This window comes from Homo sapiens, chromosome 8, assembly GCF_000001405.40.
Source record: "Homo sapiens chromosome 8, GRCh38.p14 Primary Assembly".
In the NCBI taxonomy this organism is placed as follows: Eukaryota; Metazoa; Chordata; class Mammalia; order Primates; family Hominidae; genus Homo; species Homo sapiens.
In genome coordinates, this window is record NC_000008.11 from 7,036,218 (window position 1) to 7,106,614 (window position 70,397).

The 70,397-nt window shown below is 45.9% G+C and overlaps 1 protein-coding gene, 1 long non-coding RNA gene and 3 pseudogenes across 2 annotated transcripts, besides 2 other annotated features; 3 read left to right on the forward strand and 2 right to left on the reverse strand.

Moving 5' to 3' along the window:
- DEFA7P (defensin alpha 7, pseudogene) lies at positions 2,264–3,222 on the reverse strand (annotated as a pseudogene).
- On the reverse strand, positions 19,087–20,522 carry DEFA5 (defensin alpha 5). Its single transcript, NM_021010.3, has 2 exons — positions 20,309–20,522; positions 19,087–19,326 (listed from the first exon to the last, which is right to left on the reverse strand). Exons 1-2 carry the CDS (start codon positions 20,478–20,480, stop codon positions 19,214–19,216), a joined length of 285 nt encoding a protein of 94 aa, NP_066290.1. The 5' UTR covers positions 20,481–20,522; the 3' UTR covers positions 19,087–19,213.
- A 15,933-nt stretch (positions 20,523–36,455) lies between these two features.
- On the forward strand, positions 36,456–37,077 carry LOC105377799 (uncharacterized). Its single transcript, XR_002956660.1, has 2 exons — positions 36,456–36,721; positions 36,827–37,077. It is a non-coding gene; the product is annotated as an uncharacterized LOC105377799 (long non-coding RNA).
- On the forward strand, positions 46,754–47,111 carry VPS51P14 (VPS51 pseudogene 14; annotated as a pseudogene).
- On the forward strand, positions 46,754–58,682 carry LOC107986875 (translation initiation factor IF-2-like; annotated as a pseudogene).
- Positions 52,842–53,601: an enhancer, noted in NCBI's record as "OCT4-NANOG-H3K4me1 hESC enhancer chr8:6946581-6947340 (GRCh37/hg19 assembly coordinates)". NCBI's record gives its function as "activates a minimal SCP1, AML or CMV promoter by ChIP-STARR-seq in primed H9 embryonic stem cells {active_cell/tissue: H9 hESC(primed)}" and the evidence as "EXISTENCE:reporter gene assay evidence [ECO:0000049][PMID:30033119]".
- Positions 55,875–56,568: an enhancer, noted in NCBI's record as "H3K4me1 hESC enhancer chr8:6949614-6950307 (GRCh37/hg19 assembly coordinates)". NCBI's record gives its function as "activates a minimal SCP1, AML or CMV promoter by ChIP-STARR-seq in naive H9 embryonic stem cells {active_cell/tissue: H9 hESC(naive)}" and the evidence as "EXISTENCE:reporter gene assay evidence [ECO:0000049][PMID:30033119]".
- Positions 58,683–70,397: the final 11,715 nt, after the last annotated feature.

Below are 70,397 nucleotides of genomic sequence, written 5' to 3' on the forward strand. Positions count from 1 at the left end.
TTTAGTAAAGACCGGGTTTCACTATGCTGACCAGGCTGGTCTCGAACCTCAGGTGATCCGCCCACCTCTGCCTCCCAAAGTGCTGGGATTATAGGCATGAACCACCAGGCCCGGCCTGGAACCATTTCTTGGTTGGACACAGACCCACTCTGTCCTCCCTGGGATCTGTATTGGGTTCCCTAGCTGTGTAGTGTCTCAGTGGGGTGCCTGGACCCGCTGCCTAGCTGAAGCTGCCTCTTCAGACAGACAGAGCCTCGGTCTGGGGCTGAGACCTGCTTAGAATCTGCATGGGGTGAATGTGGAGAACACCGGCTCCCTTCTCCTGAGGTCTGGGCATTTGTTGGCGGTGTTGGTGGTCACAGCAGTATGTGGGCCCGTTGAATTATTTTAGTCAAGAATGGTAAATAACTCACTTGATATTCTGTCTCTTTGCAAACAGTGGTCTCTCTATCAGTCTTGGATTTCTTAAGGCGTTTTACCAGAGCCCACCTGATAAGAGTAGCCTTGGCTCAAACAGACATATTCTTATTCCAAATACGTGTTGTGGAATCACAAACTGAAACTGCTATATTCCAGGTGAAATAAGGAGCTGGCACTCACGCTGGACGCCTCTGTGGGGTCTTGTGGTCAGGGACTGACAGGCCATTTGCAGGACACGTTGGATAATTGTTCAAGGGACAGTTGGAATCTGGGGAAGGAAACAGAGGGGAGACAGGAGGAAGAGTCACATTACACCTCAACAAGATGTCAGCCTGGCCCTACAGAGACACCAGGTTTAGGCAGTGACCATGTCCTCTTGGAAAGGAAGAAAAAGACAAGCTCAAAAGGACACAGGCCCCAAGAGTGAGATATGAAGATGAGCAACAGTTGGAGACAGCCTGGGAGGGAAGCCGTGACCATCCCGGTACATACTCTGAGGACCTAAGAGGGTATTGCTGTTGCTGTTCCTCCTGGAAGGTCCTGATAATGAATCTATCACAGTGTGGTGTTCCTGGGCTCTTTGTTTGATTCATTACAGCTTTCTTAACAACTCATTCCAATCTTCAAAAAAAACAATTTTTTTTTTTTTGAGATAGGGTCTCACTCTTTTGCCCAGGCTGGAGTGTCTCACTCTGTTGCCCAGGCTGGAGTGTCTCACTCTGTTGCCCAGGCTGGAGTGTCTCACTCTGTTGCCCAGGCTGGTGTGTCTCACTGTTGCCCAGGCTGGAGGGTCTCATTCTGTTGTCTAGGCTGGTGTGTCTCACTGTTGCCGAGGCTGGAGTGTCTCATTCTGTTGCCTAGGCTGGTGTGTCTCACTGTTGCCCAGGCTGGAGTGTCTCATTCTGTTGCCTAGGCTGGTGTGTCTCACTCTGTTGCCCAGGCTGGAGTGTCTCACTCTGTTGCCCAGGCTGGATTGCAGTGGTGCAATCTCAGCTCGCTGCAGCCTCAACATTCCAGGCTCTAGCAATCCTCCCACCTCAGCCTCCCTGATAGCTGGGACCATGGGTGTGTGCCACCATGCCCAGCTAATTTTTTATATGTTTTTGTATAGATGGGGTTTCACCATGTTGCCCAGTGTGGTCTCAAACTCCTGCAACCCACCATTCCAACCTTAGCTAAAGTTGTTTCAATAGAACTGATATAACCCCCAAACTTAAAATGTAGATGTGTGATCCAGTTTGGTTGAATAAAACTCCAACAATTTTGGAAACAGCATGATGGTTTTTCCTGAGAAGGAATGATTTTGTGATTGCATAAACTTTTAGCTGACACTGATTGTCTGCCCAGCACACAGGACTTCTTTGAGAGTGGATCCAGTGAAAATGAGGCAGAATGAAAAGACAGAGCAGTGGATGGAGAGATCAGGGGCATCATTTGACCTTTCATATACATGTGTCTGAAGCCAGAATTCTTCCTTGAAGTTCCTAGAATTTGGATCTTTATTTTATTAGATCGGCCTGGCCCGGTGGCTCACGCCTGCAATCCCAGCACTTTGGGAGGCTAAGGCGGGTCAGTCACGAGTTCGGGAGATCAAGACCATCCTGGCCAACATGGTGAAACACCGTCTCTACTAAAAATACAAAAATTAGCCAGGCGTGGTGGTGGGCGCCTGTAGTCCCAGCTACTCAGGAGGCTGAGACAGGAGAATTGCTTGAATCTGGGAGGCAGAGCTTGCAATGAGCTGAGATCCCACCACTGCACTCCAGCCTGGGTGACAGAGGGAGACTCCGCCTCAAAAAAAAAAAAACCCGGAAATCATGTTACCAAGTATTTATTTGGGATGAGGACAGGAAATCGAGGACAAGGTATAAGAATAACAATTCCCTTTAATGCTCAAAGAAAATTATGAACTCTTTTTCTCTAGTCTGCAAGCTTAGTAGCAGCAGATTGGGTAGCGTTCACCAAGGATGAAGCAGGTCCCACCAAGATGTTCTCCAAAAATGCAGTATAGTACTCTGCAATGGCAGATCAAGCCCTTTGTTGAGCCTGGGGACCCAGAGAGAGCATCAGAAACTGAGTACGGGGTCAGCAGTGGGTGGTAAAGGGAATCTTGGAGAAGTCACATGTTGGCTGATGAGTGATGTTGGCTGTATTACAGCCGGTAGCACAAACAATCTCAGTCAATAGGAATAAATACACAGAGCAGTGCTGGTCACACAGGATTCGAGACTCATTCTCCTTTGCTTCACTTTTGTGCATTCGTGCCCATCACACACACACCTGAACACATTCTTAGGCTCCTCTCCAGGTTCTAAAACCTCCTATATAGACAGGGTGAAATATTTTCTATATACTTAAGCTTGTTTGTCTGGCTCCAGAAGGAACTAGGTAGCATCTCCTTATATCTTAAATCTAGTGAATTTCACAGTCATATCTTGGAATCAAGTTTTTGGAGAAAGAAAAATCTCTTAGATTTCTTTGGTTCTCTATTCCATTTAGATATGAGAAAATCCAGGACCAGAGATGTTAAGTATAGCCACCTAAGTGACATCTGCCACTGAGATCCAATTCCAGAGCCTGTCTCCTGTCCTTCTGTCTAGTCTGTAGCTCTGCATGCTGGCATCTCTCACCTGGAACCTGAAGAGAGCAGCTGTCATCTCCTGAAAAGTAAAGGACCACATCCTGGTCATCTGCTGGAGGCTGCTTCTGGGCTGGCATCTCATGAGCTCTTGCCGGGAGCGGCTCTGCCCAGGCCTGAAGGGCCACCAGGAGAAAGGCAGAGAGGAGGGTGAGGGTCCTCCTAACTGTAGTCACCTGGAGGAGAGGAGGGAGAGCAGGAGTGGATGTGTGGGAACGGAGGAGCCAGGCTGAATTTATAGCTCTGCTGCGAGAAGGCTCAGAGATGGATGCTGCAGTGAGAGGAGGTAGGCATTTCGTTGGAGAGGTTGCAGGTGTCCATTGGCCTCCACATCCTTCTGAGACTCCTCTGCTCTCCCAGCTTTCATTCTAGTGTGAATCTCTAGGTTTAGTGTCTATGCTAGCTTGGAATTCACGGTGATGATAAGGACCCTACCATTATTTCTGTTTTTACCTGTTTAAATATTTACTTTTAATATTGCAAAAAGTAATCGAAACAGTGATTTAATTCAGTAATTTCAGGGAATAAATCCTGCTTATTTTCTGAAAATGAGAGCTCTTCTCTTCAGAGATCCAGACCCTCATAACAGACCTGAATTCCACTGTAGTAGAGAACTAATTCATTGCAGGATTCAAGGGCATTATCACCCTCATGAAGGGGTTTTTGAGGTTAGGGGATGAGCAGTCTCCTATAGGAGCTGGGGTAGAGAGGACAGCAACCTCATCAGGCTATAGGTGAAACAAGTTCAGTGAGATAGAGATAGAGTTGATTGAAAGATAAAAATATGTTTATTATTTTCAGCTCAATGTGTGTAAATAGACACATTGTATGTGTCTAATATATACTACCTTAGAATTTGAGATATGTATACATGTGGTCTTTTTTCTTATACCACATACAAAAATCAACTCAATGGATTGAAGACCTAAACATAAGATCTGAAACCATAAACTACTAGAAGAATATATAGGGATAAAGCTTTTTGACATTAATCTGGGCAATTATTTCTTGGCTATGACATCAAAGGGACAGGCAATAAAATGGAAAATAGACAAGCGGGGCTGCGTTGAACACTAAAGCACCTGCACAGCAAAGGAAACCACCAACTGAGTGAAAAGGCAACACAGAACATGAGAGAAAATATTTGCAAACCCTACGTGTTAGAATGGGTAAATATCCGAATATACAAGGAAGTCAAACAATTCAATAGCAAAAAACAATTAATCTGATTAATCAGTGGGCCAGTGAGCCCCCATGATGGCTCACACAGGCAATCTCAGCGCTTTCAAAGGCCAAAGTAGGAAGATCGCTTGAGCCCAGGAGTTGGAGACCAGCTTGAGCAACACAGTGAGACTCCATCTCTGCAAAATAAATAAATAATAAATGAAAACTCCATGGGCCAAGAACATGAATAGACTTTTCTCAAAATAAAATAATGTTTTAGCAGCTATGAGTATGATCATCTCTGTTGGACACGTTAAGTAGGACATGTGTGTTTGGAAGGAAACTGCTTGAGTTTATTAACTGAGCTCATAGCCACTGCCCCCAGCAACCAACAGTCCCAGATGGCAAAATATTCCCTCACTGGTTCCCTCTGAGGTGGCCCCATAATCACGGGTCAGATTGGGAACACAGCTTCCTGGGTGGAACCGCAGTATGAAAGTTTAAGTTTTGTATTGTATTACTGACAGATTGTTAAGCTACGTGAGGCTACCAGAGTGGGCAGAGGACAGTCCCCTGTCCCAGGCCTCATGTTGCCACATCAGCAGCTGTGCACAAGCAGGAAAGGACTTCCCCTATTTAAGGGTCTTTTGGGAACAGGTGTCCTAATTTTCAGGGTTACTTTCTATTGAGTAGTTTAAATACCTGCTGGTAAGAGCAGTTGAGAAATTTGTTGGGAAGCTGGCATTAAAATAGGAGTTCACAGAGGGATACCTTGTCTATGGTCAGCCCTGGCCAGGCCCAGGTAGCTACCAACTATGAATTCTCCATGACTCCTAAGACAATTGACCCTGTGATGCCTACACTGGTGCTGAGGCTGAACTATCTGGACCAAAAGAATATTGAAAGCCACTGGGACAGCCTGGCTGTGTATCATAGTATCCACCCTGTAAGGAGGCTAGGCTAAGAATGCCACTCACACACAGATGAGGATTTGGAATATGGCCTGAACCAGCCTCCTGGGAACCTGGGGTCCAACTATAAAAACAAATCAAAGCTGTTTGGACAAACAGGTGTGTTGGAGAATGCCCGGGTGAGAGGAGTACCACCTCGGCTTGTGTTGCTAAGCAGGGCAGGTTTGTTGGACTTTCCGGAATTAAGGATGTACATGCAACATGTGGTTTCTTAGAGGGAGCAACCACCTCTTCTCTTGACCTTAGAGAGTTCAGACTGAACAATTTTTTAGGACCGTTTGGGCCTAGAAATCCTGAGATTTTTAGGTGAGACCTAATGTGTCTCAGAGGTCTCACAAGGGAGGGGGCCAAGGTGGCAGCAAGACGGTGCTGTGTGCTCAAACACCTTGTTCTAAAGCCAGTTCAGGGCAGGCTTAATGGCCACCATACACTCAGCATGAGTGGGATGATTACTCTATGCTTGGGATACACAGGAATGAGCTGGTATGGTCCCTCCTGGGTTATTTGAGGGGGAGTCCTAGGGAGAATAGTGCACATTTTAAAATGTACCACTCTCCACCCTCCTCCTCCTCCTCCTCATAGTGAGGTAAATGGCATCAGTTTTCTGGAAATGGGAAAAGAATGCAGTCACTCCTGAGGGAATAAATACCTACAGCGAGGTTGCCAAGCCCAGTGTGCAGGCCGGGCAGCCACTGTTGCCATGGGAGGGTTGTGCACAGCGCTGGTCCAGCAGGCCGGATACACAGGACCTCCCCTGCAGCTCTGTGTGAAGGCAGCAGGCACCGCGCTGTGGAGGACTTGGGGCAGTGGAGTGAGAGCTGAAGCGTCTCCCTCAGTCTTAAGGAGGCAAGAGGCATCTCAAGCCTCGCTAGGGGTGGTCGCTGTTGCAGAGCAGTGAAGTCGGCTGCCCCTATGAGGAAGCAGTGAGTTCCTGATCTGTAGCAGCCCAGCAATTTCACCGTTGGAGGAAGTGGGCACTGGACTCATTCCAGCAGAGGAAGAGATTAGGGCCATTCAGGGAACTGGGCCCCAGATGATGGTTTTAGGTTCTAGGGCATTAGTAGGTGCCTGAAGGGCCCAGTGGATATGGATGTAGAGGCAAAATGAGAAGGGGTGTGTGTGCACGTGGGGAAAGTCTGCTGGTTTTGGGAAACGTCCAGTGTCCTGCAGAAGTGAAACCTGGACCAGCCTCCTGCACACAGAACACACTCCAATCCACAGGCATTTCCTCAGTAACACATGAGCGTGCTGTTATGGGGAGAGCTGGTTAAATTTGGGTGTGATGTTGTTACGCACAGGTCTCCCAAGTCCATAGTTTTTGCATAACTTGTAAGGCAGCCTCATGGTGTGACCTAGGCCCTATGGTTTCCTTGCACTAGAGGGTATAGCTAATGGGGTTACATGAAGACAAATGGTGTTCCCAGCAAAATACCGCTCTATGAAGTCACCTGCAGGGTACGCAACAAAGCATGAGCTAAGAGAGCAGCTAAGCAGGGGTCCAGGTACTGGATGTGAGCCAGCACCATGTCCTGGCGGTGGTGAGGTCCCTACCCTGTAGCAGTAAGGAGAGGCTGGTTTAGTGGTGACCTCACCATCAAGGTGAGATTCCTTGGAGTCCCCTGGTTCTGGTGAGGCTCTTGTTTTCCTTGACAACCCTTGGGTTGGGGCGCTGTGGTCTGAGGCTGTTGCCATCCATGACCCCTACCCCAGTCGATTTTTCCATGAATTTCTACAAGTGTAGACTTCCAGTGTAGACGTGGTTGAAACTGTTCTCTCATACACATGCATTTGAATTTCCAGAGAATATTGAAGTGAGCCTGCGCTAGGTTGGAGCTGACCATAAGAGCCTTGACACCATCAGGCTGGAGTATATATTCTGCGGAAGCTGTGGGTGGGGCTGCAGGTGTGGGTGTGACAGGAGAGAGGGCTCCCGGAGCAGCAAGGATATTCCCACACAGCTGAGGCTGTCTGGTGGCCCCAGCAGACACAGGGTGTGTGGACCTTGGGCATGGCCCTGGAACATCGTTTTGACCTGGTAGGGAAGGGCAGTCTTGGAACCTAGCGTGCGTGTTAGCGTGGGGCAGGGCGGAGGCTGCGTGGGGGTGAGCTCTGAGGACTGTCCACCTCCCAGCTCCTCAGAGAGCACCACCCTGTCCCTCCCCTCAGCCCTTTGTCCACCCGCCTGTGGGGAGGGTCCTGGTGCTGCCTGTGCCACACAGCGACTCCCACGCCTGCAGATCCAGCTGGGACAGGCAGGAGTTCCAAGTCCCTGGCTTTTGTCTGCCTTTCCCAGCCACCTCTCACAAGCTGTCTATCTGTCTAGTATTGGCGTCTGCAGAAATTTTACAAAAAACTATGAGGGAATAACTCCGTTGAGCTGTTTAAAATGCGTCCCTAAATCATTGACTCTCCTCACACAGAAAAGGAGGTTTACTTATCCCCTATTGAATCGAGACCTGGTAACATCTTGACAAATTGAGTGCACCTGACTTAGTGCCATGCTGTTTTTCTGGGATCGGGCCTGATGAACTGGTATCTTTCACTTCCTCTCTATTGGATGGTGCTGCAACCTGAATATTTTTGTCCCTCTGAAATTCATACGTTAAAATCTTAAACCATTAGTTGATAGTATAAGAGGTGGGAGCTTTTGGGAGTTAAGAAGGTCAGAAGGGCACAGGCTTTATGACTAGCATTAGTGCCCTTATAGAAGATGCCCCAGAGAGCTCCCTCTCTGGTGAGAGGGCTCACTAGATGAGAATACAGTGAGAAGATGCCATCTATGAGTCAGAAAAGCAGCTCTCATGACACCAAATCTCCTGGCACCTTGATTTAGACTTATCAGTCCATGAGAAACACATTTCTGTTTTTATAAGCAGCTTGGTTTATGGCATTATTTTGCTAGCAGCCCAGACAGACTAAGAGCGCTGGTGACTTTGGAGCCCAGGCACCATGCTTAGAGGAAGCCTAAGTGTTGGACAGGGAGAGGAACCGAGCCCATCTACAAGGACTGGCTAGAGAATGCAAAGCAACCCGCTTTCTGGGGAAAAAAAAAAAAAAAAAAAAACAAAAAACAAGAAACAAAAAACAACTCTGATTTGCAGTGTTTTTAAGTTTCTATTCTTAAAATTCTCCTAGCTATAGATCATTTAACAATTATTTCACAAAAACTCCTCTCTCATGAGCCAGCATGATCCGACCCCAGCATATCACACAGTCCCGTCCCTCAGTCTTGCCGGAGCTCCCACCTGAGCCAGCACTGCCTGCCCCTGTGCAGGAGTGTCTCAGCCCTGAGATCTTCAGATCCCAGCAGAACCTCTCCTCTGATGCCCCTGGAGGGAGCCAGGCCCCAGTTGCAAATGTGTGAGTGAAGACCTGATGGTGCTGTTTCAATCCTCTGAATTTTGTGGTGGCTTTTTACAAAGCAGCAGGTGAACAGGGAGAGAAGTTCTCATTGTCATGGAGAGAAGTTGGACTTGTGCACTTTTTGTATGTAAACTTTTGCTTCTCTAAAATATCGATGGATCTTCTCACTTTATTTTCAAAGTGTAACACAGAGCCCATTGTGGTGGGGGAATGGGATTGTGGACTTTTTCCAGTGACTGACTAATCCCCTGTCAACTGTTCTTAGTTTCAATTCTTCCTTGGGGAGTGGGGCGATATGGGACCCAGGTGTGGTGCCAACCTCCGCCCTCAGTGACAGATTCAGAGGTGGCCTTGGGACTTGGGTGTAGGCTGGAACAATGGGAAGGAAGTAGGGATTTTCTCCAGGAGATCAGCTATGAAGGTCACAGAGAGACGACCATGATTCACATGGCTGTCACCTGGGGAGAGAGCCCAAAGTAAGATCAAGAGAAATAAATGGGAAAAAGGTGAAGACAACAATGTAACTTATGCTTTGAGTCCTTAAATCAAGTATTTCCTGAAGCCAGAATTCCCCCTCAATTCCAAGATATAGGAGTCAAAATGTTAACTCAGCTTGTCATGGTTTGACTTTTGAATTCAAGACCCTACTAAGTTGTCTGAAAAACATCAAAAATACCAAACTCAGAGAACCTGAGGCAAAGATGGTGCAGTGCACAAGGACAGGAGATGAGAGCAGATGACAGGTGTACTGGGGGCAGTCTGGGCATCAGGCTCCCTGGTGATTCCCATGCACAGCCCGGGGGAGAACAGCCTTGTTGATGCTGATCAGCAGGGAAGGAGGGACAGGTACATGAGAGGCTGGAAGGACAGCGGGTGAGTCAGGGATGGGGAGCTTCATAGTTGATGTTCAGAGCTGGAGGAATTCCAGGTGGTGGCAGGAGTTACTGGGTGGCCATGTGGTGGAGAGCTGGGACAAAGAGGACGGGGAGTCACTGTCATCCAGGAGGACAGAGCACTGAAAGGTTGGGAGGGTGATCTGCCAGGAAATATTAGTGTGAACTCTTTCCCTTAGTTTTTTTTTTAATGAGTTATTTAGCTTTTAGTGGCAAAGGAAGAAATACAGAACTTCAAAAAAGGAAACGAGCACTTTTCTCATCTCTTACATTCTGGTTTTGTTTGTAAGCAGAGCTCAGAACAAACAGTGATACAGAACAAAACAACTCTGTACTTTTCTTGTAAAAGAAAAATTTCACCAAGACTTTCAAGAAATGTCAAGGAAACGTTTATTGAAGACTGTTGCAATAGGAGTCACAACGTTGTAATAGGAAGAGCCGTTGGACTCAACTTACCTCAAGCCAAAGGCAGGAGAATTTAAGCCTTGAGGGGAGCTAGCAGGCTAGCTCTGGAGGTCGTTAGGAGGGAAGTTGGCTAGTGTGATTGGGCCATCTGTGTTTGCTAATTTGTGCTTGTTGGAATAAGTCTCCTATCCTCTCACAGAGACAGGGCTGCTGCCCTCTTGTGTAATTACATTTATATGGATGAGGCATCTGACTTATTCAATATTTATTGTTCCACCACACGAGTGGTTCCTGGTAGAAAATCTCTTGTATGTCATCAGTGAATGTAGAGTGTTTGTGCATCCAGTGAACAGTTCTGGGTCTTACTTGAGGCCGAGCAAGTTGTCCTGGTTGTTTGGAGACCCTCAAACCTCTCCCTGAATTCTCTGTCTCTAGAGTTTGCAGTAGTCATAGCCCACCGTAGACTGCAGTAGCAGAAGCCACATGTGGTGCTCCCAGTGTGTCTTTATCCACACAGAGGAGCAGGGAGGCTCCGTCCTCATCTGCCCCTTTCCCTTGAGTTGATGGATGCTTCTCAGCACATCAGCCTGAATTCTACTGCATCCTTCTATCTGGCAACATCCATTCCTCAATTCAGTGGAGGTCGACCTGACCCTGCATATTTCTTGCCCTGATATTTTTCTCTCCACCGAACATTCTACTGTACCCCTTCTTTTAATCTACCCATGTTTTAAATACCTCTGTGTTTCACCATGAAATCTTTTCTTGCACTCAAAACCAAAATAGTCTGCTTCTTTCTTCTAAACTCCTATTGCTTCATGAAGCCACATTTTCCCAAGGATATTTTTCTATATATCAGCCTTCAATGTTTTTAATTGGCTTTTTTTTCCATGCTGCCACAGAAACTTGATATATAGACTGCTTTGTGGCTGTAGTTTTCATTTTTTCCTATGCAGTTTAGTAATAATAATAATCTAATTTTATATCACTATGTGATATTAGATATGATTAATTAATTTTATCACAATTAATTTGATGATCTCTTACTATGTACTAGGCAGTCATCTGGACCCTGTGGTACAATAATGAGCAAAACATGCAACTTCCCTTCTAGAGTACGGAGGGAAATGTTACAGAGAGTGAGTGAAGTGTACAGAATGTGAGACCGCTACAATTCTACAGTTAGAAATAAAGAGAACAGGTGGGATGGAGATTGCCCAGGAAAGTTGCTGCAGTTTAAAATTGAGAAATCAGGAAAGACCTCAGTGACAAAGTGAAATTTTTTAGCGGAGACCCCAGGTCTGGGAAATGAGCCAGGTGTACTTCTGGGTGAAATGCAGATGCCCCTGGGTGGAGTCAGCCTGGCCCAGCCGACAGTTTGGAAAAATACGGAATGTTAGTTCAGGGACCTCAGGACTTTGAAGCAGTGGCAGTTACTAGAAGCCAAGGAAGCCTCCTGGCCTTCACAATCCAAAGTTCTGTGTGTGTCCTTCACCGTCTAAACAAGGGGAAGGTTGGGATCATTTGTCTGTCAGAATGCCTTTGTCCTCCCTGGGATCTGTGTTGGGTTTCCTGGCCGTGCAGTGTTTCAGTGTGGTGCCCGGACTCCTGAACTGCCTCTTCAGACAGGCAGAGCCTCAGTCTGGGGCTGAGACCTCCTCAGAATCTCATGGGGTGGACATGGGAAACACCAGCTCCCTTCTCCTGAGCTCTGGGTGTTTGTGATTGGTGTTGGTGGTCACAGCAGTGTCTGGCCCTTGAGATGTTTTGGTCAAGAATGGGGAAAACCCACTTGAAATGCTGTATCTTTCTTTGAAGTCTGTAATCTCTCTGTCCCACTCAAACTCCTTGTGTCATTTTATCAGTGACCACCTAAGAGTAACTGTGGCTTCAATATAGGTTTTGGTATATTGTGTTTCTAATTTCATTTGTTTCAAGCAATCTTTAAATTTCCTTATTTTTTTATTGACCCATTGGTCATTCAGGAACATGTTGTTTAATTCCATGTGTCTGTACAGTTTCCAAAGTTCCTCTTATCATTGATTTCAAATTGTATTCCACTGTGGTCAGAATAATACTTGATATAATTTTGACATACATGATATAGGTTTGACTTAAAAATTTGTTGAGAGTTGTTTTGTGGACTAACATATGATCTGTCCTGGAGAATGTTCTATGTGCTGATGAGAAGAATATATTCTGCATCAGTTAGATGAAATATTCTGTAAATGTCAGTTAGGTCCATTTGGGCTAGAGTGTAGTTTAACTCTGATGTTTGGTTTTGTTAATTTTCTGTTTAAATGGTCAGTTCTTTATTGAAAGTGAGTTGTTGAAGTTTTCTACTATTATTGTATTTCAGCTTATCTCTTTAGATCCAGTAATATTTGCATTTGAATGCTCTTTGAATTTTTATATCCTTTTGCTAAATTGACCACTGTATCATTACATAATGACCCTGTTTGCCTCTTTTTGTAATTTTTGACTCAAATTCTGTTTTGTCTGATAGAAATATGGCTACTGTTGCTCTCTTTTGGTTTCCATTTGCATGGAATATCTTTTTTCATCCCATCACTTTCAATCTATATGGGTCTTTATAGACAAAGTAATTTTCTTGTAGGGAGCATATAGTTGGATCTTGATTTTCAATCCATTCAGCCAATGTATGTCTATAAACTGAAGAATTTAGTTTATACTTAATGTTATTATTGATAGGTAAGAACTTACTATTACCATTTTGTTACTTGTTTTCTGTTTCTTTTGTAACTCATCTCTTCCTTTTCTTTCTTCTTTTATTACTTTCCTCCTTAGTGGTTAAATGATTTTCTCTGATAGCGCTTTAATTCTTTGCTTTTAAAAAAGTGTATGCATGGCTGGGCACGGTGGCTCACGTCTGTAATCCCAGCACTTTAGGAGGCCGAGGCAGGCGGATCACGAGGTCAGGAGATCGAGACCATCCTGGCTAACACGGCGATACCCCATCTCTACTAAAAATACAAAAAATTAGCCAGGGGTGGTGGCGGGCACCTGTAGTCCCAACTACTTGGGAGGCTGAAGCAGGAGAATGGCCTGAACCTGGGAGGCGGAGCTTGCAGTGAGCTGAGATCGTGCTACTGCACTCCAGCCTGGGTGACAGAGTGAGACTCTGTCTCAAAAAAAAAAAAAAAAAAATGTGTATGCATTACAGGTTTTTGCTTTAGGGTTATTAGGAAGATTATGAAATGTTCATAAGAAGTTATTTTCAACAAATGACAACTTAACTTTGATCACAAAGAAAGTAGAAGAAGCTAACAATGACAGAAAAACCTAAAAAACTCTATACTTTAACTCCCTCCCCCCCAACATTTAGACTTTTTTGATCTCAGTGTACATCTTTTTATATTGCCTATCTCTTAACAAATTGTTTTATTTATTATTTTTCATAGATTTGCCTTTAAGTATTCATACTAGAGATATGAGAGATCTACAAACCACAATTATAATATTAGAGTATTCTAAAATTGTCTGTGTACTTACTTTTACCAATTGGTTTTATACCTTCAGATGTTTTCTTTTTGCATGTTGGCATCCTTTTCTTAAAGACTAAAGACTTTCCTTTTATAATTTTGTATTAAGACAGACAGGTCTGGTAATGAATTTCCTCAGTTTTTGTTTGTCAGTCACAACCTTTATTTCTACTCAATATGTGAAAGATAGCTTTGCTGGGTGCAGTATTCTTGGTGGGAAGATTATCTCTCAGCCTGTGCCCCAGCACTTTGAGCATATCATCCCTCTCCTTGTTGGTCTGTAGGATTTCCACTGAGAAGTTTGTAGCCAGATGATTTGGAGCCTCTTTATGTTTAATTTGCTTCTTTCTTTTTGCTGCTTTTAGAATCCTCTCTTTTTCCTTTGAGAGTTTAATGACCGTATGCCTTATGATAGTCTTTTTTGTGTTGAATCTGTTTGATAATGTTTAACCTTCCTATACCTAGATATTTATATCTTTCTCTATATTTGGAAAGTTTTCTATTATTATTTATTTAAGCTTTGTAGCCCTTGCCCTCTCTCAGCTCCCTTTTGAAGGTCAATGACTTTTAGATTTGTTCTTTTGAGGTATTTTCTATATTTAATAGGTATTCTTCATTCTTTCTGTTATTGAGAGTCTGACAGCTTTCTGCTAGGCAGTTTATTTCTCAGTTCCAGGGTTTCTATTTGCTTTTTAGAAAACGATTTTGATATACTTGCTAAATTTTTCTGATACATTTCTGAATTACTTTTCTGTGTCATTGCAAAGCTTGCTGAATCTCCTAAAAACTGCTGTTTTGAATTATTGAACATTGCCATCTTCTTAGGGTTGGTCACTGGCTCCTTTGTCCATTGGGGCTGGTCATCTTTTTCTGTTTGCTGTTGTTTCTTATGCAACATCAGGTATACCGAAGACTAAAGGATGGGCTGCCATGTACCAGGCCTCCATTTCTTAATCTCTCAAATCTAGATAATTGTCTCCTACCTCATGTGTGGTAGGGAAAGCAATTGGTGTGATGCCTAACACAATGGGGACAATGAATGGATATTAACCAATATTGCCATATTTCCTTGATCCTAAGATGGTAGCTGTCTTATATTATTTTTTTCTTTCCATAACTGAATACCTAAGACTGGGTAACTTACAAAGAAAATACATTTTTTTCTTACAACTCTGAAGGCTGGGAAATCTGAGATTTAGAGGCTGCATCTGGTGAGGGCCTTCTTGCTGATAAGGAATCTCTGCAGTCCTCAGTTGTGCAGGGTATCACATGGTGAGGCGGGACACACTGAGAGGAACTGGCTTTTACAACAGACTCACAGCAGACTCACTCTTGTGACAATCTACTAACACGTTAATTCATGAATGGGTTAATCCATTCGGGGGCATAGAGCCCTCAGAACCCCATCATCTCTTAAAGACCCCACCTTTTAATAGTGTTATATTGAGGAGTAAGTCTCAACATGAACTTTTGGAGGACATACTCAAATTATAGTAATACCAATTACATAATTATAGAAGTTTATCAAAGTAAATCAAAGCAAAACCACTATCAGATTACATTTACACATAGGTGTAAGATGCATCAAAAGTTTCAAAAGCAAGGCTGGGTGTAGTGGCTCAAACCTGTAATCCCAGCCCTTTGGGAGGCCAAGGCGGGTGGATCACCTGAGATTGGGAGTTCGATACCAGCCTGGGCAACATGGTGAAACCCTGTTACTACTAAAAGTAGAAAAAATTATCTGGATGTGGTTGCATATGCCTGTATTCCCAGCTACTTGGGAGGCCAAGGCATGAGAATCGCTTGAACCTGAGAGGCTGAGGTGGCAGCTGCCTGAGATCACACCACTGTACTCCACCCTGGGTAGCAGAGTGAGACTCTGTCAAAAAAAAAAAAAAAAGAAAAGAAAAGAAAAGAAAAAAAAACCCAACAACAGTTTCAAGAATTTAATCTGTGAAAAACGTGATATAGAATATGATAGAACTAGGATATTATTAAAGTCCTTCTAAAGAACTGGAACAAGATTGAAATACAGAGAAGACTTAGAAGATTGCTCAGTAAAACTGAAGGTCTAATGTGATGGTTAATTTTATGTGTCAACTTGGCTGTTTTGCAGTGGACCAGATATTTGGTCAAACATTATTCTGGGTATTTATGTAAGGGTGTCTTATTGGATGTGATTAACATTTAAGTTGGTGGACTTTCAGTGAATTAAATTGTCTTGCATAATGTAGGTGGTCCTCATCCAACCAGCTGAAGGCTTGAATAGGGAAAAGGTTGACCTTCCCTGGGCAAGAAAGAATTCTGCCAGCAGACAGGCTCCAGAGTTGAACTGCAACTTTGACTCTTCCCTGGGTCTCCAGGTTGATGGCCCATCCTGAAGATTGTTGACTTGCTAGCTCCTTAGTCACATGAGGCATTTACTTAAAACAAATCTCTCTATACATACACATTCTTTTGGTTCTGTTTCTCTGGAGATCCTTGATCAAGACATACAGTTTATGTAGACACTTCATTTGTGTGGTCACCTGAATTTTGTGCAGCAGAGAACAGGAAGATCTGCAGTTAGACTGATTGGGGTTGGGACATGAGAATGAGGATGTGTGGGATGGAAAGATGAGGAGATATATGAAGGACATGGTTAAAATGAGAGTGAAGTGCCTTTTATCACACCTTTTTGTTTAGGTCCATGCTGAGCCAAGAATTTCCATGAACAGAAAAAGCTTCCCGTTGCCTGAAGGAAGGGTGAAGAACATCTTCTGTCTATCTTGGTTTTTGCATAACTTGCTGTCCTCCTGACCAGAGACTTGATGCTCACTTTAATAGCTTTGGGCCCGAGGAAACATTTATTTTGTTTCTTACTGTAAGTTTTACTCAGGATAGTAGAGAGTAGGGTATTCTCCCCCATGACCTTGGAGTCCTACTCCATGGAAGTTATTCATATTGCTTGATCACTGTGCTAATATAAGACAAGAGTCTTAGCTTCAAGGGAAAACTGGACATTGAAGAGATCTGCCTGGAAAACCTAGGGTTGTTTATACTGTAGCTTCTCAGAATGGAGCAGCAGAGCCTCTAACAAACTCCCACGCTGTAACTGATGTTTACATAAAGACTGATGAAGAACAGGAGATGCTATTCAAGATTCTTATAAAAACAGAACCCATTGGCCCAGCACGGTGGCTCATGCCTGTAATCCCAGCACTTTGGGAGGCCAAGGTGGGGAGATCATTCAAGGTTAGGAGTTCGAGACCAGCCTGGCCAACATGGTGCAACTACATCTCTAATAAAAATACAAAAATTAGCTGGGTGCAGTGGCACTTGCCAGTAATCCTAGCTACTTGGGAGGGTGAGGCAGAAGAATCACTTGAACCTGGGAGGCGGAGGTTGCGGTGAGCCAAGATCGTGCTACTGCACTCCAGACTGGGTGACAGAGGAAGACTCCATCTCAAACAAAACAAAACAAAACACCCAAAAAACAAAAAGCAGAACACATCAAAAAGAAAGGGCAGAGACCAACCGACTAATCAATTTTGGCTGTGAGTAAAGCAGTTAAATAGAGGAGCATCACAGTGACTTTTAGGCAACCAGGTGGGACCTGGAAAATCCTTCCCTTTCACCCTACACACCAACCTGACCTAAGTTCACAGACTTTGTAGAGTGACCTTAACTTCCCAAAAGATGTACTTGTATAGAGCATCTGAGGTCTCCCCACTCCCCATTCTGGTTCCTGCTGTCGGAGACCCTCACCTCTTGGGTGGTGCATGAGAATGCTCGCCTTCCTCTATCATGCTCTCTTGCTGGCCCTCCACTTCCAGGACCAGGTGTGACAGCAAAAGTGGAAGAGAGTCCTGCTAAGAAAGGTTGCTGAGGCAGAGAACCAGCCCCTACCACCTATCTCCCAGTAAAGTGGAGAGCTCTCACCAAGGACCATCAGATGAGGAAAGGCAGCACCAGCCTGCACTAGCCTGGTAGGTTCTTTAATATTGGAAGGACTTTGGGGCACAGAGAAAAATCTCACCACTATTTACACTAAGTTTAAACCAGTTCTTGAGTATTAAATATTGATACAAAGGTGATTATTTAAATTCCCTTCATCTATATTGATGTAATACATTTAGTATGCCTAATTGTTTTTAAACACATCTAATACCTTAAAGAATAGATAAACATATTCCTGAAAGACAATCACAAACTTATTCATTCATTATACCAAAAATGATACAGAAGGGCCCATATCATGGATTTGACATCTTTTCTCATTTGTTTTGAGTTTACTCCTTCCTATGATTTTTGTGATCTTCCGAGACCCCAAATGACTAAACGAGGTTGCAAGTCTAGGGCCAAATAGCTGACCCTTGATCAGGAAACAGTGCTTTGCATGTGTCTAAGATGAATCAAACCCAGACTACTTGTTATTTATTATCAGGCTGAGACTTTTTGTTGTTGTTGTAATAAAAATGTTTGGTTTTTTTTGTCATGTCATGACACTGTTCAATCCCTGTCTTTTATATAAATTTTAATTCTAGAAACTTGTTTTTCTCACAAATACGTCGTTCTTAAGTTTTTGCATAGCCCTAAGTGTATGGCCAATTTTCTTATCATTATGATGTATTGACTTGGTTCATTGGCATAATTAAAAACATATTAACATATATTTTCTCACTAGCATTTTATTAAAATGAGTATAGCTTTATTATAATAAATAGAGTTCATATGCTTGAAGGGATGGAGAGTTGAGACCAACTCCTTCATTAAACATTGGTCTAATTAACCTTTTGGGGACCAGTGAGGGACCATTTGTCTCATTGGTTATTGGGCCTCGTCCTCTATGGTCACCAGCTTCTGAGCTCCTCTTCTATCTGGTTATTAATTGAGATCACTGATGCTTGTCAGTCTTTCTTGTTTTGGGCACAGTTTTAACTTTTTCCTTAGTAAACTTTATTTTATTCTATCTTGTTGATACAGTTATATATCACCAAAACAGAGTGAAATAAAGCTTAATGTAAAGTGTATATATTTAACACATCTGCTTAAAATTTCAAAAATTATGTATAGCAATGCTTTCCCACTTTTTAAAATTAAAGGACAAGTAAACATAGCCCATTAGATCTATCTTTCCTTTGAGCCAACAACCACTTTTTGCCTCTCATTGTAAACTTCTACTTTTTGAGTATCATTAGGAATGCATTGAATTTTTAAGTTTCAAACTATTCCAATTAACACTTATATCCTGTCAGGAATGGTGGCTCAAGCATGTAATCCTAGCACTTTGGGGGGCTGAGGAGAGCAGATCACTTAAGCTCAGGGGTTCGAGACCAACCTGGGCAATATGGTGAAACCCTGTCTCTACAAAAAAATACAAACCATTAGTAGGGTGTGGTGGCACATGCCTGTAGTCCCAGCTACTCAAGAGGCTGAGGTGGGAGGATCATTTGAGCACAGGAGGTCAAGGCTGCAGTGAGCCGAGATTGCACCGCTGTACTCCAGCTTGGGTGGCTAAGTTAGACACTGTCTCAAACAACAACAATAAAAAACCCAATTATATTCATTTTTGTTATTTTGTTATTGCTCTATGATGCTCAAATTGTGCATCATTGGAATGCAAAGACCAGTTAACTTAATGTAGATCAGAATTCTCAATACAAAGGAACCATACAAACCACCATATAACAAAGCAAAAGAAAAAAAAGGAAAAAGAAAAGAAAATTAAAAAGGTCAAACACACTAAGTTTAATGCTTGAACTTTATTTTGGAGAGAGAAATTTAGAAAGACACAAGGTACACAGAGTAAAATGTTTTTCTTTTTTCAGGACCTTGAACTGAATCTTGCACTGCTTTGGTTTCTATCTAGGAAGCTCAGCGACAGCAGAGTCTGTAGAGGCGGCCACTGATTTCACACACCCCGGAGAGGGACTCACGGGTAGCACAACGGCCGGTTCGGCAATAGCAGGTGGCTCTTGCCTGAGAACCTGTGGAAAGAAGAGAGGGTCAGGCACAGCGAGGGAGGTGGGAAAAAGGACAAGCACAGCCAGACTAACTGAGATAGTCTAAATAAGAGACACTGTATCAGTCATGTTAGGATGGAGAAAATTCATGTCTTTGTCGTAAGTGACAAGAAATCTTACTAGCTATGTGTTAGTCATGCAAGATCATAGTTTTTTTCCCCATGTGAGTCTATCCAGGATGTATTTATTACCTGCTCCCTGGTCCAACAATATACCTCTCAACCTCAGGGTTACCTACTCTTCATTCTGCTTCATCCACACGCCTAATCTTGACCTCCATGTGTGATTTCCAGGTCCTAACAAGGCTCCCTAAAGCACCTGAATCAGTTTCTGAAATGCCGCATTGTGCATGCTAATGTCATGGACCAAATACTTTGGTGCTCAAGGAGTCTTTGAAGACTTTCCAAATTCAAATTCTTCATTCTCTGTCTCTCCTTTTTTTTTTTTTTTTTTTTTTTTTAACATTTTACATATTTACTTGTTTTAATTGACAAACAATAATTGTGTATATGTATGAGACACAATATGATGTTTTGATCTAAGGATGTATTGTAGAAAGATTTAATCAAGCCTATTAGCCTACATCAAAACACACCTATAGGTTCCTCTCTAGGTTCTAAAAGCTTTTCCAATGGACAAAGTAAAACACTCTCTATATAACTAAGTCTGCCCATTTAGATCTACAAAGAACTAGTCAGTGTAGCTCTTTCTATCTTAAAAGTAGCAAATTTCACAGAAATATCTTGGAACTGAAAGTCTTAGAAAAAAGAAAATCTTTTAGATTTATTTGGTTCTCACTGATTAATTTATAGATGAGAAAATCAAGGTCCAGGAAGATTAAGTAAAGTCACTCAAGTGAGGTAGACCTTTCCACACTTGACTCCAGATCCTTTCTCCAATCCTTTTTTTCTAGATTTTGCAGATGTGCAAGATTGATGTCTCCTACCTGAGGTTCTAAGAGCAGAGAGTCCATTTCCTGCAAAGGAGATAGCAAGGTCCTGGTTGTCTTCCCCAGACTGCTTCTGGGTTGTAGCCTCATCAGCTCTTTCCTGGAGTGACTCAGCCTGGGCCTGCAGGGCCACCAGGAGAATGGCAGCAAGGATGGCGATGGTCCTCATGGCTGGGGTCACCTGCAGGAGGGAGAGCAGGAGTGGATATGTGGGGAGTGAGGAGTCAGCCTGGATTTATAGCTCTGCTGGGAGAAGACCTGAGACAGAAGCTGCAGTGAGAGGAGGTGGGCATGTGATTGGGAGGGGAAGGACTGCCTTTGTTCTCAAGATCCCTTTGATGCTCCTCTTTCTCCCAGCTTTCATCAAAGCGTGAGTCTGTATGCTTAATGCCTCTTCTTGATCCAAGGTGTTAATGATGATAAGGGTATTACTATCCTGTTCTGTTTCCCATCTGCTTGAGTATTTACTTTTATATATTCAAAAAAGAAAAACAACAGCGCTTTCATTCAAGAAGTTTGGGGATCAAATGCCTCTTGTTTTCTGAAGATGGTCCCTGGTACTCTCTGGATGACTCTCTGGGGGCAGACCTGGGACTCAGTGGAGTAGAGAGTTAATTCATTGCAGGATTCAGGGATATTACTAACCTCATGTAGGAGGCTTTTGAGATCTCGAGGTGAGTAGTCTCCCGCTGGTGCCAGTATGGAGAGGTCAATGACCTTATCAGGCTATAGGGGAAATGAGTTCAGTAAAATAGTAGGCCAAGTTTATCAGATTAAAATAAAAATTCGGATTTAGTTCAAGGAGTTGGTGTGATCTGAATGCATCACATAAAATGTGTAGCGGGTACTTCTCTCCACTTTGGGGAATATCAAAGTAATTTAGGTGCGTACAGCCCCTTTCTGAGATTTTTTTTTTAGTTTTAGAAAATTGTAAATCATGCACAAGGAACAACATTCAAAAGGTAGAAGTCATGAGCTCTCATTTCTACCCCCAGGCCTTCAGTTCTGACCCAGCAAACCATCACTATTAACAGTTACACATAGTATTCTGCACTTCGCTTTTTTCACCTGTAACATTGGCACTTTGTATATCAAAATACATGGAATGCTATTATAATTTTAATAGCCTTATACTATCCCAGGGTTTGTATATGCCATCACTTATTTTTTGTACTGATAAAATATTATAAAATTATTACAATTTGGTTATTTTTAAACTTTTGCAGTAATAAGTAAAGTTACAGTGATTATCTTGTATATATGTTCTCTTACCTATATGGATAAACTTATAGAAATAGAATTGCTGTGTCAAAGAATGCATCTTAAGCCAGCATGGTGGTACATGCCTATATTTCTAGCTATTTGAGAGGCTGAGGTGGGAGGATCACTGGAGACCAGGAGTTCGATACCAGCCTAAAAACATAGTGAGACCCCTTTCTCTTAAAAAAAAAAAAAGAGACTATATCTTACACATTTTTAAGATATTACTACATATTTCCATAATATCACCATATTTGATCCAAATCCTTTGGGGCTCAGTGGGCCCTTGGAGAGTCTCTATATTTGAATTCCTCATTTAATTTTTTTCAAATTTATTTATTTATTCATTGAAAAATAATTTTCTGTATATTTGTAGGGTATGATGTGACGTTTGGATTGATATCCACATGGGAGAAACACATAAGCTAATTAAGATAGCCATCACCTCACCAACTTAATTTTTTAAGGAGAATTACAAATTGATTCCTTTAGCAGTTTGAAAGATACAATACATCACTATTAACTGTGGTCACCGTGCAGTGCCATAGATCACTAAGACTCTCCAGCATAACTGAAACTTTGTACTCTTGGCTCAACATCTTCTCTTTTCCTATCTCACCCACCTGCAGCTTCTGATGACCACCTTTGTACTCTAGTTCCATAAAACTGACATTTTAACATTCCATGTGTAAGTGATATCATATAGTATTTGTCTTCCTGTGTCTGGTTTATTTCGTTTAGCACATTGTCCTTTGGTTCCATCCATGTTGTCATGAATGAAGAATTTCCTTCTTTTTTTTTTTTTTTTTTTTTTTTGAGACGGAGTCTTGCTGTCGCCCAGGCTGGAGTGCAGTGGTGCGATCCCGGCTCACTGCAACCTCCGCCTCCCAGGTTCACGCCTTTCTCCTGCCTCAGCCTCCTGAGTAGCTGGGAGTACAGTCGCCCGCCACCATGCTCGGCTAATTTTTTTGTATTTTTAGTAGAGACGGTGTTTTACTGTGTTAGCGAGGATGATCTCGATTTCCTGACCTCGTGATCCGCCCGCCTGGGCCACCCAAAGTGCTGGGATTACAGGAGTGAGCCACCGCGCCCTGCCAATTTCCTTCTTTTTTAAGGCTATATGGTATACCATCTTGCATGTATACCATATTTTCTTTATTCATTCATCCACTGATGAACATTTAGGCTAATTCCATATCTTGCTTATTTTGAATAATGCTGAAATGGACATGGGAGTGCAGATTCTTCTTTGATACAGTGATTTCAATTTCTTGGGAGATATACCCAGAAGTGGGATTGCTGGGTCATATGGTAATTCTATGTTCAGTGCTTTGAGGAACCGCCATACTATTTTCCAAAATGGCTGCACTAATTTACATTTCCACCAATGGCCTACAAGGGTCCCCTTTTTTTTATATCCTCACCAACACGTATTATTTGTCTACTTGTTAAAAGCCATTCTAACAGATGATTACCTCTTTATGATTTTAATTTGCATTTCCCTGATAATTAGTGATGTCGAGTGTGTTTTTCATATATCTGTGGGCCAGGTTTATTGCCCTTTTTTAAATTGAGATGTTTGTTTTCGTCTTATTGAGTGTTTGAATTCCTTATATCTTTGGGATATTAGCCCCTTATCAGATATATGGTTTGCAAACACTTTCTCCTAGTCCCTGGATCATCTTTTTGTTTCCTTTCTGTGCAGAAGTTTTTTAGTTGATGTAACCTCCTTGGTCTATTTTTGATTTTGTTGTCTTTGCTTTTGGAGTCCTGTTGTAGAAATAATTGCCCAGAAAAATGTCATAAAGATTTCCCTCCATGTTTTCTTCTAGTAGATTTACAATTTCGGGTCTTTTATGTAAGTCTTTAATCCATTTTGAGTTGAGTTTTGTGTATAGTGTGGGATAAGTGTCCAATTTCATTCTTCTGCTTGTGGATATCTAGTTTTCCTTACACCTTTTAGTGAAAAGACTGTCCTTTCCCCATTGTGTGTTCTTGGCATCTTTGTTGAAGATCAAGTAATCATAAAGCCCTGGGTATAGTTTTGGGCTTTCTACTCCTTTCCTTTGGTTATTGTGTCTGCTTTTACACCAGACCATGCTGTTTTGCTTCCAATAACTTTATGATACATTTTAAAATGAGAGAGCATGATGCCGCTATCTTTGTTATTTTTGCTCAAGATTGCTTTGGCTATTCGGGGTCATTTCTGATTTCATGCCAATTTTAGTATTTTTTTAATTCCTGTGAAAAATTGCATTGGAATTTTGATGGGGATCTACAGATCACTTTGGGTAGTGTAGACATTTTAATAATATTAATTCTTCCAATCCATGAACTCAAGATATCTTTCCATTCATTTGTGTCTTCTTCAGTTTTATTCATCAATATTTATAGTTTTCAGTGTACAGATCTTTCACTTTTTTGGTTAAAATTACTTCTAAGAATTTTATTTTTGAGTGCTATTATAAATGAGATTGTGTGGGCTTCTAAACCTTTGTGCCAGTCCAAACTCCTGTCTTTATTCTTAGTGACTCCTACAAAATTAGAAAGTGTCAAGTCATGCTATTGCCTTGAGAGAGTGGGAGAGAAGCCAGACCTTTAGAATACAGTGGAGAGGTTGGGGTGTTTGATATGTGTTTCAGTTTTTTCTTTCTTTGCAGAGAAACTGATAGAGTTTATCTCCCACTTATTCTGCCTTATGAAAATGAGAGGATCTGAATTAAATCTGTAATATCTATAATATTTATTTGAATTCGTGAATTAACAGGGAGCCTGGGAGGGACTAATTTCCTGCATCAGTGATTCCAGGTTTCATGGCCCTTGTTTTGCCCTGGTGGCCATTTAGCACCAGGTTTTAAACCATCTGTATTTGTACTGCTTCTCTATTTCTCACTGGACATTGCTAAGTTTGTAGATAGCGTTCCACAATTGTTTCCTAGCCTCCGTCTCTCTGGCATTGTCTCTCTGAATCTCTAGCAATGACTGAAGAAACAATTTGGGACATTTTTGTTCCAGTTCTAACCTTTCTCCATGAATTCTCTCATGTGTTTGATCACCCAGAGTCCTTATTATTTGGAGAAATTGATATCTTCAGTCTCTCTTCATCCTTCTCTGACCCCAAAATTAATTGGGTGAGCAGAAAATCTGGAAAGATAAATGGGTGGTTTAAAAACCACTGTCCAGGCCCTGTGGTGTGAGAGGCAGAGCTGAGCACTGGCCAAGCCAGAAGATGCCCGGTGGCCCATCTTCCCAGGACCAGGCCCTCACCGGCAGCCCATTGCTCAGCCTTAGACACAACTCTGTTGCCAGTCAAGTTTCTCATTATCTCTGGCAGAAGTATTTCTAGAGAACTCCACTGGGCTGGGCGCAATGGCTCATGCATGTAATCCCAGCACTTTGGGAGGCCAAGGCGGGCAGATCATTTGAAGTTAGGAGGTCGAGACCAGCCTTGCCAACATGGTGAAACTCCATCTCTACTAAAAATACAAAAATTATCTGGATGTGGCAGCGGGTGCCTATAGTCCCAGCTACTCTGGAGGCTGAGACACGAGAATCTCTTGAACGTGGACAGCAGAGGTTGCAGGGAGCTGAGATTGTGCCAGTGCACTCCAGCCTGGGCAACAAAGCGAGACTCCATACCCCCACCCCCCCCAAAAAAAAAGAAAGAAAGAAAAAGAAAACGGCACTGACATTATGGAAAATAATTTTAGTTTCTTAATGCGTTTGTAAATAATCATTTAGAATAAAATGCCTTTCCTGTTCCCTTTTTTCTTTAACTGTAGCAAAGTGCCCATTATCTATTGTCCCCTTGACTTCAAACGTGCTGTCATTTAAAATAAAGTCTGAAAAACTATTTTTCTTGTCCTTTATTCTGAGTCCAATCTTGCCTCTCCTATACTCAGCGCTGGGACAAAAACAGGATTTCCATCCATAATATGGACATTCACTCTTAATTTCCATACATAATATGGACATTCACTCTTAGAAGGCATGTACTCCCTGGGCGATGATTTAATTATTTAACATAAAAATTAATTTAACTGTGCTAAAAACTAAAGGGCAAGGGAATTGGCCTGAAAGAAAATACTTCAGATAGCAACAGAATCTGGTTTTATAATAGAGGTTTTGTATTCCAGGATATTCCAGGGGACAAACAATGCTTAGATGTGTGTTTATTACTGGTAACAGTCAAGCAGATGGGAGACAGGGAGAGTGATAGGGGCCTTCATGAACGTGAAGAGCAGGTGTTTCAGTGCAGCTGCTGGATTGGAGAATCATCAAAGGTCTGAACCATCAACCCAAAGGATACCTCTATCCCACAGCCACGCAGGTTTGGGGTAGCTCATTGCCCTGGGATGCTGCTTCCTCCAGATATCACAGAGCTGGGGTCTTTTTACTCCCCTTGGTCCTCAGGCTCCTTCGGTCCCTTGAGAGACAGTGACCTCTAGGAGGCTCACAGCCCTGAGAGCCTTTCCCCTTGTCCTTCTCTGGAGCCTCTTGGAGAAAGCTCACCAGGTCCTAGCCTTGCAGCAGCCTGGGACAGAGGACCCAGATGTAGCTGTCCCCTTTGCAGGAGTGAAAACTGCATTATGGGCTTCGGGTAAGACAATGTGCTGTCTGTTGGGAGCTGCAGTCTCAGTGGTGCCATCAACTAGCTGTGGGATCATTAGTGCATGACTTCACCTATCATGGCCTCTGTCTTTCAACTCTAAATTGGGGGCAATAGAGTCTCTCCAAGGGGTCTTGGGTGCAAGACCTTGAAACCCTTGAAAGATTAATGTATGCAGTTCATCCCGCAGGCACGAGCAGACAACTAGGCAACAAATAACAGCCACTTAAAGCTTTCTTAGCCTAAGCTGCTTTCAGAAACAGCCTGTCAAAGTTTCTCCAGGCTCTACGGTGCCTTTGAATATCACATTTTTAACCCCAAAGTCCATGTAATTCATTCTGGCAATCACCCAATATTATTCAAATTTCATGTAGTTCATTCAGGCAATCACCCAATATTACTGAAATTTTAATCTTCTCTTAGAATACTCATTCTCCATGAAATCTTTTCCAAATGTATAGTGCTAAATGCTGTCAATTTCAGAATGATTCCTGCATTTATATCTTCAGCTCCAACCACCCAGCTGAATTCCAGACTCTGGAACACATTTCCTGTCGTGTGCGCTAGAATCTCCAACAGATTCCTCACCCCTAATGTCCAAAACTAAACTCTTCACTGTACATCTCCCCAGCTTGCAGGCACCACACACACATACAGGTGTTGTCATTTCAGAAAATGGCACCAGTGTCTCTGCAGTTGTTCAGGGCAAAAAATAAAAATATTCTTCAGATATCCTAATATTCCATATTCTTACATCAGCAACTTCTGTTGCTTCTGTACCTTCAATATAAATTTTGAATGGGGCCATTTCTTATCCCCTGCACTGCCAGCACCCTGGTGCAATATACACTGGCTTCTCATCTGGGCTTCCTCAGCCCCCTTGTAACTGGGCTCCCGCTGATACTGGGCTCTGTGCTGCCTCTGAGCACCCGTTTTCCAGAGCTGGTCAATACCCCTGTCTAGCGAGGTTCTTTCCCAGCCATTTTCAAGATGCAACACCCAGGTACTAAGTCCTGACAGGCACTAATCTCCACGGTTCTCCAGGAATGAACAAATAAGGGAATAACCACACATATCCCATGTATCCACAAACGTAGTGCCTTTTTTTTTTTTTAAAGAGGATGGGTAGCTCATTGTCCTTTCTTAAAGAAGCACTACGTTTGTGGATACATGTGGATACATAGCATGTCCCCAAAGCTATGCTCTTGCAATTGGTGTCCAGCAGCCTCTGAACAAGTGAGGAAGGTTCATCCAATAGTGCAAAACTGGGCTGTAGGTGCCCACCAGGAGGAGCCAGAGGTCCTCATGTTCATGAAGGCCCTTATCTCTCTCCCTGTCTCCCATCTGCTTGACTGTTACCAGCAATAAATATGGTCATGTCTAACCATCATTTGTCCCCTGGAATATCCTGGAATACAAAACCTCTATTATAAAACCGGATTCTGTTGCTATCTTATTTTCTTCCAGGCCAATTGTCTTGCACATTACTTTGTAACACAGTCAAGTTAATTCCTATGTTAAATAATTAACTCATCCGTCAGGGGAGTACATACATTCTAAGAGTGAATGTTCATATTATGGATGGAAATCCTGTTTTTGTCCTGGCCCTGAGTGACCTGGACAAGTAGATCTTTCTACCCTGAGATCCAGCTCCTCAGGGTAGAAAGTGCAGAGCTGACATCTCTATGAAAATGACCAGGGCAATAGAAACAAAAAGGTAAGAAAAAAGGTAAAGAAAAAAATAAGGTAAAGAAAAGGGGGGACTACATGGCCCAAATACATTGAGCTTACTGTGAAAACTCATTTTTGGAGATAGAGAGAAGATAAAGAACAAGGAAGAGAGACTAAATTGTTCGTTTCCAGGTTTTCAAATGGAATCTTGTCCTGATTTGGGTCTCAATTAACAAAGCACAAGGACAGCTGAGCCTGTAACAGGTGTTGCTGAGGATACAGGACCGAGAGTGATACTCAGTGGCAACATGCAGGTCTGCAACTGCAGGTGCCTCTCACCTGGTGACCTGCAGGAAGATGGAGGAGCATATTGGGCACAGTGCTCGGTTTGGGGGTACGGGAAATCAGATCAGAGCAGCCCAGAGGAGGACTGTGTTCTAATAGAGCAGGTTCTAATAGAGCAGAATAAAGAGATCATAACTGGCCATCTGTCGGCCATTCAAGATCTGGTGCTTCCTTTCATGTTTTCTGTCATTTATATCACACAGTCCCCACTCCCTGCACACAGGCACTGAGACTCAGAGACATGCACATGCACGTCTATAACACATACATCCCCAGTTTCCACCTCACAACACACTCCACTCACCACACAGGCGTGCACATACCTGCACAATATAAACATACAAACATATGCACAGGTGCACGCATGCACACACACCCTGAAGTGCAGACTCCAAACTCTAATATATCTGGTTTAGTCTCTGAGGCTGAAGCTGCTCAGAGGGCGCCTCCCGCGATGCGGGGAGTAATATCTCCCCCTCTCCCCCCCGGGCTATTACCAGCCACATCACAGGGGGGTGAGGGCGCCCCCCGCGATGCGGGGAGTAATATCGCCCCCCTCTCCCCCCTTGCATATTACGAGCCACGGTGGTCACACAGCGTGTTGACATTATTGTCAATAATATCTTCTCTCCCTCTGGAAATGACCAACTAGATCACAGACCGGTGTACATCCTCTTCACTATTTGTAGTAATAGCATCCTCTTCCCCCTGGATATTAAGAACAGTATCACAGGAGTCTTTCTACCCCCAGCGGCATTGGGTGTAGTATCGTCCTCTCCCACGTTGAAATTATGAACTATATCACTGGGGGTGTGTCCACCCCATGCGATATTGATAGTAGCATCATCCTCTTCTCTCCTGGATCAGGGGAGCAATGTCACTGGGGTGGTGTACACTTTCTGCGGTATCGGCAGTAAGATCATCCTCTCCGCCTTGGAATATGAAGGACCATATCACAGGGGGGCTGTACACACCCTGCGCTATGAAGACGAATATTATCCTCTCCCACCCTGCACATGAGAAAAAATATCACAGGGTGGGTGTACACCTTCTGCGATATGGGGGGGAAATATCTTCTCTTCTTCTGGATAGTAGGAACAATATCACACGGGTTTGTACACTTTCTGTGATATTGGGAGTAATATCAACTTCTCCGCCTTTGAATATTAAGAACAGTGTCACAGACTGGATGTACACCCCCTGCGATATTGGGAGTAAAATCAGCCTCTCCTCTCCATGGATATTAGGAATAATATCCCAGAATGGGTGTACACCTCCTGCTGTATGGGAAGTCATATCTTCCTCTCCCTTCCTGGCTACTAGGAACCATATCAGAGGGTGGGTGTACACAGCCTGCGATATTGCGAGTAATATCACCCTCTACCCCTCCGGATATTAGGAACAATATCACAGAAGGGGTGTACACTTTCTGCGATACTGGGAGTCATAGCATTGTCTTCTTCCGTGAATATTAGGAGCAATTTCACCGGGTGGATGTACACCCACTGCTCTATTGGGAGTGACGTCATACTCCACCCCCTGGAGATTATATTCGGATCAATATCACTGGGTGGGTGTACACCTACTGCAATATTGAACATAATATCATGCTCTCTCCCTCCCTGGACATTAGGAGCAATATCACAGGTAGGTGTACACCCACTGAGGTATTAGGCGTAATATTCATATTCATTATTCCTCATTTATTAGTCACATGAATATGAATTACCAATATTAATATTAATAACAAATTGCTGATAAAAAGTGTTCAAAATATTAATATTAATTATTAGGAGCTAATATTACTGTTTTCTAATGTATAAGATCAATATCAGTTATTAATATCAGGCATTATTAATCATTAATATTAATCATTTATTGTTATCATTCGTATAACTATTTAATATTAATTATCATTATTATTGGTATTGATGTTAAAAATTATATTTTCAGTTATTAATGTCGATAATTATTAGTATCAATTAATAATGGATGTTATTAATTGCGATAAGTAATATTGATATTAAAATCGATATTATTGATTATCAATTATTAATTGCGATAAGTAATATTGATGTTGAAATGGATATTATTTATTATTAATTATTAATTGCGATAATAATATTAATTGCGATAAGTAATATTGATATTGAAATTGATATTATTAATTGTGACAAGTAATATCGATATTAAAATGGATATTAGTGATTATTAATTATTAATTGCGATAATGATATTAATTGCGATAATGATATTAATTGCGATAAGTAATATTCATATTAAAATTGATAGTATTAATTGCTATAAGTAATATTGATATTAAAATTGATATTATTAATTGCGATAAGTAATTTTGCCCCATTCCACATAATATCTGTGATCTTGTTGCTAATACCCAGGCGGGGAGAGGACGTTATTAATCCCAATAATCCGGAAGGTGTAGACCTCCCCTGTGATATTGTCCCTAATATCCAAAGGTGGAGAGGAAGATATACCTCCCAATTTCGCAGGGGTTGTACACCACCCCTGTGACATTGTTCCTAATGTCCAGGGGTAGAGAAAATGACATGACTCACAATAAGGCAGGGGGTGAACACCCCGTCCATGATATTGTTCCTAATATTCAGGGGGGAAGAGTATGATGTTACTCCCAATATCACAGGCGGTGTACTCCCCATATCCCAGGTTGTGGATAGTATCCCGATCTGTGATAGACTCCGCCACGATGTGGGGAGTAATGTCATCCCCCTCTCCTTCCCTCGGTATTACGATACACATCGCAGGGGGGCGGGCGACCCCTACGATGCGGGGAGAAAAATCACCCCCCACCCCTGATATTACGAGCCACATCGCAGGGGGGTGGACACCCCCAGTGATGCGGGGAGTAATATCTATCCCCCTTCCCCATGGATATTAGGAGCCACATCACAGGGGCGTGGACACCCTCCGCTGATGCGCAGAGTAATATCAACCCCCATCCCTCCCTGCATGTTAGCAGTCACTGAGGACACACAGTGTATTTACCATATTTCCAGTAAGATCATCTTTTCAATTGAACCTTATGAACAAGATCACAGAGGGGTGTACACTTCCTGCGATACTGGGGGTAATAGCGTTCTCTCCTCCACTGCATACTGGGAACAATATCACAGGGGTGTGTATTCCTCCTTCCATATTGAGAGTCATATCATACTTGCCTTCCATATATTAAGAACAATAGCAAAGAGGGGAGTGGACACTGTGACGATATTAGGAGTAACATCATTCTCTCTACCCCTGGATATTAGTAGCAATATCACAGGGGGATGTACATTTCTTGTGATATTGAGAGTAGTAGTATTGTCTTCCCCGGTGGATATGAAAAACAATACCACAAGGGGCGTCAAACCACCTGCCAAATTTGAGGGCATGTTATCCTCTCCGCCCCCGGATATTAGAGACAATAACACAGGGGTAATGTACACCCACTGCTTGATCGGGAGAAGGATCATCCTCTCCCTTCTTGGATATTAGGAACAATATCACGGGGGTGGGGGGGGGGTGTACTGCCTCTGCGATATTGGGAGTAAAACTCTCCTGTCTTCCCCTGGATATTAGGAAGTGTATCAGAGGGGGAGGGTGCACATTCCCTGCGATATTCAATGTAATCTTATGCTCTCCCTCCCAGGGTATGAAGAACAATATTACAGGAGGGGTGTACACCCTCTGCGATATTGGGAGTCATATCATCCTCTTTCGCTCTGGATATTAGGAAGAATATCACAGGGCTGTGTACACCCCCTGTGATATTGGGAGTCATATCATCCTGTGGCCCTGAGGAGAGAAACAATTTCTCTACTGTCTCCTGTCTCTGAAGAGGAGGAGGAAGTAAAAGTGGGAAAACAACAGGAATGAAGTCAGTGGCAAGACCAGCCGGTGGCACTGATGAGCCGGTCTGCGGTGAAAAGATTAACCCCCCCTTAGATTAACCCTAAGCACATGTGCTCTGAATCCATCACGGCCCTTTCACGTGGAACCCCTTGGAGTTGTAAGCCCTTAAACGGGCCAGGAACTCTGTCTTCCTTGGAGGAGCTGGGTTCTTAAGACAAGAGTCTGTCGATACTCTCGGCCGAGTAAAAAAACCTCTTGCTTCTTGAATCTGCTGTCTGAGGGACTTCGTCCACGGCTCATCCTACTTCATTTCTTAGTGCCCTGATTGGGAATCAAACGGGGGCAGCAGCGGTAAAAGCACCGAATCCCAACCACTAGACCACCAGGGGAACTTTGAACCTTGGGGAAAATAGATTGCCCACCATTAGAAGTGGGTCGGCCATCAGAAGGAAGCCTGGACAGGTCCCTTGCTTCTAAGGTGTGGCACAAGGTAACTGGTAAAGGACACCTAGACCAGTTCGTATAGACACTTGGTGACAGCTGGTGCTAGACTCCCCACAGTGGCTAAGAGGGCAGGCAGCGGAAATACTAGTAGCAAAGGGACAGATAGCTAAGGAAGGATCCCGCTCCACCCGCCCAGGGAAATCAACTCCTGAAGCTCTATTCCACCCAGCGTCAGAAGATGCATTGCAGGAGATGGCACCAGAGATCCCAGTGGTGCCCTCCCCTTAGCAGGGAAAGAGGCTCCCCACTCTTGAGCCCACAGTGCTTGCGCCTCCGCAAGACAAGCGTATCCCTAGGCCACCTAGAGTAGACAAGGACTTGGGAGAAACCCCTCCCTTGGCAGCTCATTTACAACCCAAAACCGGGATCCAAATGCCCCTGAGAGAGCAGCGGTAGACTGCTATAGTTGAGGATGGTCACGTGGTGGAGAGACGTGTTTTTGGGTACCAGCCCTTCACCTCTGCTGACCTTCTCAACTGGAAAAATAATACCCCGTCCTATACCGAAAAGCCACAAGCTCTGATTGATTTGCTCCAAACTGTTATCCAGACCCACAACCCCACCTGGGCTGATTACCACCCGTTGCTCATGTTCCTCTTTAACACAGATGAAAGGCGGAGAGTCCTCCAAGCAGCAACTAAGTGGCTAGAGGAATATGCACCAGCTGATTATCAAAAACCCAGAGAGCACATAAGGACCCAGTTACCAGGAACCGACCCCCAGTGGAACCCACATGAAAGAGGGGATATGCAAAGTCTAAACTGAGACAGGGAAGCTCTCTTGGAAGGATTACAGAGGGGAGCTCAGAAGGCCACAAACGTTCACAAGGTCTCTGAGGTCATTCAGGGAAAACAAGAAAGTCCAGCACAATTCTGTGCGAGACTGTGTCAGGCCTATCGTGTGTATACTCCCTTTGATCCCCAGATCCCTGAAAATCAGTGCATGATTAACATGGCTTTAGTCCGTCAAAGCGCAGAAGACATGAGAAGAAAACTGCAGAAACAGGCTGGGCTTGCAGGGATGAATACATCACAATGATTAGAATAGCTAACCAGATGTTTGTAAACAGGGATGCAGTAAGCCGTAAGGAAAACCGCAAAGAGAATGAACGTCCGGCCTGGAGAAACACTGACCTGTTTGTTAGCTGCAGCAATCAGAGGGGCCCCCCGAGAGAGGCAAGGGAAGGGGGGCCCTGGGACAGAAACTCTGCTTGGCTGTCAGAGTTTGCAGTGTAACCAGTGTGCTTATTGTAAAGAAATAGGACATTGGAAGAACAAATGTCCTCAGCTCAACAGAAAACAAGGTGACTCAGAGCAGGAGGCCTGGGACAAGGAGGAAGGGGCCCTGCTCAACCTGGCAGAAGGGTTATTGGACTGAGGGAGACCAGGCTCGAGTGTCCCCAAAGAGCCTCTGGTCAGAAGGACAGTCTGGGATAGAGACATTGATTTTCTTGTAGATACCGGTGCTGAACAATCGCTAGTAACCGCCCCGGTCACCCCCTTATCCAAAAAGACTATTGACATCATCAGAGCCACGGGGGTTTCAGCAAAGCAAGCTTTCTGCTTGCCCCGGGCTTGTGCTGTAGGAGGACATAAAGTGATTCATCAGTTTCTGTACATGCCTGACTGTCCCTTGCTCTTGTTGGGAAGGGACTTCCTTAGCAAGCTGAGAGCCACTATCTCTTTTATAGAGCATGGCTCTTTGCTGCTAAAGTTGCTCAGAATGGGAGTCATTATGACTCTTATGGTCCCCCAAGAGGAGGAACGGAGACTTTTCTGAACTAAGCCGGGCCAAGAGATAAGACCAGCTCTGGCTAAGCGGTGGCCAAGAGTATGGGCGGAAGACAACCCTTCAGGATTGGCAGTCAACCAACCCCCTGTACTCATAGAAATGAAGCCTGGGGCCCAGCCTGTGACGGAAAAACAGGACCTGGTCCCGCAGAGAAACTCTTCAAGGGATCCAGGTCCATCTCAAGCACCTAAGAACTTTTGGAATCAGAGTTCCTTGTCAGTCTCCACGGAACACTCCCCTTCTGCATGTTCCCAAGCCACAGACCAAGGACTACAGGCCGGTACAGGATTTGCGCTTGCTTCATCAAGCTACACTGACTTTACATCCAGCAGTACTTAACCCGTACACATTGCTGGGGTTGCTGCCAGCTGAGAACAGCTGCTTCACCTGCTTGGACCTGAAAGACGCTTTCTTTAGCATCAGATTAGCCCCTGAGAGCCAGAAGCTGTTTGCCTTTCAGTGGGAAGATCCGGAGTCAGGAGTCATTACTCAGTACACTTGGACCAGGCTTCCCCAAGGGTTCAAGAACTCCCCCACCATCTTCGGGGAGGCGTTGGCTTAAGACATCCAGAAGTTTCCCACCAGAGACCTAGGCTACATTTTGCTCCAGTACGTTGATGACTTTTTGCTGGGACACCCCATGGCAGTCGGATGCTCCAAGGGAACGGATGCCCTACTCCGGCGCCTGGAGGACTGTGGCTATAAGGTGTCCAAGAGAAAAGCTCAGATCTGCTGACAGCAGGTAAGTTCCTTAGGATTTACTATCTGACACGGGGAACACAGCCTGGGATCAGAAAGAAAGCAGGTCATTTGCAATCTAGCAGAGCCTAAGAGCAGAAGGCAGGTGAGAGAATTCTTAGCAGCTGTGGGGTTTGTAGACTATGGGTCTCAAACTTTGCAGTATTAGCCAAGACTTTGTATGAGGTCACAAGGGGGCGGGGACTGGGAACCGTTTGAATGGGGATCCCAACAACAGCAAGCCTTTCATGAGTTAAAGGAAAAAATGTATGTCAGCCCCAGCCCTGGGGCTACCCGTTCTGACAAAGCCTTTTCCATTTTATGTGTCGGAGAGAGAAAAGATGGCAGTTGGAGTTTTAACCCAAACTATGGGGCTGGGGCTGAGGCCAGTGGCCTACCTCTCTAAACAACTAGACGGGGCTCCTAAAGGATGGCCCCCATGTTTGAGGGCCTTGGCAGCAACTGCCCTGCTAGTACAAGAAGCAAATAAGCTGACTCCTGGGCAAAACCTGAACATACAGGCCCCCCATGCTGTGGTGACTTTCATGAATACTAAAGGACATCATTGGCTAACCAATGCTGGACTCACCAAGTACCAAAGTTTGTTCTGTGAAAATCCCCGTATAACCATTGAAGTTTGGAACACCTTAAACCCTGCCACCTTGCTCCCGGTATCAGAGAGCCCTGTCGAGCCTGATTGTGTAGAAGTGTTGGACTCAGTTGATTCTAGCAGACCTGACCTCCGGGACCAGCCTTCGGCCATCCGTAGACTGGGAACTATACATGGATGGGAGTAGCTTCATCAACCCACAAGGAGAGAGAGGTGCAGGGTATGCAGTGGTAACCCTGGACACTGTTGTTGAAACCAGATCATTGCCCCAGGGCACTTCAGCCCAGAAAGCTGAACTCATTGCTTTCATTCGGGACTTAGAACTCCATGAAGGTAAGACTGTCAACATTTACACTGATTCTCGGTATGCCTTTTTAACCTTTCAAGTGCATGGAGCATTCTAGAAAGAGAAGGGCCTATTGAACTCTGGGGGAAAAGACATAAAATATCAACCAGAAATCTTGCAATGATTTGAAGCAGTATGGAAACCCCACAAGGTGGCAGTTATGCATCGCAGAGGACACCAGCGAGCCTCCAACTTGGTGGGCTTGGGGAATTCCCGCGCTGACTCAGAGGCTCAAAAATCAGCATCTGCCCCCTTCCGGGCATCAGTCACAGCCCCTCTGCTCCCTCAAGCACCTGATCTTGTACCTACTTCTTCTAAAGAAGAAAAGGACTTTCTCCAGGTAGAGGGAAGGACAAGTGATGGAGGAAGGATGGATTCAGTTACCAGATGGGAGAGTAGCTGTGCCACAGCTACTGGGAGCTGCAGTTGTACTGGCTGTGCAGGAAAAAACCCATCTAGGTCAGGACTCACTGGAAGAGTTGTTAGGCCGGTATTTCTACATCTTGCATTTGTCAGCTCTTGCCAAAACGGTGACCCAGCCGTGTGTTACCTGCCGACAGCATGATGGGAGTCAAGGTCCAGCCGTTCCGCCTGGCATATGAGCTTATGGAGCAGCCCCCTTTGAAGATATCCAGGTAGACTTCACAGAGATGCCAAAGTGTGGAGGTAACAAGTATTTACCAGTTCTTAGGTCTACCTACTCTGGGTGGGTGGAGGCTTATCCGACACGAACTGAGAAAGCTCATGAAGTAACCTGTGTGCTTCTTCGAGATCTTATTCCCAGATTTGGACTGCCCTTATGGATCGGCTGAGATAACGGGCCTGCATTTGTGGCTGACTTGGTACAGAAGACGGCAAAGGTATTGCGGATCACACGGAAACTGCATGCTGCCTACTGGCCTCAGAGTTCTGGAAAGTTGGAGCGGATTAATCGGACTATCAAAAATAGCATTATTGTCTTCTCCGCTGGTTATTAAAAACAATAACACAAGGGGCGTCAAACCACCTGCCCAATTAGAGGGTATGTTAACCTCTCCCCTCCTCCTCCACCGCCCCCATATATTAGAGACAGCAACACAGGGGTGATGTACACCCACTGCTTTATTGGGAGTAATATCATCCTCTCCCTTCTTGGATATTAGGAACAATACCACAGTGCGTGTATACGTCTGTCGTGAAATTCGATATAATGTCATCCTGTGCCTCCCTAGATATGAAGAACAATATCACAGGGGATGTACAATTTCTGAGATATTGGGAGTGATATCATCCTCTCCCCTCTGGAAGTTAGGGACAACATCACAGGGGTAGTGTACACCCTCTGTGATGTTGTGACTAATGTCATCCTCCCGCCCCCTGGATATTACAAACCATATCACAAGGGGCGTGTACACACACTTCGATATTGGTATTAATACCGTCCTCTCCCTCTTTGGGTATTCGGTGCCATATTTCAGGTGGGGTATACGCCACCTGCAATATTGGAAGTTCTATTATTTTCTCCCCCCGTGGATATTAGCAACTATATCACAGGGGGTGTGAAAAACCCCCTCGATATTTGGAGTAATATCGGTCGTCTCCCCTCATGAATGTTAAGAACAATATCGTGAGGGGGCTTGTACACCCCCTTTGATATTTGATATCATCCTGTTTCCCCCTGGATATTAGGAACAATGTCAGGAAGGGATGTACAGACCCTGCGACACTTGCTGTCATCTAATTGTCTCTCCCCTAGATATTAGGAAAAATGTAACTGGGGATGTGAACAGCCCTGCGATATTGGGAGGAGTATCATCCTTTCCCCCCTTGCGTATTAGGAACAATATCACAGGTGGGGTGTACTGCCTCTGCGATATTGGGTGTCAAATTATCCTCTCTTCCCCTGGATATGAGGAAGGGTATCAGAGGGGGAGGGTGTACATTCCCTGAGATATTCAATGTAATCTTATCCTCTCCCTCCCAGGGTATGAAGAACAATATTACAGGAGGGGTGTACACCCTCTGCGATATTGAGAGTCATATCATCCTCTTTCACTCTGGATTTTAGGAACAATATCACAGGGTTTTGTACACCCCCTGCGGTATTGGGAGTAATATCATCCTCTCTCCCTCTGGAGATTAGGAAGAGTATCACAGGGCTGTGTATACCCCCTGCAGTAGTGGGAGTGATATCATCCTCTCTCCCTCTGGATGTGAGGAAGAGTTTCACAGGGATGTGTGCACCCCCTGCGATACTGGGAGTAATATCATCCTGTCGCCCTCTGGATAGTAGGAAGAGTATCACATGGGTGTGTACACTCCCTGCAACGTGGGGAGTAATATCATCCTCTGCCCCCTGGATGTTAAAAAGCAAATCACGGGGGTTGTGCACCTGCTGCGATATTGGGAGTAATATCTTCCTCTCTCCGCCTGGATAATAGGAGTAATATCACAGGGGTGGTTTACATCCCCTGCGATATTGGGAGTGATATCATCCTCTCTCCCCCAGGATATTAGGAAAAACATCACAGGGGGGTGTCCACCCCCTGGGATATTGGTGTCAAACCCCCTGTGATATCAGGAGTAATATATCATCCTCTGGCCCTCTGGATATTAGGAACAATATCACGGGGTAGGGGGTGTACACCGTGCTATATTGAAAGTAATATCATCCTCTCCTTTAGAAACGAAATCACAGTGGGTTGTACAGCTCGTGCGACATTGGTAGTAATATCGTTCCCTCCTTGCCTGGATATTAGGAAAAATATTACAAGGGGGTTGTACACCACCTGCGATATTTGGAGTCATATGATTCTTTGCCCACCTGGATATTAGGAAAAACATCACGGCGCGGGGGTCGTGGAAAACCCCGGCTATTTTGAAAGTATCATCCCCTTTTTCCCCGGATACTATGAACAGTATCACAGGAGGGATGTACACCTTCTGCGATAATGGGAGTCATATTATCCGCTCCCTCCCTGAATATTTAGAAAACGTCACAGTGGGGTGTACACCCCTGCGATATTGGGAGTAATATCATCCTCTCCATCCAGGAAATGACTAACAAGGTCACGGGGGGGTGTACTCCCCCTGTGATACTGGGAGTAATGTCGTCCTCCCCAAACCTGGATGTTAGCCACAGGATCACAAAGGGGGTGTACACACCCTGCGATATTGGAAGTAATACGATCCTCTCCCCCCGGATATTGGGAAAAATATCACAGTGCGGGTATACATTTCCTACGCTGTTGGGAGTAATATCATTCTTTTCGTCTCTGGATGTCAGGACCAATATCACAGAGGTGGTGTACATTTCCTTCGATATGGGGAGTAATATCATCCTCTCCCTGCTGGGATATTAGGAACAATATCCCAGGGTTGTCCACCCTCTGCAATATTGGGAGTAATATCATCCTCTGTTTCCCTGGATATTAGACACAATATCACAAAAAGGTGTACACCCCCTGCGATATTGGGAGTAATATCATACTCTCCTTCCCTGGATATTAGAAAACAGTATCATCAGAGGTGAACACCCCCTGCGATAATGGGAGTAACATTTTCTCTTTTTTTCTTTTCTTTTTCTTTTTTATTTATTTGTTTATTTATTTTTGAGACAGAGTTTCACTCTTGTTGCCCAGGCTGGAGGGCAATGGCACGATCTCGGCCCATTGCAACCTCTGCCTCCTGTATTCAAGCGATTCTCCTGGCTCAGCCTTCCGAGTAGCTGGTATTACAGGCATGAGCTACCACGCCTGGCTAACTTTTTTTTTTTTGTATTTTTTTGTATTTTTACTAGAGACCTTTTTTCTCCATGCTGGTCAGGCTGGTCTTGAACTCCCGACGTCAGGTGATCCGCCTGCTTCGGCCTCCCCAAGTTCTGGGATTACATGCATGAGTGACCGCGCCCAGCCAGCACTTAACATTTTTATTTGACATCTGTTGAAGTTATAGATTTATACACACATTGATTGCTGTTTTATTATACACTCGCATATACATAAGATGGGAAATAGAAAAGAATAAAATGGGCACAGTATCCCTAAAGTTTCACGTTCTGAGACATTTTAAAACTATATGCTTTTTAGAAACTTGTTTCAATTAAGAAACTCTGGTATACACACACAATGAAGTATTATTCAGCCTAAAAAGGAAGAAAATCCTCTTCACTGCAGAAAAAATGGGTGAGATTGTAGGTCTCTATGTTAAGTGAAATAAGCCAGGCACAGAATGACAAATATTACATGTCCTCACTTCTTTGTAGGAACAAAAAAGAAAATCTTGCCCAGGTGTGGTGGTTCAGGCCTGTAATCCCAGCGTTTTGGGAGGCCGAGTCGCACGGATCACTTGAGGCCAGGAGTTTGAGACCCACCCTGCCAACATGGTGAGACCCCATCTCTACTAATAACACAAACAATGAGCCGGGTGTGGTGACGTGTGCCTGTAGTCTCAGCTACTCGGAAGGCTGAGGCCCAAGAAGCGCTTGAACCCGGGAGGCGGAGGTTGCAGTGAGCCCGGATTGTGCCTGTATACTCCAACCTGGGCAACAGAAAGAGACTCCATCCCACACACACCTACACACAGAAGGAATCTCAGGAAGGTGGAGAGTATAAAGGGGGTTAGCAGACGCTAGGAAGAAAAGGGGTGGGATGGGGAATGAAGACAAGTGGATAATTGGGCCCCAAAATACAGAAAGATGGAATAAATGAGTTCTAGTGTTTGATAGTACAGTATGAATATTTTAGTTCACAAGAATTTCTTGCATATTTCCAGATGCTTTGGTAAGAAGCTTCCTAACTTTCTCATTATGCTGGTTTTTAAGCTCTTCTCTTTCTGCTCTTGATATCGTGCTGGTTTTTTTGTTTTTTTGTTTTTTGTTTTGAGATGGAGTTTCACTCTTGTTGCCCAGGCTGGAGAGTAATGGTGCAATCTTGGCTCACCGCAACCTCTGCCTCCTGGGTTCAAGCGATTCTCCTGCCTCCACCTCCCGAGTAGCTGGGATTAGAGGCATGTGCCAGCATGCCCAGCTAATGTTGTATTTCTAGTAGAGATGAGGGTTTCTCTCTGTCGGTCAGGCTGGTCTTGAACTCCTGACCTCAGGTGATCCACCCGCCTCGACCTCCCAAAGTGCTGGGATTACAGGCGTCAGCGACTGTGCCCGGCACATGCTGTATCCTTATCTGTTGTCTGTTGTTGTTTGTTTGTTTTTGAGCCCAGAAATAACTTCTCACCTATATGTTCAAATGATTTTTAACATGAGTGCTAAGAAAGCTCATTGGTGGAAAAGCAGCCTTTTCAAGAAATGGTGTCGGAGAAACTTGATTTCCACATGCAGAAGAATGAAGGTGGACTCTAAGTCACACCAGGTGCAAAAATTAACACAAACCAGATCAAAGACCTAACCCCAAGCACTAAAAGTATCATATGCCTAAAAGAAAACATTGGCCACACTTTCATGACATCAGATTGGGCAATGCTCTCTGGGATATGACACCAAAAGCATAGGCAACAAAAGAAAATTAGATTCCTTGGATTACATCTAAATGACAGACACTTTTGTGCAGCAAAATCACGGCAAACTGAGTGAAAAGATAACCCATGGATTAGGAAAAATATTTGCAAATCATATATCTGAAAAGAGGCTGATATCCATCATATATAAAGAATGGCTAGAACTAAGCAACAAGAAACTCAAAGCATCCCATCAACAATGGTCAGAAGACTCGAGTAGACATGTCCCTAAAGAAGATATCACAATGGCCAATAAGCATCTAAAATGATGTTCAAAATCACTCATCATAGGGAAGCGCAAATCAAACCAAGAATGTGATACCACACATCAGGATGGATATGATAAACAAACAGGCATTGGTGAGACTAGAGGGAAGTAGGAATGCTCGAATATGATCGGAGGGAATGTAAAACCGTGAAGGAACGGGGAAAATAGTATGATGTGTACTGGAAAAATCAGAAGCAGAATGATCAGATGTTCCCGCAGTTGCATTTGTGGGTACCTACCAAAAACAATTAGAAGCCAGGAGTGTAACACAGATTTGTGTACACCCATATTCATAGCAGCATTATTCACAACAGCCAAAATGTGGAAGCAACCCAAGGGTTCATGGACAGAAAAATGGAAAAGCACACTGCAGTTCATTCATACCGTGGAAGACTATTCAGCCTTCAAAAGGCAGGCACTTCTGGCCGGCGTGGTGGCTCACGCCTGGAATCCCAGCATCTTGGAAGACCGAGGTGGATGGATCACCTGAGGTCAGGAATTCAAGGCCAGCCTGGCCATCTTGGTGAAACCCTGTCTCTAAAGAAAATGCAAAAAATTAGATGAGCGTGGGGGCATGTACCTGTAGTCCCAGCTACTCGGGAGGCTGAGGCACAAGAATCGCTCGAACCCGGGAGGCGGAGGTTGCAGTGAGCCCAGATTGTGCCACTGCACTCCAGCCTGTGTGACAGAGTGAGACTCCATGTAAACACAAAACAAAACAAAGTCAAACTAACAAACAAACAAAAAACAAAATAAAAAAAAACAGACAGGCACTTCTGATGCAGGCCGCAACATGGATGAAACTTGAAGACATTGTCGTCAGTGAAATAAAGAAATCCCAAAAGGATAAACACGACCAGGCTCAGTGGCTCACACCTGTAACCCCAGCACTTCGGGAGGCTGAGGCAGGCGGATCACTTAAGGTCAGGAGTTCAAGACCAGCCTGGCCAATATGATGAAAGCTTGTCTCTATTAAAAATACAAAAATTAGCTGGGTGTGGTGGCACACGCCTGTAATCCCAGCTACTCAGGAGACTGAGACACAAGAGTCCCTTGAACCCGCGATGTGGAGGTTGCAGTGAGCCGAGATCACACCACCGCACTCCAGCCTGGGTGACAGAGAAAGACTGTCTCCAAAAAAAAAAAAATTAAACACGGTATGATTCCACTTATCTATCAAGTGTCTAGAGTAGTTAAACTCATAGAGTTGCAAACTAGAATGGTGACCCCCAGGGGTGGGTGAGAGAGAGGAGTGGAGAGGTTGGAGAATGGGTGCAATTTCCATTTTGAAAGATAAGACTCTTTCAGAGATGATGGCAGTGATGGTTGCTAAACAATGTGAATGTACTTAATGTCATTAAACTGTAAACTGAAAAAGAGTGGAAATTGTAAATGTGTATACTGGCCATTCTATATGAACTAATATATATTTATAATTTTTAATATTTATACGTGGTATATTTTCCCATAATAAAAGATGAAAATTAAAACAGTTGGATCTTTAAAAAGAAAAGAAAGAAGCGAATAATACACACCAGCTTTCTCCTGATTAGAGGAAGAGCCCCAAAGCTTCTATGCACATTCACTTTTCTCTTCTTCTTCTTGCATTATTATGAGGAAATTCTTAGAGGTTGGGGAACTTGAGCGACTTTGGCTAATGAGGAGCTCTGTGCCTTGAGCCCCCGAGGCCACAGAATAGTAAATATTCAGTCTGTGCCTCCAGCCCTGCAGTGTGAGGTTCCAGTCCTGTGGGCTCCACACCCATCACCTGTATTAGGAGGCTCATGTCTCACCCTGTCTTCTGGCCAGCCTTGAGGACGGAGTCTGAGCCTCAATCGTGCAACACCCAGGGAGGACAGTGGACCTGTTCTCTGTGGTCATGGCCCAGCAGAGGGGAAGGGCAGTTCAGTGAGTGTAGGGAAAAGAAAGAGAGATCAGACTGTTACTGTGTCTATGTAGAAAGGAAAGACATAAGAGACTCCATTTTGAAAAAGACCTATACTTTTAAAAATCACTTTGCTGAGATGTTGTTAATGTGTAGCTTTGCCCCAGCCACTTTGACCCAACCTGAAGCTCACAAAAACATGTGGTGTATGAAATCAAGGTTTAAGGGATCTAGGGCTGTGCAGGACATGCCTTGTGAACAAAATGTTTCCAAGCATTATACTTGGTAAAAGTCATCGCCATTCTCTCGTCTCATTAAACCAGGGGCACAATACACTGTGGAAAGCGGCAGGGACCTCTGCCCTTGACAGTGGTATATTGTCCAAGGTTTCTCCCCATGTGATAGTCTGAAATGTGGCCTCGTGGGATGAGAAATACCTGACCGTCCCCCTCCTGACACCCGTAAGGTCTGTGCTGAGGTGGATTAGTCAAAGAGGAAAGCCTCTTGCAGTTGAGAGAGAGGAAGGCCGCTGTCTCCTGCCTGCCCCTGGGAACTGAATGTCTCGGTATAAAACCCGATTGTACGTTTGTTCAATTCTGAGATGGGAGAAAAACCTCCCTATGGTGGGAGGTGAGACATGTTTGCAGCAATGCTGCCTTTACTCCACTGAGATGTCTGGGTGGAGAGAAACATCAATCTGGCTTACGTACACGTCCAGTCATAGTACCTTCCCTTGAACTTCATTATGACATAGATTCTATTGCTCACATGTTTGTTGCTGACCTTCTCCTTATTATCACCCTGCCCTCCTACTACATTCCTTTTTGCTAAAATAATAAAAACAATAATCAATAAAAACTGAGGGAACTCAGAGGCTGGTGCCAGTGCAGGTCCTTGGTGCACTGAGCACCGGTCCCCTGGGCCCACTGTTGTTTCTCTATTCTTTGTCTCTGTGTCTTATTTCTTTTATCAGTCTCTCATCCCACCCAACTAGAAATACCCACAGGTGTGGAGGGGCAGGCCACCCCTTAAAGTGAGTGCTGAGGGGCGGTCAGGAGGCTTGTTTTCTTTCCTCCTCATCAGGACAAACAGGAGAGTGCGGTGGACAGATGGGAGGAGATCAATGTGCAAACTGTCTGCTCAGCAGACTGTGGAGTTTCTGTTCTTCTTTGTGGTGGGGTCTCAGAAATCTTATTCAAAATGTTGCTTTCCTCCCCCACTGGTTGCCTTTTTCACAGACATCTCACCCATGATAGCAGGGAATGAGTCCCTCTAAACTATTCCCTCAGAACAACAAAAAGATGATGAAGGTGATGATGAGGATAAAGAGGATGATGACAGACACCATGGCATCATGAACCCTTACTGAGGGCTTCCTAAAGGCCAAGCTCTGAGCTCTGTGCTCTATGCAGCTTGTTTCATTTCATCTGCATAGTCTCCCAGTTATTAGTGCACATTTCATGATAATTTTACAGACTAGAAAAGGAGCAACGCATTTTCATAGAACTCGTACCAGATCATGAAGTCAAAAAGGGTGAAGTCCAATTTGAACCAGGCAGTCTAAGTCCAGACACATGGCATTTGGCCAGTCCTCTCCCTGCATCCAACCTGCCCTCTCAAATCCTTGTCACTCAGGCGGTTGCCCCTGCTCACTGTGCCCTTCCCTTTGGGGGTTCCTTGTAGACCACAGCTAGACCAGTGGGTGCCGCAGTCACTGTGTCAAGTATGGAAAGGACAGCTGAGATCACATCAAGGATTCCAGAAAGAATTGGCACAGGATCATTCAAGATGCATCTCTCCGTTGCCCCTGTTCCTGGCTTTCCTTCAACTTCCTCAAAGGGGACATCATTTCGGAGTTTGGCTTCCATTCCTACTGAGGAAGCTGGAAAGCATTTCAAAAATTCTCCTCCGATGTTCCTGTGGTTAAGACCTCTGAGCTCTGCTTAAAACTTTTTGAAGCTGGGCGCGGTGGCTCACGCCTGTAATCCCAGCCCTTTGGGAGGCTGAGGCAGGCGAATCACAAGGTCAGGAGTTCGGGACCAGCCTGGCCAACATGGTGAAACCCTGTCTCTACTAAAAATACAAAAAAAAAAAAAAAAAAAAAAAATTAGCCAGGCATGGTGGCGTATGCCTGTAATCCCAGCTACTGGGGAGGCTGAGGCAGGAGACTTCTTTGAACCCGGGAGACAGAGGTTGCAGTGAACCGAGATCACACCACTGCACTCCAGCCTGGGTGACAGAGCAAGACTCTGTCTCAAAAAAATAAATAAATAAAAATTAAGAAAAAAAGTGCTTGGAAGGGCTTGGTAAACTTTAGCCATTAGCTCACGTACCACTTTGGAAGGGCAGATCTTCAGTCACTTCACCCTTGAATCCCTTTGCTCAAGACTAAAGTTCTGAGAGGAAGTCTAATCGGCTGAGTTGTGTCCATGTGGGCAGTGCAGGAAAGGATGCAGCGGGAGGCGGCTCCAGGGACGTCTTTGGCTTCCATCGTGGGGAAGCAGGCGCCTGGATTATCCACCCTAACAAATCTGGACAAAGGAAAACGAGGTTCTCTCAGGAAGGAGACATAGAGCCCAAGGAGCTCACCAAGAGATAAATAGTCATCCTGTCTTGTCATTTTCTTTTACACATGTGTGTACATTATCTTACAGTTATCACTTTGTTTTCTTTCTCTCCTTTAATTGCACCCTGCTGCCAAAAGTTAAAATAACATGAAAATGTTGAGATAGCTCAGTAACTGACTTTTGGTCAATTGCCTTTTCATATAGTGAACAGCTGCCCAAATAGTTGCCTCTGTCACTGTGCAAATTTGCAAGTGTTTGCATGATCACTCCCAATCCCCCAAGACAGGGCTGTGTTACAGCACAATTTAGTTCAGTGTTTTGCTCTCCGCAACAGGGAGGTTCTCATCCATTACAGGTTGCAGTAAAAACAGGGGTACCATAAGCAACCACCGCTTTCCTCAATGATGTGATGAAAGCAAAAGCCAAGTAGCTTGATGTATGCAACTTAAAAATATAAAAAGTTACGACCATGGGTTGCAGTTGGAGCTATGGCGGCGGCAGCTGCCACTGGCACTAGCCCGGGGTCTGGACCTGGGGACTCCCCAGAAGGGCCTGAGGGGGAGGCTCACGGAGCGTCGGTGGAAGGCGCACAGAATGGTAAAGCTTTACTAAGGCCTCTCGGAAGGGGAGGCAGCGGGACTCCCCGCGGGGCCCGACCTCCTGGACCGCACTGATCTGAACAGGGCGCACTTCGACCCGGAAGTTTACCTAGACAAGCTGCATAGAGTGTGCCCTCTGGCCCAGCTGATGGACAGTGAGACGGACATGGTGCGGCAGATCCGGGCTATAGACAGCGACATGCAGACCCTGGTCTATGAGAACTACGACAAGTTCACCCCAGCCACGGAAATTGACAAACAGCATAAAACTGTATGAGGAATTGCAGGAGACCCAGAATTTCCCAAATAACCTTGTAAAAGAACAAAGTTGGAAGATTCACACACACACACACACACACACACACACACACACACACACTATATATATATATATATAAAAATAAAGTTTTGTTTTCATTCAGTTGTAAATATTTAGTAATTTCTATTGTGATTTTTCCTTTAACTCATGAAAGGATATTTTTAATTTTCCAAATGTATGCTTGTGTTTAGCTATCTTCTTGCTGTTGACTTCTAATTTTGTTGCATTATGGTGAGGAAATTGTGGTCTGGACAATGTCAATCGTATAGTGGATTTTGTTGAGACTTCTTTAGGGGCCTAATATGTGGCCAGTTTTTTTTTTTTTTTTGCAAATGTGCCACATATGGTTAAAAGGAATGTGGATTATTTGTTTTTTAGGGGAGTTTTTATTTTTAAATAGATAAGGTTCTCAGTGTAATTGAAATCTAGCTTCAATTAACAATATGCTAGATCTCTCAAACCTTAGGATGTTAGTCAATGTAACACTGGACAATGCTGCTGAGACAAATAAACCCTGAATTCTGAGTTGGTTGGCACCCATAGCATAATCTGGTGCAGGGCAGGGGTTCTCCTTGGGGGCCCTTGTCCAACAGTGATTCAGAGATCTTGGAGGTTTCCATGTTTTAATTCTGCCATCTCAGAGTTTTTCACTTGTAGCCATATGGATAGGAAGAGAGGGAACATAGCTCACACTTGCCTTTGGTAACCTTGGCCCAGAAGTGATTTCTTCTTTTCCTATTTGTGGAAATGCAGTCACATGGTTCCAAACTAACTGCAAGTGAGGCTGGGAAATGTAGTCTTTCTGCATGTCCAGGAAGAGGAATGGTGTGAACGCAGCATTGTCTTTGACACACTAAGCATATGCTGAAGAGTTCTTACTCTCATAGGAGGTTTGTCTGTCCTGTGTAACTGTCTCAGTTTTTGCTTAGATAGTTTCAGGCAATGTTGTTTGGTGCATTCAGCTTGATGATTATTATGTCCTCTTGGCAAAGTAGTCAAGATTCCCATCAGTTTGAATGAAAGTGTCTTACAGAGAGGGCAGGAAATGTTAATACTTTAAAGGGCCCTTCTATTCCTCCACTGTACAGATAAGAACAACAGAGTCCTAGAGAGAGGAGGTCATGGGTCTCACTCATGAGTGGCAGAATTGAAACCAACATGGCAGTAACTTTGCCTTTCCCCCATCATGTTGTTCTCCGTCTATCTTCACTCTGCTGATTTCTTCACTTGCTCCATACAGACCCCCCAGTGCCAAGTATATAAGGAGTGATTAATCTGAGCTTCTCCAGAAAGTCCATTCCTGGTAGGCACTGGGAATAAGAAATCTCAGAATATGAAATAACATCAAGGGGTAGCACTTTTGTGAATGGCTTCCAAATTAGTTCCTTTACCTTTTTCAGGCTTAGCCTGAGATGAAGCACATATTACAGAAATGTTCTCTCTATAGCATTACCTATTAGTCTAATGAGCATGAAAAAGAGGAGAGGGGACATGCTCTCTCTAGCTATTATTACCTCCACTATAGAGTTGACATACACAAACTCATTATTGCATTATGTTTTATTCAACAAAATAAATTTAATGTTGTAGTTTAAATTAAATTCGCTGAAACATCTTTATCTCCAGCATAATGTGCCTCAAGTGCCTTCTTGGTGACTGCATTTTCTCCAGAATTAGAGTACTGAAGCTATGTAATGGTGAAATTATATGCAATCTGCAAAACGGTGTGGCTATAACATCATATTTGGCCTTCCACGTAATTAAAGGAACATTTCCTCCTCAGAGCTTTTCCATCAGAGACCCAAAGGCTATCATTGTACAAATCACCCACTTAGGAAAACCTTTATTCCCAGTAGCCTATAAAAATCTGGTTATGCAAACAGATTTGCTTATTCAGTAACATTAATAGCTCCTCATGGTTAAAAAGTCCTATAATCTGTTTCCTCTGTGACCAAGTGTCGTTTTTATTTTGACATTTGGGAGCCTTTTGACTCCTTTACAGCTGGCAAGAAGGCACAGGGAGGGAACTCTCAAAAACCAACAACCTATGTATTCCCAGCCTATTAATCAATAGAAAATCACTTCAACTGGATTAGGGTCTTGTACCTGGCAGAAAGGCTCTTATGGACATTGGAATTGGATTTTAACACTTGGTATGGCAACTCCTTGAATCAGATCAGATTCGTGTTTGATAGACTCTTGCCAAAAAATTGCTCCAGGTTCTGTGCAGTAGCTAAAGACTTTTCGTTGTTGTTGTTTTAAAAGCAGCATTAAATGTTTTCGTGAAGACCTTCCCAGCAGTGATTTTATTGTGAACATGGTCTTTAGCTCTGGTCCTGTATAACTCACACTGAGGAAACCTCTAACAAGTGTTTTATTGGAAGATGTCTGATGGATGGTTGCTTTTAATAACAAATCTCTTCCCTTTTTCTGTCCCCTGTGTTCTATTCTCCTTTCTCTACACGTTATTCAGGGAGGATTCACCTATTCCCAAAGTCCTTTCCTCTTTATTTCCATTCCAGAGCTCTCTGTATAACTCCAGGTTGATGAATGCAACTGCCCACTGTTTATCTCCACTTGGCTGTCTGTCTTGCATTGATCTCATCTTACCTTGCCTCTCCTGATTTCCTCTTCGGCCTGGGCTCGCCACATCAGATCCACACCACCATCCACCCAGCTTCCAAAACACCTGGGCCTCCTCCTTCATTCCTCCCTCTTTCTCAGTCAAGTTAGTCTACTGTCTCCTCTCCATCCTCACTGCCACAGCCTTGGTCCAGCCAACCATCTTGTCTCACTTGGTGTATTGCAGCCTCCTACCTGGTCTACTCACCTCCCACTCTCCTTCAGCCAGACTGCTCTTCTTCTAGCACAAAGTGGATCATGACTCCCCTGCCTAAAAACATCTACTGTCTCCCTTTGTCTACAGGATAAACACGACAAAGAGCCTTTAAGATTTGGCTCCAACTTACCTCTACATTAGTCACTTTTTACAATTATATGAACATCTCTCAGCTCCTCACCCTCTCACGTCTCGATTTTTGCACATGCTCTTCCCTCTGCTGAGAATGATCTTCCACACCTCTCCTATCGACCTGGCTAGTTCCTACCATTTTCTAGTCTTCAACTGAGGAGTCCTGTGGTGGAGAAGGATTTCTCACCACCTGATAGAGATTGCATGCCCACCCACCTCCGGGCTTTTTTTTTTTTTTTTTTTTGACGGACTCTCGCTCTGGCCACCCAGGCTGGAATGCAGTGACGCGATCTTGGCTCACTGCAATCTCCGCCTCCCGGGTTCAAGCAATTCTCCCACCTCAGCCTTCTGAGTATCTGGAATTGCAGGTGACCACCACCACATCTGGCTAATTTTTTTGTATTTTTAGTAAAGACAGGATTTCACTATGTTGGCCAGGTTGTTTTCGAACTCCTGGCCTCAAGTGATCCACCCACCTTGGCCTCCCAAAGTGCTGGGATTACAGACATGAACAACTGCACCTGGCCGATTGGGTGCCCCTTCTATGTGCTCCCATTGCCCCAGGCATACTGTCACCATAACTCTTACCATTCTGAGTTGAAAATGATTTTTTTTTTTTGCTTTTTATTTCTCTCATTAAATGCAAAGCTCATTGAAAAGAGGACAGTGGTTGTTCACTGTTGTACTCCTAACCTTTGACTCAGTGTCCTGAGGTTGGCTCTAGAGCTGTGCACACATGTTCAGACATTGGAGCACATCTTGTCTAGCACCTCTTTTGAGGTGGCTTAGAGAAAAGTCAGTAGGTACTTCCCCAAGGATGAAACAGAAGCTTCACCTAAACCAGTTCTGCAACTGCAGCCTGCATTAGCATTCTCTGAGAGCTTGTTAAAAATGCAGTCTCCTAGAGCCCACTCTTCAAGAGTCGGTGAGTTGCTTCATCATCAAAATATATACAGAATTCAGCCAGTCTTCAGCGTCAGCCTGGTCTGAGCCACTGTGGACTCCCACCTGCAGAATGTCCCTGCTGGTCTCCTTGCTTCTGCTCTTACCTTCTAATTACCCATTCAAGTAGCCAGGGTGATCCTTTTAAAAATTTTTTAAATTTTTTTTGAGATGAAGTCTCACTCTGTTGCCCAGGCTGGAGTGCAGTGGTGCTATCTCAGCTCGCTGCAGCTCTACCTCCTGGGCTCAAGCCATCCTCCCACCTCAGCCTCCTGGGTAACTGGGACCACAGACATACACCACCACACCCGGCTAATTTTTGTATTTTTTGTAAAGACACGGTCTTGCTATGTTGCCCAGGCTAGTCTTGAACTTCTGTGTGCACCCACCTCAGCCTCCTGCATTTTTAGGAGGCCCCTCTTGTAGGGATTTTGATCCAGAGGACTGGGTGCCTCATGTCTCCTCCCATCTCTCTCTTCTTTCTGTCTCTGTCCTCTCTCTCTTTCTCTTTGCCTTATAGCTGCCCTGGGAACTAGACTCTGCCTTAGGCATCCCTCTGACTCTTGTTTGCTTTTACACTGAGGCTGTTTTAAGTTGCACCTTGATCTGAAGCCTTGGGCTTCTGTTCCTATTCCTTGCTTTTGTTGGAAGGGCCGTGCAGCTTCTTGACAAATTGCAAAGGTGCCTACGAGTTTCCAAGTCCCCAAGAACCAAGCCAGATGACAAACAAAGATGCAGCCCACAGCTGGGGAGACAGATTTCATGTCCACACAGAGACTCCAAGATGCTGAACTGAAATCCACCCCGAAGCCTGTTTTCTCTCTCATTTCAGTTCAATGTCAGCTGGGGGCTTGCAGGGCAGGGCTGGTGACCATTCACAGGGCAAAGATGCTTTGAAATGTCAACTGAGAATGGTGTGGTGGTTGACAGATGGCACGACAGAACATAGATTAACATGGAAAGAGAAACTCATCCCTTGGGGGGAGTGTGTGAGGCTGGCAGCCACACAGAGGGCTTTTGCTGTGAGCTCTTGCAGAGACATAAACAGCCAGGAGGTTTTGCTTTCTGAGCCTGAGTGGAAGCATGTTCCTCCCTGCACATTGCCGCTCTGCTGCAAATGTTTATTCCCGTTGCATTGATTAAAAGTGCTTACCAGGCCGGGCGCGGTGGCTCACGCCTGTAATCCCAGCACTTTGGGAGGCCGAGGCAGGCAGATCACAAGGTCAGGAGATTGAGACCATCCTGGCTAACACGGTGAAACCCCATCTCTACTAAAAATACAAAAAATTAGCCGGGCATGGTGGCGGGCACCTGTAGTCCCAGCTCCTTGGGAGGCTGAGGCAGGAGAATGGCATGAACCCAGGAGGCGGGGCTTGCAGTGAGCCGAGATTGTGCCACTGCACTCCAGCCTGGATGACAGAGCAAGACTCCGTCTCAAAAAACGTGCTTACCGAAGGGGTTTGAGGGCAGTGGTGACAGTGTGAGTTATGGCTCTGCTGGCTGCCAGTGGAGCCAGTCGCTCTGCGCAGCCGTGCAAGGGTGTTTTGAAAAGTGGCTCAGCCGGCCAGGAGTGACTGGGTGTAAATATTGCTGCCACTACATACTGTAGCCTGATTGGGGCCGTGTTTGCAGAACCCCTAAACCACTACACTTGTTCAGGCTTAAAAATAAGCTTACTTTTTTGGTTGTTTTGTTTTGTTTTATGAGATGGAGTCTTGTTCTGTCACCGGGTTGGAATGCAGTGGCATGATCTCGGCCCACTGCAACCTCTGCCTCCTGCGTTGAAGTGATTCTCCTGCCTCAGGCTCCCGAGTAGCTGGGACTACAGGCCTGTGCCATCATGGCCAGCTAATTTTTGAATTTTTAGTACAGACGGGGCTTCACCATGTTGGTCAGGATGGTGTGATCTCTTGACCTCGTGATCTGCCTGCCTTGGCTTCCCAAAGTGCTATGATTACAGGCGTGAGCCACCATGCCTGGTCAAACATAAACTTACTTTCTTACCTCTTCTGCTGAACTCTATTTGCTTCTTTTCTCAACTTCTGCTGAACTCTATTTTGCTTCTTTTTCCTGGATAAAGCTCTTCTTTATCCAGAAGACTTTTAGCAACAAAGTTACCCAATGCCCTTCCCTAGTCTCTCCTTGCAACTGGCTCTCGGGTTGGGGTGGGGGGGGTGTGTAGGAGGAAATCCTTGACAGAACCAATTTACATGACTGTTTGGAGTACTCTGGCTAGCCCCAGGAGGTGTTTGCATTTTTAAATTGGTTAGTAGTGTCAGAATGTTTCATGAGTAAGAGCCCAGCCTCTAAGTTGGATACCCTGAATTTAAATCTCAACATGGCCACTTTGTATATAACCAGAGGTTGGATTTGGGGACCCAATGGATCTACCATGACATGAACTTGCACCAACATTCACCTGACCTCCAAAATGCCTATTCTGACTAGTAGACCCTAGTCTCACCCTAGTGCCAGTTCAGAGCCTGTGTCCAGTGATCCTGCACAGGTCCCATTAGTTCCTTTTCTCCTATTCAGTCATCCTGGTAAAAGGCTGTGTATTCCCTTGGGCGCAGGCTGGGAGAAAGATGGACAGTATTAATTTTTGGCAGTGTAGCAGAGTCCTTTCTGGAGGGAACCTGGCTTCCCATTCAGACAAGTGACTCCGGGTCTGTGAACTGGCTCACGTCTGGGAATTGACGGGAGACTGTGACTCTGTTTTTATGATTCAGATTACACTTCTGCTCACCTGACCTAGAACTCTTCTGCAAACACAGATCAAGTAAAAATGTGGCAGGCTTCTTATCTCTTTCACTTCTAGGAAAGCCACGATCAGCTGGCACCATAGGTCTCTGCGAGTCAGGCTATTCTGGTTGCAGCTTTGACTCTGCTGTCTTTTATGGTAACTGCATCCACCTTGCCTTTGGGGATTGAGTGCTGTGACCACTTGGCCCCAGCCCTTGTAGTGTGCCTATGTCATTTACCCTCTTTATATGTCAGTCTCCTCCTCTATAAAATGGGAATCCTCATTGCACCCACCCCCAGGGCTGCTGTGAGGTATAGATGGATTAGCATTTGGAAAGTAATAGAAGAGGGTCTCAAAGCCCATGTGTCGTTATCAGAATTATTTCGTGACAGGGGAGAGCTGGAGGAGAGAGGAAAGAGTTGAGCAGACCCACGTGCTCTCCCACCAGTGTTTCCTGAGCACCTACTATGTGCTGCCCACTGTGAGAGCTGTTAGGGTTGAAATAGGGAGCACAGCAGTGTAGGGGCTGCCATCAGGAGCTCAGTGGGGAGACCATTGTGCAACATGGTTCCAGCGCTTGCGGTGGGGAAGCTCAGGGAGTACAGGGGCCTAGGATCCTGGGCAGAATCATGGAAAGGACACAGCCTCCCCAGCCTGTCCTGCCTCCGCTGCCTCCCTGGCCTCCTCTGCATCCCTGGCCTCTCCTGACTTCCTGGCTTCCCCTTACTCCCTGGCCTCCTCTGCATCCCTGGCCTCTCCTGACTTCCTGGCTTCCCCTTCCTCCCTGGCCTCCCCAGTCTCCCCTGTCTCTCCTGCTTTTGAGATGGGCCAGGAGCTGCTGGTGCTCACTTAGCCTGTCCTGGACTCTGGGTGTAGCACTTCGATGTCCAGAAAATACGCCCGGGTTCAGCTCATCACACAGCCAAGGAAGGAGCTCCACACTGACACTAAGGGTGCATCCTGGGCTCATTCATCAGGGCATGCCTCCAAAATATTTCTCCACGTCTCCTCCCTTTGCCCACCTGCACTGTCTCTGTGCCTGAGCCCTGGCTGAGGGTCTGCAAGGATCCCCTATCTCCTCTGCCCCTGCACGGCTGGGTCCCAGGCAATCTGTCCGCCCACCACGCCTGTCGCCCCTTGCCCACCACGCTCCAGCCCCACAGTCCTCTTTCTGCTTCTTTCCCAGCCTCTGGGCTTTTGCACACGCTGTTCCCTCTGCCTGAACACCCTCCACTGGGCTGAGAACAACTCTCTGAGACCTCTCTCAGCTGTTGCTTCCTTTGGAACAGCCGCTGCTGCTGTCCCTCTCCCAGCTGCAAGACCGGCTGAGCCTCCTGTCTTTTTCAGTTCCCATGCCCCCAGCACTTCTCCTTGGCCTCCTTTGGCCGAATTGACAATGTCCATTCTCAATGCCTTCTCACCCAGCGCTGAGCCCCACTGGATGAAGGCAATGCCTGTCATGTTCACCGCAATATCCCCTCCCCCATCACCACGCCTGGTCCACAGTGATGCTCAAAAAAGATCTGTTGGTAGGCAATGCGAAGGTGCATTCATGTCATCCTGCAGGCGGAATTCTCCACGAGTTTTGAGCAGCCTCGGGTTTCCCACCCCCTCCAAATCATGGAAGAAACAGGGTAAGAGCAAAGACAAGGTGGCTGTGGCCGATATCCACCCTATCCGGGCGTCCCTTGTCTTCTCTCCTCCTTGGGCAGGGAGACTATCGGGGTGCAACCTGGCTGGGGCGGGGAGGAGGTGCAGGGCCTGGCCAGAGCGGGCCTGGCCACGGGCAAGGGACAGCGACCGCCTGGGCCAGGACAGGTGAGAGCGGCGCAGTCCCGGGCCCGGCGTGTCCGCGCTGCGCGGGAGAGGCCAGCAGAGGGCGCCAGAGAGCCAGGAGCGGCCCGCGGAGGAGCCCGCGCCAGCCGGATGCCCAGCTCCGCGCCGCGCGGACCCAACGAGCCCGCGCTCAGACGCCCCAGCTCCGCCGAGAGGCCGCTCGCGCCGGGTGCTTCTTCTTCCCAAGTGCAGGCAGAGCCCCTGGAGCCATGGCCAGCCCTTCCGGCAGCTCCGAAGCCACTGGCAAGCCCCGAGGCAGGGATGGCCGGCCCAGGAGGGAGGAGGACGACGTCCCTCCCGAAGAGAAGAGGCTACGGCTGTTGCTGGAGGGGGGAAGCGCACAGCCCGAGGACTGCGAGGACGGGGAGGACGCGCTGCGGCCGGGCAGGGAGGAGACCGGCACCTAGACAGGTGGCGACGGCAGAGGAGTAAGTGACGCGGGCGCGGGGGTCCGGGGCTGCCGGGGGCGCGGAGGTGCCGGGGACGCGGGGTAGAGGCGGCGGGAGGCTCCGTGGCCGGTCCCGGGTTGAAGTTGGTAATTGAGCGGCAAGTCCGGCGGGCGCGGAGTGACAGCTCGTGACGGCCTCCGAGACGCCAGCTGCCCCTTCTCGGCTGTGTGGCTTCGACTTCCTGATTCTCCCACGAGGTCCCTGGCTGGGATACCCGCTGGACTCTGTGGCTGGCCAAAAGGGGAGGGGCAGCCCCGTGTCCTGGGGGCCCCCAGCAGGGGAAGTGGCGGGTGTTGCGCTGGGCATCCTGTCTGGGACATCTGTCTGGGAGTCTGTCGGTGCCTCTCACCTGGCGAGGGGCATGTGGTGGGGGCAGGGGGGAAGTCCCTGGCGCCAGGCTTGGCCAAGCCCTGCTCTGCTGGGCTGCGGGCTGGTGGCGCTCACCCAGCTCCTCACCTGTCCCGCATCTTCCTGTTTTTTTTTCCCTTTCTAGTTGGGCAGCCAGAGTTGAGAGGAGGCAGATGGCTTCCATCCCAGAAATTGTTCTCTTTCCATCCCTACAGAGAGGGACAGAGAGGCAAAGTTCCTTGCATCCCCCGGGGCGCTGTCCCTATGAGCTCCCGGTGTCCTGCACACGTGGGCCCCTGAGTCACCGGGCCTGTGTGTGTGGGATGGGGCTCCGTGGCCAGCCTGGCCTCCTGGGGTTCACTTTCTGCTTTCCTACCCCAACTCTTCCTGTGTGGCTTTGCTGGCCTTCCACTGGGGAGGCACGTGAGTTTGGAGGGCAGATGAAGGCCTGCTGGAGAGCTGTACCCCTCAGTGAGTGCTGCCCCCTTGATGGTTTTTGATGGATAATGGGGTTGACCTCTTTGTTCCTTCCACATGTTTTTATGTTTGACCATTTACTTAACTGAGCTTGTCTTAATAATTGGATTCGTGGTTAATGAGCCCCACATGGGAGAGAGGGCGGCCTGCATTCTGAACCCATTTAGGCAGCACGGGCAGCCCTCCTCGCCGTGGGCTGCATCAGAGCCCCCCTGCCCAGTCTTGGGGTTGCTCCTGGATGCTGTCTGGGAGGCTTGCTCATGGTGACATCCTCATCTCCCTGTGCACGTTACCGCATTCAGAGCTTGGGTCACCTGGACACTGAACTCAGGTGAATTTTCTCTGAGATCCCGGGAGAAGGAGGACAGTTCTCTGGAAGGTTTTCCAGGGCCGATCACGGAAAGGATGAGAAGGGAGAGGTACTGGTCGGGAACACAATTACGGTGGCAGTGTAACACCACGAAACTTTATTGCGTAAAGTCCCTGTCACTCCCTCTACCTCCTTCTTTTACGTGGACTCTGCCAAAGACCAGGATACCATAATGCAGTAGGGTGACCAAGCGTAGTGGGACCTTGGGAACAGGAGTCTGGAGCCAGGCGGCTGGGGTTTGGATCCTGGTTCTGCCCCTCCTTCGCTGGCTGACATGGCACAAGCCACTTACCCTCTATGAGCCTTACTGTCTTCAGTGGCAAATGGATCTGTCTAGAGACCCCAGTGCCTGCGGTTGTTACTGCTGAGATTAAGGGAAACTCGTCCATAGAAGCACTTAGCGTTGTGCCTGGCACATAGTGTATGGCGGATAAATGGGACTTAGGACTGAAACTCATGCCTTAGTGTGTTTTTGCAGTGATGTTTTGTTCTGGGGTGCATCACAAGAGACAAGGTCCTTGGCCTGGCGTGGTGGCTCAAGCCAATAATCCCAGCACTTTGAGAGGGTGAAGGGGGGATCGCTTGAGCCCAGCAGTTTAAGACGAGCCTGGGCAACGTGGTGAAGCCTCATATCTACCAAAAAAACAAAAACAAAAACAAAACAAAACAAAAGCCAAGTATGGTGGTGTGTGCCTGTAGTCCCAAGGACTTTGGAGGTGGAGGTGGGAGGATTGCTAGAGCCTGGAAGGTCGGGCTGCAGTGAGCTGTGATCATGCCACTGCACTCCAGCCTGGGTGACAAAGTGAGATCCTGTTTCAAGGAAAAGACAGAGAGAGAGAGAGAGAGACAGACAGACCCACAAGAGTCTTAAGCCAGAATCTTCATGTTAAAATGCTTTCTGGAGGCTAAAAGGATGATATGTTGATAATGAAATATTTAAAAGACAGAAACCCCACTGAATTGTTTGGTCCACAGAGGGTAATGGGAATCGCATGACCTGAAGCATGATGGAGGAACTGAATAGAAACCATCCTTGTTTCCTGAATCTGAACATGGTACCCTCTTTTCACGGTGTCTGTATCTGCTCAGTCCAGCGGCCCCTCGAAAAGAGGGAATCTTGATTTTCAAACTTAAAATTTGGCCCAAAGCCCACTGCTGCCCACAATGCCCGCCAGACACATTCCTCTTCCTTTTTAGTTTCTATGGGAATACTCTTTCTGAAGAACCCATGAAGCAGTGTCAGGCTGGTACGAGGATCAGCAGTGATTTCTTTGAGGAGGAGAGCCCGTTTCTTCACTCACAGGCCACGTCTGAGTGGATCAAGAAGAACAGAGTGCCCTTTTATGAGATTTTGTCTGCGTAGACCACTAGCTTGGTAAAAATGTCAAAACCATCCTCGTTCCTTAATAGCAGATTATTTTGGACTTTTCTCTGTAAGAAGCAGCATGGGCATTCAGATGCTTTTAAGGGTAAAATGTTCTTTCTCATCACCAGGCCTGGTGCTCAGGATGGCTGAGGTTTTAATGTGACTTGGTGTCCCTTGGAGTGGCTCCCAGGGTGTGATCTTGTGGTTGGGTGGCAAGGGGTTGCTTTATTCGATGGTGTCTAGAGGATGTTTTAGTAGATAAATCGGGACCCCAGGAGCCCCTGTGTTGCAAGTCCTGCTGCAGGGCATGTGTTTATAGTGGGGATGTGGGGGGGTGGAGGGTGGGGGGCATTGATTTCCTGCCAATATCAGAAGTTTCACAGGCTTCTTGTGTATCCACAAACACCGACCCCATTGAGAAGGCCTAGAAAACCTGGCCCTCCCCAAGCCTTTATTGACAACTTGTGAATGATCCCAGGGTGTGTCTGACCCACAGCTCCTCCTGGAGGGAGAGAAAAGTCTCTCCTAGATATTTGGTTATCAACCTCAACCACTTGCTGAGCCTTCCCCAAGACCAGGCATCTTGTCAGAGACTTCTGGGTTGTCAGGCAGAACCGAGCATTCAAGGGTAATAACTCACTGGAGTCCCTGAAATCCTTGATGGACGCACCAGTTGAAAGCATCCAGGGTTGAAACCAGATCAGGAAGGTTATTCTCAGCTTGGGGCTCCTGCAGAGGGCTTCCTGCAGAGGTGCATCCACGTTGCAGGGATTTCCCTTCCTGCTGAGGAGAAACCTGGGTTTCTCAGCTTTGGCACAGTCACAACATTTGGGGTCAGATCATTCATGGTGGTGGTGGTGGGGGGGGGCTGTCCTGTGTATTGTAAGATGGTTAGCAGCATCTGTGGTCTCCATCCTCTAGGTACCATTCTACCCTCCCAGTTATGGCTACCCCAGATGTCTCCAGACGGTTTCAAATGCCGTGGAGCAAGGGAGTTGTATGTGAGCCAAACCACTCCAGTTGACAGCCATTGGTCTACACTTGTGGAAATGTTTGAGGGTGAGAGTGTCAAGCTTGGGTCCCTGCTGTACTCTTTATCAGCAACGCAGTCTTGGAAAATTAATACAACTCCAGGGGCCTCAGTTTTCTCATCTATAAAATGGAGATAAATGAGATACACTTTCATAGGAAGGTTACATGGGATTTACTGAGATAATAAGACAGTACATTGAAAATGCTGGGCATAGCATTTATTTATCTTTATTTTTTTTTTAAGATGGAGTCTTACTCTGTTGCCCAGCCTGGAGTGCAGTGGCATGATCTCCGCTCACTGCAACCTCCACCTCCTGGGCTCAAGTGATTCTCGTGCCTCAGCCTCCCAAGTAGCTGGGAGTACAGTTGCCCACCACCACACCTGGCTAATTTTTGTATTTTTAGTAGAGATGGAGTTTCACCATGTTGGCCAGGCTGGTCTCAATCTCCTGACCTAAGGTGATCCACCCAGCTCGGCCTCCCAAGGTGCTGAGATCACATGTGTGAGCCACCACCCTGGGCTGGGCATAGCATTGTAACACAGACAAAGCACAAAATACTTGGGCAATATGTTTCTACATTTGGGTTGTCTAGACTCCATCCTCCATCCCCTCATGTACTGGTGTGGTGCAGAGCAGAATATCACCCACCTAGACTGCAGAGTGGATTTGGGTGGCATCTTGGCTTTCTGCACAAGACTTGCCTGTTCCCCACCATGTACCCCTGGTTCTCAGGGTCCAGGATTCCAGGAAGCAGGGATGTGGACAGGCAGGGCAGGTGGCCCACCCAGTTCACTCCCACGCTGGGGACCTGCAGAGCCAGCTCCCTGAGACAGGGTGTTTGGACCAACATCTGGGTTTCTGGATTTCCATTTGAGCACAGCTGGACTACACAGGCTGAAGCTCTCTCTGCCGAGATATAGATATTTCCCTGGTGACGATCTTTCAAGCTGACATGAAGACATGGCCACCTGCTGGAACGTGTTGTGTCTGCTGTGGCGCTCTTGTAATTTGTGGGGTAGGCTCCTGAGGAATGCAGTGTGTAAGTGGGAAATGGTGGGAAGTTCTCGCATCCTCCCCTGGCCAAAAGTGCTGCCTGCACAGGTTGGTGGATGGTCCTTTGAGCAGGAAGAAGACATGAAGCCATTCCTGTTAGCTACGACAGAGAGGGGCAGGGTACACACTGGACATTTCGAGCCCATCCAGAGAAGCAAGTCTTACTATGCTGGGAGTACTTTGGAATGGGGGCTGTGTTGCCCTGGGCTTTAATTATTTCAGGAACATTTAACCACAGGGCTGGCAGGCTGGATCTTGATATGTGTTTCTCAGTTGGAAAGACTTTGGACCATAGGGAGATGTCTTCTCAATTCTTTTAATTTCATTATGGTTGTCATTTTTCTTCTCGTGGCCTCTGGATTGTGACACAGAACTCAAGGGACAGGAGGGAGATGAGTTGGAGGCTGGGACAGGGGTCCCTGCCAGGGATGCTGGTGACTCACATGACGGTACTGATGTGTGGAGTCCGGTGCCTGGTTTGGGGAATGTTCGTGGGATATGTTCCAAAGGACTGGCAGACCTATCAGGTACTGGAGGTGAATGGTCAGGTCTGATCTCAGGGCTGGCAGTGTCAGGCAAGGACAGGAAGTTGACGTTGGACTCATTGGCTGAGGTTGCTTGGGACCCAGGGGGCAATGTGTGCCAGGACAGATGGGTCTGGGGCTAGAAAGGCAGATTTGGGCTGGATACTCGGGCTTGGGAGGCATCCCAGGTAGATAGTGGTTGAGGCTGTGGAAATGACCGCAATTGCCTGGGATGAGCATGGAGACAGACAAGATGGGGGTTTTGCTTTAAGCCTGGGGAGCCCACCTCCCAGGTTCAAGCGATTCTCCTGCCTCAGCCTCCCAAGTAGCTGGGAATGCAGGTGTGCACCACCATGCCTGAGTAACTTTTGTATTTTTAGTAGAGATGAGGTTTAGCCAGGCTGGTCTCAAACTCCTGATTTCAAGTGATCGGCCCACCTTGGCCTCCCAAAGTGCTGGGACTACAGACATGAGCCACCATGCCTGACCATTTTTAAATATTAATTGTTATGAAATATTTTCAAGCACATTTTACTATACATTGGAAAAGTCAATCATGATTTGAAAACTTCATCAAAATCCAATCAAATCTCAATTAACCATTTAATTGTGGATAGGTAAGGAGACTATTTTGACCAAAACATATTAGAACAATTAACACTTATAGATATAATCTATGTTTTAATGTTTTAGTTGAATTAAACCATCTTTTATATTCTGGCCGGGCACAGTGGCTTACAGTTGTAATCCCAGCACTTTGGGAGGCCGAGGCTGGCGGATCACCCAAGATCAGTAGTTCGAGAGCAGCCTGGTCAACATGGCGAAACTGTCTCTACTTAAAATACAGAAATTAGCCAGGCATGATGGCACACACCTGTAATCCCAGCTACTTGGGAAGCTGAGGCAGGAGAATCATTTGAACCTGGGAGACAGAGGTTGCAGTCAGCCGAGATCGCACCACTACACTTCAGCCAGCCTGGGTGACAGAGCGAGACTCTGTTTCAAAAATAAATAAATACAATAGAATTCTGAATTTTATTTTTAATAATTATTTTTGTAAAGAGAATGTCTTGTTTTTTGGAGTTGTTGAATTTATTGAATTGGCAACAATTATGTACAAAAGGGTATACAACATGATGTGATTGAAGTATGTATACATTATGAAATGGCTAAATCAAGGTAAATAACATATCACCTCCCAGACTTATTTTTTTGTGGTGAGAACACTTAAAAAATCTACTCTCTTAGTGATTCCCAAGTGTATGATATGTTGTTATTAACTATAGGTACCATGTTGTCCCACGGATCTCCTGAATTTATTCTTCTCTAAAAATGACATTCTGTGTCCTTTGGCATCTGCCCACTTCCCCACTCTGGCAACCATCATTCTACTCCGCTTCTATGAATTCAACTTTTTTTTTTTCTTTTTCTTTCTTTTTTTTGAGACAGTCTCCTTCTATTGCCCAGGCTGTAGTGCAGGGGTGTGATCTTGGCTCACTGCAGCCTTGACGTCCCAAGTTCAATCAATCCTCCCACCTCAGCCTCCTGAGTATCTGGGAGTACAGGCATGCACTACCATGCTCCAATAATTTTTGTATTTTTTGTAGAGATGGGCTATTGCTATGTTATGCAGGCTGGTCTCGAACTCCTGTGCTCAAGCAATCTGCCGGCCTCAACCTCCAAAGTGCTGGGATTACAGGCATGAGCCACCATGCCTGGCTGAGTTCAACTTTTTTAGATTCCACATGTAAGTGAGATAATGTGGTATTTGTTGTTCTGTGCCTGGCTTATTTCACTTAACATAATATCCTCCAGGCTCATCCATGTTGTCTCAAATGGCAGGATTTCCTTCTTTTTGAAGGCTGAATAGTATTCCATTGTGTATATACACCACATTGTTGCTGGAAGTTTAATGGAGGCCAGTTGGGGGAGGAGGGGGAGAAGATTCACTCTAAGTCTAGATGCTCCAGCACCCACCCAGGATGTGTGCAAGGAAGTGCAGGATGCTCCTGGTCTTGCAAACTGTGGTTTGTGGGACTCCAAAGCCCCTATCCTTCCACGATGCTTTCTGTCCTGTTATCACATTTCCTTGGAGGAGAACCCCGCCTTGGTGGAGAGCCCTGCTCTGGCTTTGTCCCTCGGCATGAGATGGCAAAGGATGGTGCCGCTGGGAGACCCTCACGTCTGCATACTGGGGGCTGTTTGCCTTCTCCATTCCTCCTTCAAGTATCTGAGCAGCTCCTGTGTGCCAGCTGCTGGTCTACAAGACGGATCGGTCCTTGGAGATCACGCTGTAGCAGAGGAGGCAGGCTGTAGCCCACAGGCCAGAACCAGCTCCCTGCCTGTTCATACATATAAAGTTTTATTGGAACACAGCCACACCCATTTCAGTGCATATTGTCTGTGGCTGCTTTCCTGCTACAATGGAGAGTTGAATAGTTGGGACAGAGACCTATGGCCTGCAAAGCTGAACTATTTACCATCTGGCTCTCAAGAAAAAGGAAAAAAAATGCTTATCTTTGTACCCCGACAGTCTTAGATTAAGAGGACTTTGTACCACCCTGACGTCCCAGGCGGCCATGAGTCCAGCCACCCCTGAAATGTACACAAGTCTGGGCTAGGGTTGCAGCAGATGAGTCCCAATTTTGCAGATCTTTGGTATCAGGGGCACAACCCAGGATTTTGAGTGGGGTTTCCTCATCACTGTGGCTGGGCACTGGGCTAGTGTGCTTTCTGATTTTTGTATGGGGAAGAGAAAGGAGGGAGGAAATGGCAACTTGTTGCCCTGTTCTAACGTTTTCCTAGGATGGGTCTCCAGGCAAGGGCTTGGGATCTCACCTTGCACAGCTTACAAAACCCAGTGAGGCCGGCTGTCTTGGCGCTGCCACTCTGAGGGATGGAGTCCCCAAATGACTAGGAAGGGAGATAAAAGAATGGTTTCTGCAAGCACAAGAAGTGGCGTTATTGAAATTAACATTTCCCCCAAGTTTTACAATGTCTAGGCATGCATATTTAAGTGTCTGCCTCAAAAGCTTTTGCTAATAACCAGATGGTGCATTTAATTTCCTTTTTTTGTTCTCTGAGCAACTTGCAGCTTCCTGCACAGCCCTACTTGCAGGCAACTGCACTGAGGTGACAGTCCTCCTGACTGCCAGCACAGATCCCCAGGGCCTCTGAGGGCCCTGTATTCTGGGGTCAGCCTTTCCCCCTTCTATTTGGCCCCAGCTGGAGGGGGGCAGATTACCCACATCCCAGCACAGGGCTCCTGCCTTAGCTTCTCTAGGGAGTCTGGCTCCCTCTGACCCTCTAGACCTCACCAGCTGAGGATCAGAGCCCCAGGGCAGGAGCCAGGGCCAGAGGGCATTGGGGGTGGTTTGAGAGTGCAGCTCTGGAGGGGGGCAGTGCGGACCAAGGAAAAGCTGCTCAGGGGAGACTGCAAAGAGATGGCAGAGTTAGAACAAGAGGGCCAGGCATGGTGGCTCACACCTGTAATCCCAGCACTTCGGGAGGCCGAGGTGGGCGGATCACCTGAGGCCAGGAGTTTGAGACTAGCCTGGCCTACATGGTGAAAACCTGTCTCTCCTAAAAATACAATAATTAGCCAGACATGGTGACACCTATTATACCAGCTACTCGGGAAGCTGAGCCACGAGAATTGCTTGAACCCGGAAGGCGGAGGTTGCAGTGAGCTGAGATTATGCCACTGTACTCCAGCCTGGGCAACAGAGCAAGATTCCATCTCAAAAAAAAAAAAAAAAAAAGGACAAAAGGAGGAGGGCAGAGAAGGGAGCTGTGGGGCAGCAACAAGGACCTTAAAGGCACAGAAGAGGAAGCTTGGATTTCCAATTCCAAAGGACATGAAGACAAAGTCGCACACCTTTATTTAACCTGTTCCAGGTGAGGCTGGGCTTTGTGTATTTTCCTTGTTTTCCTTTTCCTTGTGTTCAGGCTGTTGTAAAAAGAGGTACACAGGGGCTCTGTGTGGTGCCCTGTTCTGGTGGCCTTCAGGAAGCATGGGGTGCCCTGGTTTCCTTGGCTTCGTGTCCCCCTTTCCTCCTGCTACCCCTGACTGTGCACCCGACCTTATCCCTCAGACCATCCTCCTAAAGGGGCCTGGCCAGGGCTAGTGTCCTTGCTAGTCTCTAGGAAGGAAGACTCTGTGGCTTGAAAGCTTGTTGGCTTAAGTTGCAAGGTGTAGGTGCCTGGGAGGGCATGTGCATGGCCCTTTGACTGATCCATTCATGTTTTTCTTTTTTGACTCTGTTCTATGTTGTCCTGATGGAGGGGTAAGCCCCTGCCTTCTGCCTTTCCTGCCTTGGACTCTTGCAATTGGACCAGATGAGAGGGTCCATGTGGTCTGAGAATTCAAGCAATGCAGGCCAGGCATGGTGGCTCACACCTGTTATCTCAGCACTTTTGGAGGCCAAGGCGGGTGGGCCAGGAGTTTGAGACCAGCTTGGCCAAAATAGTGAAACGCTGTCTCTACAAAAAATACAAAAGTTAGCCGGGCTTGATGGTGCGCACCTGTAATCCTAGTTATTTGGGAGGCTGAGGCAAGAGAATCACTGGAACCCAGAAGGAGCAAGTTGCAGTGAGGAGCAGGTTGCAGTGAGGAGGAAGTTGCGGTGAGGAGGAGGTTGCAGTGAGGAGGAGGTTGCAGTGAGCCGAGATTGTGTCCCTGGACTCCAGACTGGGCAATAGAGCGAGTCTATGTTTCCAAATATATATATATATATATATATATATAAAAAACAAAAAACTGAACATCCTCTTGATTTGCTTTTCTTGGTCCTGCTTCTCAGAGGTAACACTGGGAAGGGTTGGGGTATACCTCTCCACACCTTTTTCTTTGATTTCCTTTTATTTTTTATTCTATGTTTTGCAGAATGTGCAGGTTTGTTACATAGATATACATGTGTCATGGTGGTTTGCTGCACCTATCAACCCGTCATCTAGGTTTTAAGCCCTGCATGCATTAGGTATTTGTCCTAACGCTCTCCCTCCCCTTGTCCCCCACCCCCGACGGGCCCCGGTGTGTGATGTTCCCCTCCCTGTGTCCATGTGTTCTCATTGTTTAACTCCCACTTATGAGTGAGAACCCGCAGAGTTTGGTTTTCTGTTCCTGTCCACACCTTTTTCCTCTGTGCACACAAGCACATGTATTTGCATATAAGTGTTTATTGTAACTTTTTTAAAAAGTAAAAATGGAATAATGCCGTATTTATTCTTTGGAAAGCCTGCTTTTCAGGCAGCATGTCTTTGACATTGTCTCACGTTGGAACCTGGGTACCACCTTCTTCTCCCAGCAGTTATTCTGACGTGTGGATGCACCTTGCTTCATTTAACCAGCCCTGCACCGATACGTCTTTGGATGGTTTCCGCCTTTTCCCAATCACAGACGGTGTTCTGATGAATTTCCTTACACACATCACTTGGTGCTCTGTGCCTGCATTTCTGTGAGATGTTCCTGGAGGTGGGCTGTCTAGGTCAGAGGGGGATCTGTGCTTAATTTGCATCCTGTGCAAAATTCCATCCAGTCATCCGGCTCCCCAAGGGCTCACATGGTACTGTCCTCTGTAGACATCATCTTCTGCAGATGATGGCACGACCGCCTCTCTTTCTTTTACTCACACCAGTCTGCATCCTGGTGTCCTGGGGGTTCCAGCCCCTACGTGCTTGTCTGCCCTCACCCCACAGTCCCCCCAGCCCCTGCTAACAGGTATTCAGGCTTCTGAGCTGTGGCAGACTGCCTCACTCTGGAGAAGTTTGCTTTCTCAAACATTCCTGGCAATGTTACTGCAATTCTCGAGGCCTGCATTTGCCGCCTTCAGGCCTCAGTTTCCTCAAAAGTAAAATGGGAATAATGTGATGCTACTGTCTGCATCCTAGAGCTGCCATGAGGGTTCAGTGAGATCACTGTTGAGAGCACGTTCACAGCGCCGGCCTTGTGCGCAGTCAGCACGTGTGGGGCAGGGCTGTTGCTGATACGTGGTTGACTGTCATTGCTAGACTGTGGCTTTACCAGGGGCATTGTCTTTAGTGCCGAGCCCAGAGCCACCTCTAGTACCTGCTGTGTTTATAGAGTGATTGAGTGTCAGGGTCAGAGACTGGGGCAATGGCAGCAGAAACAGAGGAAAGAAGTGGGGCTTCTAATAGGTCCTGCACCAGTGGCCCTTGAGATGAAGCCTTCTTGCCAAGGTCTGGGGCTGTGCTGTGTGTTCTAGGCCCGAGACTGGAAGCTAGGCCTGGCTGCAGCCCCGGCTTAGCTGGGGAAGTGCATGTCAGCATCCTGCTTCATTAGGACACCTCCAAGTCCAGCTTAGACCTGGATGCCAGGTGACCCTCTGTTTACTCTGAGCCCAGACAGAGGACAGGGAAATGTGCAAGGGTGGGGACCCTCATCACAGCCCTTGACTCTGTAAGGCATATGGGTTTGTGCACGTGTGTGAGCACGGCCGTGGCTTTTCTGTGAGTTTCAAGGTCGAGGTTGTGTTTATGCAGGGTTAGGCTTGCCAGGTAACATACAGGAGGTCCAATTAAACCTGAATTTCTCATTAACCTTTTTTTTTTTTTTTTTTTTTTTTTTTTGTGCAAATATATCCCATGCAATATTTGGGACCTGCTTACCCTAAAAAATGATTTGTTGTTTATCTGAAATTCAAGTTAAACTGGCATCCTGTCTTTTCACTTGCTACGTATGAGAGTTCCGTGTGGGGGTTATCAGTGTGCATTTGTGAGTTCCCATGTGAAGGACTCTCTCCAAGTGTCTGTAGGTGCCAGGATGGAGATGGACAGAGAAGGTCCTCTTGGGCTGCTTTAGTGGCACCTAGAGGCTCTGGGGTTGGACACTTCAGCCCAGGGGCCTAGGCAGCACTGCCCAGCACCTGTGTGCTCCTGTCTTCTTCATGGGGGCTGACTTCCCTGCCATCTCTCTCCAAATACGGTGGCAAGAGCTATCCCATCCGCCCCCATCTGGAGCTCAGCTGCCCAGCCAGACAAGATGGCAAACAGTGTGCAGATGGCTGCAAAGCTTTCCCCAGCTCTTTCTGCAAGGGGCCTACAGATGAAATGGAAGCCCTCATCCTCACCGCCTCCCCCTTCCAGAAAACCTAGGCAACAGCCACCTCTGAATGCTGCTTTAGAAGCTTCTCCCTGCTGGTGATTAAACCACCACAAACAAATAAAGCACTGCATTTCCACCATAGGCTTGTTCACATGCACGCAGCCAATTGTCTTGTATCAGCCTGTGTGCCTGATTCATCAGGGTGAGGGGTTCTCCTCTGAGGTGCTTGCAAAGAGCTGCTTGCAAAGAGCTGCTTAATTTTCATCTGAAAGGGCTTTGGAAGAAAGCCCTTTCTCCCCCTTTAGCAAATTCTGTGTCATTATTTTTTTTTTTCTTTCTTTTTGAGACGGAGTTTCACTTTTGCTGCCCAGGCTGGAGTGCAATAGTGCAATCTCGGTTCACTGCAGTCTCTGCCTCCCGGGTTCAAGCGATTCTCCTGTCTCAGCCTTCTGAGTAGCTGGGACTACAGGCACCCACAACCATACCTGGCTAATTTTTTTGTATTTTTAGTAGAGAGGGAGTTTCACCATGTTGGCCAGGCTGGTCTCGAACTCCTGACCTCAGGTGATCTACCTCGGCCTCCCAAAGTGCTGGGATTACAGATGTGAGCCACCATGCCTGGCCGGAATTCTGTGTCATTCTGGATACTTATCGTGACTTCAAGCATCCAGGACTCTGTCCTGGGTATCCTGAGCCTGAGGCTGTATGTGTGTCCAGCTGGCTTGGAGGTTGTCTACAGGCAGGTTGAACTTGGCCTCTGAGTCCATGGCAGCCTCACATGGGAAATACCACCAAGGAGTTTCATCCTGTGCTTTTAGGAGATAGTTTCTATTTAGTCATTGCTGAATCTGTTACAGACAGTGTCTCAGTTTCTTGCAAGTCCTCTATGAGGTGCGTGCTGTGATTATCCACATGTTCACTTGTTCTTTCTGGCCTCTTTCAGGCTCTTGCACTTCCTTTGCTCTTTTCCTGCCACGGGGCCTTTGCACATCCTGCTTTTTCTGCCTGGAACGATTTTCCCTCTCCCTACCTGTTCACCTGGTCATGGTCTCATCTGACAGTGGAGTCACTACATCCTCAGGGACACCTGGCCGCCACACTGACTCAGTCACAGCAACCCCCTGTTAACTGCTTTCATGACACCAGATGTCATGAGCTCAGCTATGGCTTCCTATTTCTGTGCGTGTCATCCTTCCCCTTCAAGACTGTGGTCACCATGAGGGCCAGGGCCATGCCTGTTCCTGATTCTCATTTGTGTCTCTGGTGTTTAGTATATGCTCACCTAGAATTTGATTAATGAATGATGGCATAGCCATTTTACAGATGAGAAAGTTGAGGCTCAGGGACATTATGTAACTTGCTCGGTATTAGATAGTGATGGTTTGAAGCCATCTGGCTGGTCGCTGGGTGCACACTCTTAACCACTTCACTATGGTTCTTCTGTCATGGTAGTTCTCCAACAGCAGGAGTGAGAGACAACTTTAGGACAGGTGTAACCAGAATCCCAGGGGTTATCCTAGAAGGTGGTGTCAGGAACATGCTTGCCTATGGGCCTTCTTACTGTATTGCATAAAATACCCCGTTTTTCTGACTCGCCTTTAGTAAAGACCTTAGCAATATTTGAAGCACAGTTGTCAGTAAGAAAGGGTGGGTGTTTATACTTTTTTAAAAAGGAGTCTATATCATATTTATCTTGTGGTCTGCCATGCCCCCTGATCTTCCACAGCTTCAGTTATGCAAAATTAACACTTCTTCTCTTGACTGCCTCTCTCTTACCTGTTCAGTTTCTTTTCTGTGTTCGAGATTGCTTAGAATTTTTCCCCATTACTACAGCCTGCTTCCCACCTGTATCTCCCAGCCAACTTGTTCTGGATTTTGTCAACAACAGTTCCAGCGTTTAGTGAGGGCTGGACTGAAGGAAAGCCTTGGAAAAGGCTGTGTGATGAATGGTGAAGACACTTAATGGGCAGACAGTCATCAGGGTTAATTCAAAGGCTGGAAGAAGGGCTGACCTGGAGGACTGGAAATGTCTTTGAGC

Bases quoted from the DNA above. Each gene is read 5' to 3' on its own strand.
- DEFA5 (NM_021010.3), bottom strand. From the start codon at position 20,480: ATGAGGACCATCGCCATCCTTGCTGCCATTCTCCTGGTGGCCCTGCAG. The intron at 19,327-20,308 runs GTAGGAGACATC...TTCTTTCCACAG, and splicing joins CTCTGCTCTTAGAACCTCAG to GTTCTCAGGCAAGAGCCACC.